Source organism: Engystomops pustulosus, chromosome 7, assembly GCF_040894005.1.
Source record: "Engystomops pustulosus chromosome 7, aEngPut4.maternal, whole genome shotgun sequence".
Taxonomy (NCBI): domain Eukaryota; kingdom Metazoa; phylum Chordata; class Amphibia; order Anura; family Leptodactylidae; genus Engystomops; species Engystomops pustulosus.
Genome location: NC_092417.1, coordinates 77,235,560 through 77,288,836, shown reverse-complemented (window position 1 = coordinate 77,288,836; position 53,277 = coordinate 77,235,560). Strand labels below are relative to the sequence as shown.

Here is a 53,277-nt window from a genome sequence, read left to right as displayed (position 1 = left end):
TTCATAAAATGCATTTTGTTCTCTAGATCCTGGGGCATTACTCTCAAAAACTCTTAAAAAGCTTAAAAAGATACATACAGATTCCTGCACCACTGGTTTGTGCTTGCTTTTTACTTTGTAGGTACATGTTCTGCATTCTGCCCAGTCTCACCACCATTTTGTTATCAGTTCTGTCATGATGAGTCCTCGATCCTCTTATAGTCGGACAGATGGCACTGCAGGAAATGAGGATTAATGGCTGCCAGGATTACTCAGGATACATAGCTTAATCCCATAATCAGGTCACCTGCGTCATCTCGTGTGGACGGATCCTGTCATCGCTAAGGACAGCGGGGGAGCTTGGGCACAGGGGTAAGGATGGACGTCCTGTGCTCCCTTCTTGTTAATGCCATCCACAACTTTCTGAAAAACCAAAGGGTACAAACTCTGTTCATCAATGGATGCAACATGCAGAAAAGAAAAGAACCACTGACACAATCTTGTGTGATAGGAGGGTCAGCCACAATGCTGCAGGTGAGTTTTATCTACATACTTTCTATACAAATAAGACACCTGGTGGAGTGAAGTCTCCACCTTAATTCTGTGACCGGCATCTTAAATGGGATCAAGGTGGGTCGGTCATGAGCAAGTCTTGGCTGAGCCCACTTAGCCATGATCCAAATTGGATAACACCACTCCTAATGTGGCCAAGCCCCCATTTCACACAATAATTTTGGGTTAACATTGTAGTGCGGTGGCTGGTTACCTGCAACCCATCCCTATGTAATTACATAGAGAACCATTAAGAACCTAGAAGAGCTGGCTCTCATTAGTGACCTGCATCATTTGGCTCAGTTCACTAAAGAGAGCCAGACTTCTCATCAATAAAGCACCGATTGTAAGATGATCGCCACCAGCCAACCACAAGTATGGCCACAGTCTGAAGGAAATCAGAAACAGTAAACAGTGCTGTCATTGGTTCATGTATCCTCCACTGTGTGATAAAGTGAGATTAGATTATAATCTCTGAAGGGTAGAGAAGATAGGAGTAATACATTTGTGTATTAGCTACAGACATTATAATCTGAGGTAAAGGATGATAGGAGTGATACATCTTTTACATATAAATCGCTGCTACAATAGGTAGATAATGTGAATGCACAGATGGAGCGTCAAAAAATATATAGAATTATTTTCAGATGAATGGATAATCTGATTGATCCATAGATGACTATGGGGGGAGCTGTATATAGTTAATGGGGGGGACTTTATATAGTTACTGCGGGGGGAGTGTATATAGTTAATGCTGGGGGGAGCTGTATATAGTTAATGCAGGGGGACTGTATATAGTTAATGAGGGGGACTGTATTTAGTTAATGCTGGGGGGGACTGTATATAGTTAATGCTGGGGGCTATATATGGGTAATGCTGGAGGGACCTGTATATAGTTAATCCTGGGGGTTGTATATAGTTGATCATTGGGGCTGTATATAGTTAATGTGGAGGGACTGTATGTAGTTAATGCTGGGGGACTGTATATAGTTAATGATGGGGCTGTACAGTATATAGTTAATGCGGGGGCACTGTATGTATGTAGTATGTAGTGATTACTAGGGAGGCTCTATATACAGTAGGTATTACTGGGGAATTGTATATAGTGATTACTGTGGGGCTGTATATGGTTATTGCTGGGGTGCTCTATATCGTGATTACTGGGGGGCTGTATGTAGTGATTACTGGCGGGCTGTATGTAGTGATTACCGGGGGGCTGTATGTAGTTATTGCTGGGGCTTGTTTATAGTGATTACGGGCAGCTGCATATAGTGATTATTGGCGTCTCTTGCTACGGCAGGGTGCCACCAGGTAGTTGCCGACTAGGCCCACAGTGGCAGCCAAGGTAGCAGGGATAGGAGGAAGTGCAGGACATAGTCCGAGCCTGGGATCACAGCAGGAACACGTAGGAACACTGGTAACACAGGAACACGGAGGAACACTGGTAACGCTGGCACTTACTGAAGACACCGCTGAACTGGAAGTCTGGAAGGCATAGCAGGAACACGGAGGCAGGCTGAAGACACACAGGAGTGTCTGGAAACTCTGGAGACACATAGGAGTGTCTGGAAATGCTGGAGACACACAGGAGAGTCTGCTAACAGTGGAGACACAAAAGAGCGTCTGGGAACGCTGGGGACACAGGAAACACAGGAGCGTCTGGAAACTCTGGGAATGGCTTTCACTTCAACAGAATACGCTTTGGGAAGCGAGGCCCAGAAACCCTGGAAGTTCCTTGAAGAATTCTGAAGATCCAGCGTGAAAGGAAGGGAGAAGCCAGATTATAAGGACTGAGTTGGATTAGCCAACGCTAATCAGGAGGATCCTGGCCTTTTAAGAAAAGAAGAGCCGGCACGCACGTGCCCCAGCAGCGGAAGCGTGGCCTAGTAAGACAGGAATCAGGCTCGTGGAGAGGTAAGTCCGGGTCGGGGGCCCCGCGTCACAGAGAAAGACACGAGTGTGCCCACGATCCGCGACAAGGATCGCAGGTGCATCTGTGACAGTACCCCCCCTTTAGGGCCCCTCTTTTCTTCCGCCTCTTCCTCCATCTCCTCCAATCCTTCATGGTGATGGGACACCTCTGGAGGAAGACAGGGACCGTCAGACATGGAGACACCATATACACACCGAGGGAAGTCTCACCCAGGACCCCAGGGTGAAGGCGTCTCCTAGACTTGGGACTGGCACCGTACAGGCAGAGGCTTTGCTGGAGACATCTGGAAAATCGCTTGGCCATGAATTGGACTCTGTCAACTTGTATTGGCTCCTCTGCGAACTGTGCAGCCAAAGGCAGGAGCGGCTCTTGGAAAACCAGAGACTGGAGAGGCTTCTGGAAAGCCGGAGACTGAAGTGGCTTCGGGAAAGCCAGAGACTGGAGTGGCTCTTGGAAAGCCGGAGGCTGGAGCGGCTTCTGGAAAGCCGTTGACTGGAGTGGCTTCTGGAAAGCCGGAGACTGGAGTGGCTTCTGGAAAGCGGGAGACTGTAGTGGCTTCTGGAAAAGCGGAGACTGGAGTTGCTTCTGGAAAGCCGGAGCCAAGCAAGGTGGACATGGAAGCAGACCTTGAAATTGCTGGTGTTTAAGCAGACGTTGAAGCGCGGAGACTTGGCGAAGTACCTGATCTTACTGTCACTGTACTGGTACAGTTCGTAGGGACAACTGTCACAGTCACAGAGGGTATTAGGGAGTACCGGGAGGAGAGTCTCCTTGGGAAGAGTCTGTGGACCCTCTGGACCACCGCGGGAGGTGATGGTAATAGCCCACACCCGGGACCGGAGTCTAAGTGGCACCTGGTCTTCACCAGAGCCCACCGCAAAGCGGGATGGTCTTGCTGGGGCGGGGTGCCACCAGGTCGTTCCAAGGGTGCGGCTAGGCCCGCGGTGGCAGCCAAGGTAGCAGGGATAGGAGGAAGTGCACTACACAATCCTAGCCTGGGATGACAGCAGGAACATGGAGGAACACTGGTAACACCGCTGCACTGGAAGCCTGGAAGGCACAGCAGGAACACGGAGGCAGGCTGAAGACAAACAGGAGTGTCTGGAAATGCTGGAGAAACGCAGGAGTGTCTGGAAACGCTGGAGACACACAGGAGAGTCTGCTAACAGTGGAGACACAGGAAACACAGGCAGGGTAGGACTGGGGGACCAAGGGCCCACCAGTGAAATTTATTTTGAGGGCCCACCTACTGCTACATGGGAATATTGACCGTAAATACTCGAGAATAAGCCAAGTTTTTCAGCAAAAAGAATGTGCTCTTACTCGAGTCAAGAAAAAAAACAACAAAATGTGTACTCGCTTTCCGATACCCCCCCCCCCCCTCCTGCAGGTCCTCTTCTATCCATTGATGTCGGCTTCAGTTCTGTGTCTCCGTGCGGTGCCGTCACTAGTGTCATGACATCAGCTGCTTGCTGCCATTGGCACACGCTATGATGTCAGTGAACAGCTGACGTCATGACGCAAGCGACTTTATCGGACAAGGGAACTGGAGCCGAAGCATCTCCCTCTTTTTAATGGGGCCCCATCTCATTATCTCCCCATAATTTTGTGGGCCCCCTTATCTCCCCCCTCATAGTGTGGCCCCCTCTCCTCTTTGTAACATAAGTTTAAAAAAACAAACAACACATACCTCACCTTTCCAGGTTCCCCAGCAGCTCCTCATCTTCTCTGCTGCTGTGTACAACAGGCCGGCAGGTGATGACGTCATCATATTCCACCTGCCGACCTGCTGTACACAGCAACAGAGAGGCACAATGATGATGTGGAGAGCTCACAGCTCTCTGCATCATCATTGCTTTCCACTCCATCGGGCACAGTTGAAGTCGCGAACCGGGAAAAGGGGCGGAGTCTGCGCGTTTCGGAGGCGGGGTTGACACTACTAGGGGGCGGAGTCAGAAGGTGTCGGGGCCCACCGGCACTGAACACAGGAGTGTCTGGAAACGCTGGGAATGGCTTTGGAAATCGAGGTCTGGAAACCCTGGAAGTTCCTTGAAGAATGCTGAAGATCCGACGAGGAAGGAAGCCATTGCCAATCAGGAGGACGCTGGCCCTTTAAGGCAAGAAGAGCTGGCACACGCACTCTAGCAGCGGAAGCGGACGGCCTAGTCAGACGGGAAGCAGGCTCGTGGAGAGGTAAGCCACTCCACGACCATCCCGCAAGACCATCCTGTTTTGCGGTGGGCTCTGTTGGGTACCTGGTGAGGTAAGCCCACCATGGCGGTGCGCCACGCCACACAGAGAGGCACGGGTGTGCCTGCAATCCGCGACAAGGGTGCACCCGTGACACTAAACCACTCACAGGTCCTTATGGTCCAATGGTTTAGTTTCCCAATTCGCCCTTTACTTTTTCTCTCTGTGCCTGCTAAAACAAACAAACAAAAATTCTATACTTACATTGGTCTGGAGCTCCACACTCCTGTACAGCAAACTACACCCTGTGGGTATGGCGCTTGTTCAATGAACCCAGGGTGTAATGCTCCAGCTTCAATGAATTACTACGTATGTGTGGGGAGCACAAGAGATGCGTACGATGAAGTGCATCAGAGCTCTAGGTAAGTATAAAGGTTTATTTCTTTTTACAGCACCCATAGGGAGACCTGAAACAGGATGATTCGGGATACTAATCCACCGGTCTATAAGGACTCATGACAGGTATCTTTCAAAAGTTAGTATTCCATGCCATGTAGCGGGAAGCTGGAAAAAAATGCAGAGAAGTTGACAAAAAAATGTTTATGCCTCCCAAAGCACTTGTGCTTGTTTTTAATTTTATAAGTTAACCTACTACCAAACTTCTAATAAATATATCCCTGTATTCACGCCACTCAGAGCAGTGTGAAAGGCAGTAAAGTTAAAAACACAAGGTAGATTTCTTTTTAAAAGGTGAAGTTTATGAAAGTACATGAGTAACCCTGGATAAGGTAAAAGGATGCATATCCTAAATGGATCAATTGGCTAGCAAAGATAGATAGACTTTTTTATGGATGGAAAGACTGATAAACTGATAGATGAATGGATACATGGACCGATAGACAGTTATTTACACTGTTGATAGGAGACCTTTAAAGTATTAGGAAACTTAGTATATCATCTATCTGTCCCCAAATTTACCACTGGTGTCTCAGAAATGCCCATTGAACTTCTTTCTTCACATGCTGGGTGTTACCAGTACAAGTAGTTATGTGAAGAACTGTATATTTTCCAGCGTCTGGGTGTGAGGACTTGCTAGAACTTGTGAGCACACACCTCGACATGGTTATAGAACTGTCCCTCCGTTAATGTGTCGGTGACAAATCTGCATGTCAGGAACATGCAAAATGGGGTGAATTTACTAAGGGCTGTGCGCCACATTTTTGTAGGACTTTGCACAATCTTTTAGGTTCAAACTGCTTGCACAGGTATTTAAGAAGTGCCTTCACCACAATTGTGTTTCGTGGCACGGCTGCACAAGTCATCATGCCACAGATTTCTGCACAGAAGGCTGCACATTTATGCACTGGAGGGGGCGTTCCGGTCAGGGCCGGCTCCGGTTTCAGTGGGCCCCTGGGCGACAGTGCCTCACTGGGCCCCTTAGCAGTGAACTCATGTGGTGGCATTAAAAACACACAACCTTAAGATACCAATATTAATATACACCCCCCAGTCAGGCTCCATTAATTAACATACACCCCTCCCCAGCCAGAATACAGTAATAAATATACCCTCCAGGCTCCAATATACACCCCCCCTCCATTATTAATATACCCCCCCCCCCCAGGCTCCATTAATTAATATACACCCCACCCCCACCCCAGGCTTCATTAGTTATTATACACCCCCCCCCACCCAGGCTCCATTAATTAATATACACCCCCCCCCCCCCCCGGCTCCATTCATTTAAATACACTCCCCCACACGGCTCCATTAATTAATATACACCCCCCACCACCACACCACCCTCCATTAATTAATATACCCCGCGGACAGGCTCCATTAATTAATAAAAAACACATTAAAAGTGACCAGATAAAAATAATAAACGCTAACTTACCTGAAGCGTTGCACACTTCTTCTACATCTTCCAAGTGACAGCAGTGTCTACCGTGCAGCAGCAGGGACGCTGGCGGCGTGACGTCATCACGTCGGCAGTGTCCTGCACAGTATTAGGCCTCTTCCACACTAGCATTGCGTTTCACGTCAGGGTGCAATGCGTGAAAAACTGACGTTTTTGGCTGCGTTTTTGTTCCATTTTTCCTTGGAGTAATTAGCGTTTTTGCGTTTTTCACGCGCGTGTTGTTAGCGTTTTTTTTGCGTTTTCGGCGCATTTTTCACGCGCGATTCAATGGGAGACTCGAGCATTTTTCAAAGGAACCATGGTTTGGGATTAAAATGTGTTATTTAATTGAAAAATAATGTCTTCTGATAATTTGCAAACATCTGCGATCTATTCTTCACTGTTCCGCGCGTATATTATCTCCCGACAATTTAGCAGATGTGAAGAACAGTGAAGAATAGAATAAAATCATTGTACACAGTGAACACAGTGAACACAGGATCATTTAAGATAAAAACACAGTGCAGAACACAGTGCAGAATAGATTACAGATGTTCGGCACATCTGCTTACTTGTCGGGAGATACGCGCGGAACGGCGCGAACAAAATAGCATGTGAAGAACAATATATATGTGTGTGAAGAACACATTGCAGATGTTTAAATACATCTGCAATGTGTTCTTCACACATATATATTGTTCTTCACATGCTATTTTGGGCGCACCGTTCCGTGCGCATCTCCCGACAAGTAAGCAGATGTGCCGAACATCTGTAATCTATTCTGCACTGTGTTCTGCACTGTGTTTTTATCTTAAATGATCCTGTGTTCACTGTGTTCACTGTGTACAATGATTTTATTCTATTCTTCACTGTTCTTCATTGTGTTTTTTTAATTAAATGCTCGATCGCGAGCAGGGGAAATAATGTTATTCTGGTCACCTAGCAACCCTTACGTTTAAAACGCATTGCACTCGCATTGCACTTGCAATGATTGCGAGTGCAATGCGTTCTTGATGCATCTCCATAGACTTGAATGGGGCGTGAAAAACGCGCGTGACCCGCAAAAATAGAGCATGCTGCGATTTTGACGCGCGTGTAAACGAACGCAAGCACGCGCTTTAAAAACAACGCTAATGGAGAAAGACCCATTGAATACAATGGGACAGAGTGCAATGCGAGTTCTGCGCGTCAAATGCACGCGCAGAACTCGCGCGTGAAAAACGCCAGTGTAGAAGGGGCTTTAGACGCTCCGCAGGAGAAATACATCGGCTGCGCCGATGCACTTATGTTGTGTGAGGGTCCAATTGTGGTGCCGCCCCCTGTCAGCCGCGCCGGCACTGCGACTACGACGCTTCTTACATCGCGAAGTATGCCGATGTAATTGAGCTTACTTATGCTGCCAGTTTGTGCCGTGGGCCCCTCTGGGACCCCTGGGGCCCCGGCACTTGCCCGGGTAAGCCGGGTGCTGGCGCCGGCCATGGTTCCGGTCCTCAGTTGGACCATGCGCCAGATTTAACACGCAAAGTCCAATAAAATGTGTTGCACGCCCAATGTTAAAGGTGCACAAAAAATAGTGGTGCACTTTGTTGGGGCAGTGCAGGGGGTGCCAGATTCATGCAGAACTTGCCCCAGAAATCCTGAATCTAGTGCCCTCTGCACACTACCCAGGCAAACTGCACATAGTACAGACTGCACTGTTCTCAATAAATGTGCCCCAATGTTTTATACTTCAGTCACAAACAGACCTGCTGTTATATCCTCTAGCGTTGTAGTGACCATCTTGCTATACTCCATTCGCAGTTCTGGTATTGCATCATGTCATATACTCCAATCATATCCAGTCCATCTGACATCAGTATTCTGCTTACATAATATCTTATACTCTATGCATATGTAAAGCTGCAGTAAATATTCTGATGTTACATAAACTCAAATTATCATATTCATAGAATATAGATTACGCTATTAACATCATTCAGGATAGAACGCTCGCAGGCTTTAGCGAGGGTGCCACCCTCTGCAACCCACTCCATGTCCCTCCATGTCCACTTGGCATGAAAGTGGCATAAAGAAGGAAATAATCACAATTCCTGGCAGTTTGCAAACAACTGATATTATTTCAGGCCTTTTACACCAGAAAACTGGCATACAAGCCCTGATAAATGTGCCCCAAATAAAGAATATATGACCGCACAAATTCGATATTTGCTTCACGTTGCTTCACATAATGGGGCTTATTTACTAAGGGTCCTGCGGCCGTATTTTCGTCGGTTTTCCCGAATTTTTGGGGATCGCTCACGCAATCGTTATGTGTCGCAATCGCGACGGCTTTCACGGGGGGGGGTTGCCATTGGACAATCCAACGGATTCGGACTACGCGCAAGATTTAACATTTTCATTTGTGTCGCAAGCCATGCACTTACTTGCACCAGGAAGATGAACTCCGGCGGACCTAAGCAGAGAAGCGACACATGTAGGAAATCAGGCGCACGATCTTAGTGAATCGCGGCAGAGTTCATCCTCGTCGGACAGTCCGGATCGGGGATCGCGTAGGGATCGGGTAAGTGAATGTGCCACAATTTGTAGAAGCAAACACAGCACAGAGCTGTATTCACTCAATATTAAGATAACTTATCTGACATTTATAGCTGTAGAGTCCAGTTCTTTCATGTTACAGGAGCATCAGCCTGTGATGCTTCTCTACAGTCTTGTGTCAGGAGTATCTAAATATCAAGTGAAGACATCTCTGTGCTGTGTTTTAATCTATATATTATTTGAAGCAATGTGCTGTCAGAGAAAAATGAATATATAAAGCCTGTTTGAAATATTGAATTTGTGTGGGTATATATTTGTTATAGTTGCATTAAGGGACAAAGGAGGAGGCTCCATTACAATTACACAATCAAAATAATTTCACTTTGCCAGATTGACCAAAATCACCACTCAAATCATATTATTTTCAGAGATGATTCATTTTTGAAGCTGAAGGAGGGTAATGTTGCATCAGATGCTTCTCTCTTTGTTTCTATATTATCCATGTATTTGTTTTTATATTAAAGACAATAATCGCATGTAGCAGATCGCAAAGGGGTTTAGGTTCTGTGATCTACAGAAATGGAAATACAAACATTTAAAGAAAAAAAGAGGGAATTCGATTTTATCTACAGCTCACATATACAACCATATCTTTAACTGAATGTTTCTCTGATTCTGTAGATCACAGAACCACAAACCTCATGTGATCTGAAAGATGAGATTCTTATCTTTAATATGGTTCTAAGTATTAAAAATATAGGGGTATCCTCCTTTCTACCATAAAAGTGACTCATCTAAGGCAAATATGACTCTTCTCTGCCCATTTTAATATGACTTTGGAAGCGATTTTTTAGTATAGGTAAAAATATTTTATACCATACCTACAAGTGTTTCTCAACAATTAGATTATCAGCAAAAAGGTTTTCAGTAATTCAAAGTGAAACTCCTATATTATACAGCAGTGCTGGTGAACCTGGGCACAGGTACCAGAGGTGGCAGTCAGAGCCCTCTCAGCGGGCACCAAGGTTGTCACCCTAGCACAGAGTTTCCAGAGAGATGGATTCTTCCTGTAGTCCGGGAAAGCCCAGGACATGCGGTGCTCAGCCTCTTCAATAGGCTATCTTTCTCATCATCATATGAAGGTTGGGCAGCATTGGGCAACACTGGAATGTAGTAGATACTCGGGGTGTGGTGTGAGGATGAGCAGCGACTTCTTTGTGTGTCAGTAAGGTAAGAGAACTCTGCTGAGGTAAGTCTCTGATTTTAAGATGTCACCCTTTCCCTCTTACATGGTTTCCTCTAAAATGATATGGTTGTTTTTGTGTTGGTGAGTTGACGGTCTTTATCCCTTCTTCTTATATTGAAGAACTCACCTGATGTGCATGTATGTATATATTCTGTATATTTGTGGTGTTAGCACTGTTGTTCAGTTTATGATAATGTCACTTAACATATACATGCCAAAAACACATCACACACTACAATATACATTTACAGGCTGGGCTATGACACACATATTGGATTGGGATTACCCTTTATTGACCTATAGGAAATAAACCATGTTAGCCTCCAAATTGTGTTGTCTTTGTTGTACTTCTGAAGAGCGCCCATGGTGTTTGAGTAGAAGATCCTCTGGTACTCTGTTGGAACAGTACGACCCTGTATAAAACAAGAACCTGTTCTGGGGAGTTGGATTTATAGGTTGGATTGCCGGATGGTGGGTCTCATGTACACATACTAGGTAGGTCATGTAGATACAACATGAGATATGGACACAGACTGCTGTTTAAGGAAGTGTTTTGATTAATGGGTCTGCCACATTGGCTGCTTTCCTAAATGACAGTGCATCTCCAGTGGTGTAATAACCATAGGTAGTCCCCAGAACCTTGATCCTTTTCTACCACCCTAGCATAGTGTCGGTAGGCACCACAAAATTTGTTTGCTAGTATTATCAATTGGCCTGGTATATACATGTATTCTCTGTATACTTTTTGTGCAAAACAAGGTTTTGCTTGAATTATAAAGGGAGAAGTCTCTAAAATAATAAGATGTACATTGCTACGATCCAGTCCAGGTTTAATGTTCCTATCCAGGTTCAGGAAGCAAATTAATTTACTTAATCTCTATTCCGGAAAATGTTTACTAGAACTTTCACATGCTATACACCATATATTAACCAACACTGGAACTCTAAGACCACCGACCAAAAAACTTGATAAAAGCCTTAAGACGTAGACTTTTATACAGTTTATGGTACGTATATAAGTAAATGTCTTGCATTTAGTATATGATTTGTATGTAGTATACAGAGTATATGTTTCCTTTTATGTAGTAGTTGTGTATGTGAGTCTTATTCAGGTTGGAGATTTTAAATATTTGATGTGTTAGGTATCAGGTGTTCAGCATGGGGAGGGGGAAGCTGTACTCTCTCTCATCTCTCAGAGGAGATACTTGACAAATACAGTAGTTGGTTACCATTCACCCTTTCTGTATCCTTTTATTACTATGATTAGAAGTACACATTTCATATGGGTACAATATAAATATGTGTTTCACATATACATGACTCCATATTCAAACAAAGAGTTGTGTCACAGCAGGTACAATACAACTTATTTCAAAAAATCTATTTTATATAACAGGTGAATTGGTACTTTATACACATAGGGGCACATGTATCTTAAGTTTTTCCCTTTGTAATACATGTCATGAGTTGCCTGTTTAGTCTCACCTTTGTGACTTTTTGTACTGTGTGACTTTTTAGTCCCAAATAGTAGCTCCCAAAAGTAAGTCACGGTCTAGCATGCTCTGTTTTGGGACTTATTAGGCGCAAGAATGGGACAATTTCACAGTCCAAAAGTCTTACAAGTTGAACAAGCATCTGGGCTACAAAGATAAATATGTAGCACTGCATTAAATCCTTGAGGCAGCTCACTTTGGCATGCTGCTTGATTCTGCACCTAAAAAGTCTCAAACTGCAAAAAGTCTCACAAAAAGTTGCAAAAAAAAGAAAAAGAAAGCAATAGGAGTGATACATGTACCCCATAGTGTTTTGAATCCCCAGTGCTCAACTTCCTACTAATATGTATTTTCTTTTAAGCAGAATTTACTTAATATCTGCTTCAATTGATATAAGCACTTTAGTGTTTGGATATTTAACACAAGCCAAATGAAGACAGTTAACATACAGTATTAGTGACATTTATACAGTATGCAATTGTAATAATTAACTCAGTCTGACCAAGGGTTGATTAAAAATGCAGTTAGTGCTGCCAGGGTTAGATGGGAAAATCTTTCTGGCATGGGCACAACACTGAAAATCTGATACAAGCGCATACTACAGATATAGGCTCACTTCACTATTCAAATGTCAATGAAGAAGCACTATAACTTTGTTACCATTGGTCTTTGGACAGCTCTCATATGAGTTTCTTTTCTTATAAGCTGGTTTCTTTAATCTCATGTCAAAAGTGTTGGCAGGTATTCTGCATGTCTAGAGATATATGTAGGGGCAGGAGTCTGCCACCCCTAGCTGGAGGGTACTATGGGTAAGTCCAATGTACTGATTATCATGTGGTTGAGAAAACAATAAAATCATCTATACGGTGATCCATTACCAACACTGTGAGTGGAGAGAAATCTGCATTACACTACATCATAAGAGGGTCTCTCTCGCCACAGGATTCCCGGGGCTACAATCTGCATTACGTCTCCCAGCGCTGCATCGAGAGTCTTATCCCCTCTATGAGGGACAACCAGAGATCCACAGGTAAGTGTCCCCCCCCCCCCCATGTTCCTGTGTAAAGGGAGGGGCTGACAGCTGATCAATCAGGTTAGATCACATTCCTCTCACTACTTGCCATCTCAGAGATAGACATAACCCTGAAGCTAATATTATCACTGTGAAGCCAGAGAGGCTCAGCAATTTATACAGGCAGGTATATGTCTCATACACAGCAAGGTATGCCACCAGTATCAACACTATGGGGCTTATTTATTAAGGGTCCGTGGACGCACTTTAGTCGGATATTCCGACGTTTTCATGGATTGCGCCGCTGGGACAGGTATTTAACCAGGGATTTTGGCGCATGCGATCGTATTTTGCCGCAGCAGCGGCGGCTTTCATGTGACAGAAATCAGCAGGCGGGCCATCGGACGATTCGGACTGGGCCCGGGATTTAACTTTAAAATTGTGTCGCAAGATATGCACTTATATACACCGGGAAAAAGAAGGTGAACTCTGGCGGACCTGAGTGGGGAAGTGACACATGCAGTTAATCAGGCGCATGATCTTAGTGAATCGCGGCACAGTGCATTCCGAACGGACAATGCACTTTCGGGGATCTTGACAGGACGGGTAAGTAAATGTGCCCCTATGTCTTCTACAGACATATAAGTGCTATATTTTACAACGTTTTGGAGATATTGCCAATAGCATTGATAAGTCTCATACAGAGACAAGTATACTGCTAGTAATAGCTGAATGTTTTGTACACAGCCAGGTATATCGCCAGTATCGAGTATATATCCTGTACAGGCGGTACCTTACTTAAGGACACCCGACTTACAGACAACCCATAGTTACAGACAGACCCCACTGACCTCTGGTGAAGCTTTCTGAATGCTTTACTTTAATCCCAGATTGCAATAATCAGCTGTAAGGTGTCTGTAATGAAGCTTTATTGATAATCCTTGGTCCCATTACAGCAAAAAATGTTTAAACTGCAATAGTTTTTTTGTCTGGATCTACAATTATAAAATATACAGTTTCGACTTACATACAAAGTCAATTTAAGAACAAACCTCCGGACCCTATCTTGTACGTAACCCGGGGACTGCCTGTACAGAGTATTCTTCATCTTGTTTCCTCTCCTGTTGCTCTTTCTCATCCGTCTCTGATATGGCTTGTGCCGAGTTGTACATCTAATCTCTCTATGGGTTGTGGTGTTTGAATTGTAATTCCCCTTTTGCTTCTTCTAATGTGGCTCTTTTTCACTTGTCACTAATTGTTGTAAGTGTACAGATGTGCTCTGATCTTTATAGGTTGGAGTTGTTGAGTTGTGCTCCCCCTGCACCGTTTCTTCACCTGTCTCTGATATAGGTTGGAGTCGTTGAGTTGTACTCCCCCTGCACCGCTTCTTCACCTGTCTCTGATATAAATTGGAGTTGTTAAGTTGTACTCCCCTTACACCGCTTCTTCACCTGTCTCTGATATAGGTTGGAGTTGTTGAGTTGTACTCCCCCTGCACCGCTTCTTCACCTGTCTGTGGTATAGGTTGGAGTTGTTGAGTTGTGCTCCCCCTGCACCACTGCTTCTTCACCTGTCTCTGATATAAATTGGAGGTGTTGAGTTGTACTCCCCTTACGCTGCTTCTTCACCTGTCTCTGATATAGGTTGGAGTTGTGCTCCCCCTGCACTGCTTCTTCACGTGTCTCTGATATAGGTTGAAGTTGTTGAGTTGTACTCCCCCTGCACCGCTTCTTCACCTGTCTCTGATATAAATTGGAGGTGGTGAGTTGTGCTCCCCCTGCACTGCTTCTTCACCTGTCTCTGGTATAGGTTGGAGTTGTTGAGTTGTACTCCCCCTGCACCACTGCTTCTTCACCTGTCTCTGATATAGGTTGGAGTTGTTGAGTTGTGCTCCCCCTGCACTGCTACTTCACCTGTCTCTGAAATGGGTTTTAGTTGTCGAGTTGAGCTCCACCTGCACCATTTCTTCACCTGTCTCTGATATAGGTTGGAGTTGTTGAGTTGTGCTCCCCCTGCACTGCTTCTTCACCTGTCTCTGATATAGGTTGGAGTTGTTGAGTTGGGCTCCCCCTGCACCGCTTCTTCACCTGTCTCTGATATAGGTTGGAGTTGTTGAGTTGGGCTCCCCCTGCACTGCCTTTTCACCTGTCTTTGGTATAAATTGGAGGTGTTGAGCTGTGCTCCCCCTGCACCGCTTTTTCACCTGTCTCTGATATAGGTTGGAGTTGTTGGGTTGTGCTTCCCCTGCACTGCTTCTTCACCTATCTCTGATATAGGTTGGGGTTGTTGAGTTGTGCTCCCCCTGCACCACTTCTTCTCCTGCCTCTAATAAGGTTTGTAGTTTTTAAGTTGTAATGCCTTTTCTCTGTTATTGGCTGTAGCATGGGAGTTTTGCTATTCTCGCTGCTCTTCTTCACCTGTCTTCTATATGGATTAAATTGTGCTTCTACTATGTTTCCTCGCCTGCTCCTCTTTCGTGGCTGACTCTGATATGAGTTGTAGTCTGAGTTGTGCGCCCTCCCCCTCCTCTTCCTCCCCTCTCCTCTCCCTTCTCCCTCCCTCCCTCTGCTGAGATCTCACTTTCCTGTCTGAAGTTTGTTATGGACCCTGGCGCTCTCTGGAAGGTATGGATATGAAATAACAGGCAGGTGGTGGGCATTGGGGTGTAATTCTGTAAGTCCTGTGGGTGACACTGTTTTCTTGGTGGGTTATTCTTTAGCTTAATGGTTAACAGTACAAAAATGTGTTATGTAGGAATGTGACCTTGGTAGTGCACAGGCAGTGGTGGCAGAGAGGAACAATCCAGTATTCTGGCAAGAAATTCCTCTCTGCTGTGGTCATGGGAATGGCATTTGTTTCCTTGTTGATGTGCACATTCCCAGATAGAAGATGTTTGTTATATCTCCTTGTCATATCTTAAGCCTCTCTGAGAAACCTTTAAGTGATAATAGGTTAAATTGGGAGAAGATAGGGTTACACAAAGTTTAGGGTCAGAATACAACAAAAGATTCAGAATACAACGTATGTGTATAATTCTGAGGGCAGTTACATGTTAAACGTTTGGAGGTTAAATGTCCTTGTATTGTCACATTCCTGGTTTCAGAAGTCCCTGCTTGGACAAGTATTTGTATAAATGAGTTTGCCTCTTGCCTGGGATCAAAGGTTTATTCTAACCCTCCGTTATTTTGTGTGTATCAGGCTGCTGGTGGTGTGTGGTGGGGAACAAATATAGCGCTCCTTTCCCTCTGACCATGGTGGGAACGCTAAAACAAAATGAACAAAGTCTTCCCGAAATAGAAGAGAAAAGCCCTCACGAAAGGAACACAACACAGGAGCTAAGAGGAGCACAGAGACCGCTGATGGCAAAGGTCCAAGAAACGAGGACACAACAGGAGGGGAAAACTTATCCTGCAAAGAGACAAGCAGAGCATGAAACCACTAGAGACTACAAAGTACAACTGCAGCTAATGAGACTGCAAGCAGAGGCGAGACAACTACGAGACAAAGATGACAAGAGACACACCATGTGTGAGCACTCAGCAGAAATCAGACAGCTGGAGGGTGACAGCCATAGCCATGGAAAGGAATGGAGTCAGGAAGATCACATTTTACACACAAAGTTACATGACATGCAGGACATGTTAGAACACAAGCAGAAGGAGCATGAAGAGATGTGCAGAAAGCTTCAAGAGGTAAGGTGTGGTCATGTTTACATGTTGTTTGGTCACCTTTTATAGTTTGCATGGTATGGTTACCATATTGGCTTGTGTCCTCTCCCATCTTGGTTGTGAGGCCACCCTTATGGCTCATACTTGTGTTTTACAGATGCAACGTCACGCTGAAGAGATATCTAGTCTTCACGCCTCACTGGTAAGTCACTATCATCTTCACCGACCTCCATAATCTGGAGGTAAAGGTTCTTGACAGATGCCTGTCCTATTAATAACAGTGGAACATAACATTATCATTATTAATCATTTTAAATAATTTTAAATCCTGAATCCGGAAAAAAAGATCTGATCCATACTGATAGCTGACATGGGAGGAACATACCTAATATTTCAACATCCTTGGTGGCCTGGGACAGCAGGAGGAGGCTATAGGTCTTGTCTGGAAAACTTTAGTGAGTCTAGGCCATCCTGCTGTAGAAAGCATAGAAAGACTTTCTTGGTCATTGTGTTAGGTACAACCTTTCCACCATATATAAAGTAGACCCTATTAAACACCCATCATGTGTGTGCTTTGTCTCTACCTGACTAGCAATGAAGGTAGATTCTAAATTTAAAACAAACATTGATGGCATTCTATTTGAAGCGATATCCAAGTTATTGTAGTGACATATTAAACAGAGATTTTACAGTGAATGTCCATTTTGAAGGGAAACCAAAACAGAGGTGAATATAACAAAGTTTCTTAAATTAGCTTTTACTACTGATTGATGATAACTTTGTTGAAACATTTTAATTTAATAATTTCTGGTATTGTATTCTCAGGGAGGGACAGACTTGGAGAAGCACCGTGATCTCCTGGTGTCAGAGAATGAACGTCTAAAGCAAGAGCTACATCAGCTGAGAAGTCAGCGGGACTGTGAGAAAAAACAGGTAGGTTGTACCATAACCTGTGGCCTGTAGGTCACAGCCCAATCACTAGCAATTGGTGCTCATCAGCTCATGGTACTTAAACCAATGAAAATCTAATGATGATAACAGTTTCCTTTTCACTTGTGTTCCAGGAGCTGGGGGCTCTGAAGGAGCGTCTGTTACATATGGAGCAGGAAGAAAGTGAGAGGAAGGTGTTAATTTGTGCTTTGCAACGGGAGGTGCAGCAGAAAGCAGAGAGGCTTGCAGAAGCCGAACTCCGTGTGAGGGACTCAGTACGTGAGAGGGTGGAGGAAGAGGAGAGGTTAAATCGCAGATTACGGGAGTACCAGCTCTCTCAGCAACCACATATAAAGGTTTGGGGTTAAACATCATATGCTCTATGAGCACTGAAACTTGGTGTCTTACCACTAAAGTACACAAATGTTTCTGTCCCCTAATTGGTAGGAAACAAAACCTGATCAGCACCTTCTCAACTCAGACCGCATTCGTTAGTACCTTAATGAACACGTTTTACAGTCAATCATAGTTTATGTGGAAGATCAACATAGAGGGGGTGATATGTGTGATAGATGCTAAAGGTGAAGTTGGGGGTGTATGAAAAGATCCAGGAAAGGGCCAGGTCAGGGATGCCAAGGAATGATAGGGTTTATAGCAGGAGAGAATAGTCCACAGTGTCAAAGTCAGAGGACAGATCAAGAAAGAGGAGATTGGTATTTGTTCTGGGCAGAGAGTAGGTCATTATGTTTGATCAGGGCTGTCTCAGTGGAGTGATGGCATGCAGAACATAAAGTAGAGTGTAGCTTGTCATAGAGTAACTTAAATGAGATGGGGCCATAGTACAGTAGGGATTATGGGTCAAGAGATGGCTTCTTTAGGTTGGGTGTGATATGTATGAAGGATCAAGGAACAGTACCAGTGGTTACTAAAAGGTAAAAGAGGTGGGTTAGAGCTGAGATAAGCACAGTGGTGTGTATGGGGATAAGATACCATGAAAATGAGCCAGTAAGACTAGAAAAATTTACCTGGGTGGTTGCAGGTTTTACCCCTTAAAGCATTATGACATACAATGTAGGATGTATAAAGAAGGCTCTTTGTACATGGTGGGCGCTGGCAACAGTGAACTGAAAATAGAGCCCAAATGTCTGAAACTCCATTTTTCGCGATTTCGCAACAGCAAAAACGTCCCCCAAAATGGTAGCAATATGAACATCATCACATCCCGCAAAAATGACACCTTATAAAGGTCAGTTGGCTGAAGTATGAAAAAGCTGTTACCATCAGAATAGGGCAAAATTAAGATTTTTTTGTACAAACTGTTTTAATTTTAAAATTTATTAAAACATAATAAAACCTATATACATTTAATATTCCTGCGATCATACCTACCCAAGGAATAAAGTAAAGTAGAGTGAAAAATAGAGCTAACAGTGAAAAGTATAAAAACTGTGTTCGCAAGAAAAAAACACAAATGTGTTTTTTTCTATAATGTCATTACATTTGGAGTTTTCTTCCAACTTCCAACTAACCTCCATGGAATATGAAATTCTGTTACTAGGAAGTACAATTTGTTACCCAAAAACTAGCCCTCATACTGCTTTTAAAGATGTGGAGAGAAAAATGGAAATACAAAAAAAGAAAATGGCCTGACAAAGTCCTTGGCTGAGATGGGGGGGGGGGGGGTAAAGTGGTCAATATAGAGGTCAATAAAGTGGACCTGGTGGTTAAAGTGGTAAATTAGTGGCAGGCCCTGTGAGGGAGTGCAAGGTCAGACAGTTGAGACAGTATCAGTATGTTTTCAAGCTAGGCAGAGGTTTAAATTCTACACATAATGAATAAAGGCTGTATGAAATTGATCAATAGGGTAGACAGATTCTATAGGGTAGACAATATTAATATACAGTAATACCTAAATCTTTACTATTATGACGAGTCATAGCAGGGAAGCAATAAACGATACAGATTGGATTCATAATGCACTACATCCTAAGGCCTCATGCACACGACTGTATGGTCTTTTCTGTTTTGTATATACAGCTGTATTCTGGCAGTAAATATGGGACGTATTGCAACCGTATGGCACCTTATCCGTACCATATCTGTATAAAATATGGTGGGCTGGCAAATGATGGATGGCTGACTATTGGCTGGCTGCCTCTGGATACTGCACATACATATGGCAGCATAAGGTGCATGACCTACTCGTATTCAACACGTATGCAACCCATATTTTATACGTACCTATTGACTTCTACAGGCAGTACAGAACAGAAATACGCTCGAAAATAGGACATGCTCTATATTTTTATAAGGTGTGGTAAGGTGGACATTATGGCCATGTACATGAAAGGCCGTATTGTTCATTGGAATGCATGGGGCCGTATGCCGGCCGTATATATGGCCGTTTTAATATGTTTACTACACGTTCATGTGCATGGGGCCTATGGGTATATTCACACACACATACACGAATACGACGGCGTACTGGAGTGGAGGAGGGGTGCATGCTGCTCACCCCTCCTCATAGAAGACAGCGGCGCACGTCCGCACACACGGGGAAAGATAGAGCATACTCTATCTTTTCCCCATGTACAGTGTGGAACGGTGCCACACATGTATGGTACCGTACCCCTACCGGGTCCCCATTGCCGTATATGTGCACTTAGTCTGTAAGTCATATAAAAGCTTTCCTTCCAAAAGTTCTTTCCCCTTTTCCCTGCTTCCTTTGTCATGATGCTTGTTCACTGTGTAGTAGTAGTAGTAGAAAATAAAAGGGTGTTATGGCCTCCAGGTCCAAGTACTAGAACTGTGGAGTGAGGTCTCCAAAAACATTTAAGATTTTTTTTACATTATATGTTGTTTATACCATACAACTGTGCCATCAGGTGCCATAAAGTATCATAAGTTTTCATGTGTTTTCCTGGCTAAGACTCCTTTTGGCTTTCCCTACAAGATATTTATTAAAATCTTTCTTTATTATTGCAGTATGTGGTAAAGACAGTTGAGGTCGAGTCTGAAAAAATGAAGGCAGCTGTAAACCAGGCAGAGGCCAGGAACAACCATCTCCAGGAACAGATGGACAGACAGAACCAGGTTGTACAGGATATGAAGTGGCAATTACAGCGAGAGCAACAAGAGGTTAACAAGCTCCGTGCTCAGGTCAGGACCAACAACTACCACCCGAGTTAAGATCAGCTCTGTCTCATTGGTGATTTTAGTAAATAAATGTGGGGAGCTAAGTGATGTCTTGTAATAAGGTCCAAATACATCCCATCAGTTTATTATTATTGATCTACGTATTGTAAATGTGAGGTGGCTTGCAAAGTGACCTTACCCCTTAAACTTTCCATGTAGGTGGCATTGTATGCTGCAGAGCTTGATCACGCCCAGGAACAGATGGTACAGGAATTCCGTTCCATGCAGGAGGAGAAGGAGCTTGCTGTTTCTGAGGCATTTGAGCGAGCACAGGAAGAGATGAGAGCTGTGCATCAGAGTTTAGATGGTGAGCACCTATTGACCCAAAGCCTATTAGCCATAGACCAAAATTGGACATGTACCACCCAACATCCCTTATCTTCTGATCTCCCCTATTAAAGATCCTTAACCTAACTTCAGTCTCTTACTGCTGATCTATTTACATGGCTCCATTAACTTTCTTCTTATCTTTCCTGCAGCTTCTGTCACTTGCTGCTGATCTTTCCATTACCTCTCCTTACCACTTTACCACCTTGTCTCTTTGATTAATGGTTTTTTAGAAAAAATCTATACAAAGGGCACATGCACTTTATTGATACATTCTAAAATGTGAATAACCTTTCCTATCCCTCATGATTACATATTCATCAAATTTCTCTGATGGTCTTAGGTGTCCGCAAGAATCTTCTAATGTTACAGCCAGCGCTCCGCACTCTGACCAATGACTACAATGTTCTGAAGAGGCAGGTGCGAGACTTCCCAGACCTGCTGTGCGGGGCCATACGAGAAGCTCGAGATGAGGTGCGTGGCGTGGGAACAGGACACTAGATGAAAGGGTTGTGGGAATCCGAGATTGTTTTCTATAACATTGCTGTTTTCACAGTTTTCTCAAGCTGTGAAAAGCGTTCAAGCCACCAACTCTGAACTACTCTCTAAGTACAGACGAGAACTTTACCTGCGGAAAGAATGTCACAATCAACTGGTGCGTCTTCGAGGTATGTGATTACCATAGTTTATCTGGTTATTTTCTTCTAGGATGATGACACAAAGCCTTGTTAATGTAGAAGACTTCAAACTACAGACACAAAGCTATGGACTTTACAATACACATCATAGATCAGATCCTAGTTATACTGTCTCCATGTCATTATGATTATCTAATAAAACATAAAAGTTTCTGTGTTCACTCATCAGGAAACATCCGTGTACTTGCTCGTGTTCGACCAATCACACCCGAGGATGAAACGGGTGCAGGGGCACGGAATGTCGTCTCCTTTGATCAGGATGATGATGGAATCCTGTACATAACAAATAAAGGAAAAATTCAGAGTTTTGAAATGGACAAAACTTTTCCTCCGAGAACAACACAGGAAGAGGTAGGAGTGGGGAGTCCTTTGTTATGGTCAGAAGTGTAGGTTGGAAAGATGATGATCAGCTCTGATTTGCAGGTTTTCGATGAAGTATCTCCCCTCATTACTTCCTGTCTGGATGGGTATAATGTCTGTATTCTGGCCTATGGACAGACAGGATCTGGTAAAACATACAGCATGGAGGTGAGGACTGATAGAGAAGAGGGTAATTTTCAGTTTGTCAACCGGAGAACATGAAGTTAAATCATATATCCATACCTCAGGGCACTGCTTCTAATCCTGGGATAAACCAGAGGGCTCTCCGCCTGCTCTTGTCAGAGGTAAGCGAACGGTCCAGAAGCTGGGAGCATCACCTGAGTGTCAGCATGGTTGAAATCTACAATGAGACACTGAGGTAAGTGCTGCTCCATGTTACAAAAAAAAAATCAGATTATGGGCCAGATGAATCGCTTGTATTTTCTGTTGTTTTTGTGCCTTTTCATATTGTCACACTGTTTTTGCACCAGTTTTGAGACTTAACACCAAGCCTAATAATCATCCATCATTAGCGACTTGTTCATTTAGGCGCAATTTAGGTGCAAAAACACTCCAGCCTGAAGGTGGCATAAACTGAGAAGCAACACTGAGCTCTTGTGCAGAGCAGCTTATCCCTAGCTGCAGAGCTCAGCAGACACAACAGACACTACCTGCAGCCTCTGTTTACAGTTATGACCTTCTATTTACAAACAATCTGCAAAAGCAGCAGCTCAGAGCAGGATAGAAGAGGAGTTTGTAGGATTTTACTGATAGTACAGAGAAGTGTCCCACTGTCCCTGTGTAGCAGGATAGAAGAGAAGTGAGTGGGAGCTGAATACAGTACGGTGTTCCCGTGTAGCACGATAGAAGAGAAGTGAGTGGAGTTGCTGCAGATGTCCCCGTATATCAGGATGACCACACTGGTGTCTGAGGAGGAATATTGGCCAGAATTACAGGAGGGCAGCAGCAGATCAGAATCGCAGGATCCCCTCCAGGAGAAGCCACTGCTGAGGAGATCACTGGGTGCAGCTTGTCACACACCTGGGCTCTGCTGTCTGTGTTATCTTCATGCTGGGGTGAGGGAGAGAAGCAGAGAGGTGGCTTATATGCAAGTGCCGTATCCAACATTGCGCCCATAGTAAAGTGATTAATAAGAGGCAGGAATTCGAGTCATCACAGATAGTTGTAGCTTGTGATAATTCTGGTGCAACAATGTGCCAGAATTAATGTGCAACACCAAACTGTGATACATCTGGCCCTATGTTCATTGTTCTCTACCATTTGGTTTTTGGGGAGAAAACGTAATAACAACTGGATCATAAATGACACAAATGACAATTCAAACATTGCTTTTGGGTTCCTCCTTGTTCTCCCAATTTATACATTTTTCTAGGAGGACAGAAAATATCTTACTTCAACATAACTCGGCACTCTAAATTCTTATTTCTTCACAAAAAGCAAATGGCAATCCACATATAGTGACATTTCAGTCTTTGCGACCTTCATCAGAAACAGATTGCTGGAGGGCAATAGCAAAAGATAGCCAGCCCGCGACCGATTATTATATAGGAGAGATTGTGTAGTCCCCCTGCAACTCAATAGTGCGCTCTATTCAGTTATGGCGAGATGCCCCCATCTGCCCAGACGCTATGTAGTCCAGGGTGGCTATCTTTTTCTATTGCCCTCCAGCAATCAGTTTCTGATGAAGGTTGCAGAAACGTCAATATATGTGGATTGCTATCTGCTTGATGTGGACAAATAAGAATATATCTTCACTACAATTTAGAGCGCCGAGTTATCATGTTATTGTACTAAATTGGAGAGGTACTCTACTCGTGCACCGGCTTCCCTGAAGGAGTGACGTGCATGACTATACTTATACAGAAAATATCTTATTCTTAATCTTTACACTATCCATACATCTTCAAAAAACGATCTTTAAAGATAGCAAAGTCCCTTTTAAGGCAAGCTGTTTTGAACTTGCAAAGCTGCAGTTAGTATTAGGTAGATGCCCTAGATATCTGTGCAATCATACCTCTGTGTATGTTATTAGTTGCAGCAGGACTGTGTAAAATCTATTTATATTCCAGGATTGTAACTGGACTTACAGCATTCTAGTGCAGTGGTGTGCGAGATATTTTCCCTGACAAAGCACAACTCCCTGATGTAGCAGACCTTTCAATGCTCTATGAATACTACAGCAGGGATTTTGTTGTGTTCAGTGAAGAGATCTCGTAGACGAGAGTGCTCAAATTCCAGCTACAATCCTGATATAAATGCATCTTTCAGGAGTCCTTCTCCTACATGATGTGTAAAGTGCTGCAGAAAATGATGGTGCTACATAAAAAAAAATGACGATTTTTCATTATTACGCACACAAACTATGGTTATAAAGATCTCCTGGACTGCTACCTAACACGGTCTGCAACTTTGTATCGTCAAAACTGCTGCCAGGTTACTTTAACCACCCGCTTATGGACAGCTTCCTATAGCCAATCTGCGGCTTTCTTCAACTTAATGTTCTTTTTTGCTGTCATCTTCTCATATCTGCTTTTCACACCATCATCTCACTCCTACCCCTCTTTGTGGCAGTATTCTTCCTGCTCAGTATTACCCGCTCTTAGTCTACCATCTTCTTCTGACCTCCTTCTGTAACTGACAGGGATCTGCTGGGCTCTGACTGCAACATCTCTCTGGATATAAAGATGGCTCCGGGGGGCTCTGGAGAGTTGTATGTGCCAGGTCTGACACAGTGCAATGTGAGGAACATGCATGACATAAATAAGGTGAGGATTCAGTGACCCTGGTGTCAAAAAGCAGCAATTTTAATGTAAATGACGAAATTAAATATGTCCCTTATACGTATCAGATTCTGGAGCTAGGACGTAAACAACGGGCCACAGAGCACACAAATCTTAATGCCCACAGCTCCCGCTCCCATGCCCTACTCATCCTGACAGCCAAGGGGCGCGAAACCAGTACTGGGATCTGCACAACAGGTAGGTAGCATTATGAGCAGGAGTTTGTGCTTTTCTCTATTTGGGGGTTCTTGCTCGTGGTATTTTGCATGGTGTACAGCCATCCTCAGGAAGGTTAGTTTATCCCTAGGGAAGATGTAACTGGGTTCATTTTCTCCCCAGGAAAGCTCTATCTGGTGGACCTAGCTGGGTCAGAGCGGGTGTCACGGTCAGGAGCAGCTGGAGAACGTTTGCGGGAGGCTCAGTGCATCAATCGCTCTCTATCTGCTCTGGGTGATGTCTTCTCAGCCCTGCGATCACAGCAAGCCCATGTCCCATACCGCAACTCCAAGCTCACATACCTGCTGCAGGAAGCTCTGAGCAGAGATGGGAAAGCTCTATTACTTCTACAGGTGAATGCACAGCACTTTGGAGATATTTAGCACAATAGTGCTCACCCACATAATCTAGGAGCAAGAGGGAGAAAAATAAATTCACTGAAGTACACAGTCATGGAGGCAGACTTTCCATCTTCTCCATTATAACTGTGTGACAAAAACCGGTGTCATCTGCAGTAACTGGGATTGGAGATTCGTTTTTCCCACTGTAGAGAGCCTGGCAATGTATTTTTTATCATACAGGTGACTGTATAAGTGACATAAACATCCCCACAGTTAAAATAAAATGTGTCACCAAAACCTGATTCACTCTGTTACTATGCAATCACCCAGTAATATACATGAGTAGCAGGTAAAATAACAAGTGACACATAGCATTCATTAATAGGGCACATTAGTGGAGTTTCCCTTAGTTATTACATTTCCCTTCTGATATCAATTTGGAAAACCCACAAGATATAGGAACCTAATACTCACCATGAAAAATAGTAAATCACAAAACTCAACACGTACTGCAAGGTCGAAAGAAAAAGTATAAATTTTTGGAACTTCTTTTTTCTGTTGCATCTTTTGACATAATTCCTGGCAGTAAATCTGACAATATGCATTAGTGGACCATCAGGTTCACCAATTTTTTTTAAACTTTCTTTTTATTTAAGATTTTTTCCAGAACAACAATGTATGTTACATTGCCAATCAATGCTTAGTATTCTTGCAACACAGTGGCCAAACCTCCAAAAAAGAATGAAATCTTCTATAAGGGTCTTCTTTATCAGGGTCCTACAGTTTCAGTACCTTCAATCGACAGGTCTCGCCAGCAGAGCAGAATGTGAATGAGTCACTCTGTTCGTTACGATTTGGAGACAGAGTCCGATCTGTGGAGTTGGGAGTCCCAAGCCGGAAGATAGAGCAACAGCCAACATCCGCAACTGAGAGCTCTGAGGTAGGAACAGGGCCGGGGGGGGTCAAGATATAGTGCCACAGAGAAGACATTTTAAAAGTTCCCATATCACAATCATATTTACAGTAACTTTTGAATTTACTTTTCACCCCGTCTTCTCTACTTCTAGAGCGACAGCCCCTCTCCACGTGGTGCAAGACCGACCTCTTTACGGAAAAAGGTGCCAGCTTCAGGTATACCCAATTATCATATTAAAGGATGTGTCAGGCTCCTCTACTTCAGACCCGAGATTTCCCCAGAAAAATGTATCTCTAGGGACAATACTAGGGAGACCAATTGCTCCTCAGTCACCCTCTGCCATATTTAGTCAGCACACTTGGACACTAATAACATTTCTTTTCAGTCCGACAGCGGATCGGCCACCTCTGATGACATCACCCTGATCAGATCATCTCCTAGACGGTTCCATCATCCACTTCCCAGCTACCTGTGTACATGTCCTTTTGTATTGTTTTATATATATATTTCTAGAGATCTAAAGCTTATTACAGAGTATTTTATAAGTTTCCATCTTGTTTGGTTTTGCTTGAGTCACATATTACAAGGCAACATAGCAGGTCACATATGAGTCACACACGTGTAAAATATGACAACACTTATTTAATTAAACTAGAAAGCAGACACTTAACAAACAGGTTCAGGGCTGACAGAATCCAGCAAGAATGATGCCGTGACAACTGCATGTCTCACAGAGACACAGTGATGCATCAGGACTTTGCTGCTTGCACCGCCCTGGAATGTCAGTGGGGCTTCTGTCACAGAACACCCCATAAATGCTAGGCCACAGGGGCCACTGTCTCCTGCTTTAGTTAGAGGCCACTGGGTGTTCATTTCAATTGTAGAGTTCCACAGGATCATTCTCTCATCACTCGAGTCCAGACATGAGAAGCTGTAGTTCCCGGAAGGCGCTCCCATATCGTCCACTTTGTGATGCTCTGCTCTTTACCAAACCATAGAGACTCTTAAGTTGCTTGTAGCATAGCTTACACTTCATGAGCCTGCAGAGAGAAGTCAGTCATTGGTGAATGAAACAACGTAAATTACGTCACTAAAAGAAAAAGTACGTACAAGTGGGTGTCCATAGTACAAATTCATAAGTCTTTATTAAATAAGTAAATAACGGGATTAAAAACAATTAAAAAGCACTCAAAGTGCATGAAACAAAAGACAAAACAGTAGAAATCAGTAACAAGGCAAAATAGAAAGTATATCCAAGATTTGAATCAAATAGGTAGTGTAAACATCAAATCCATCTCAAATGGTATAAGTTACGTAATAAGTATAAGCACAATCATAAAGCCAGTGTTACCCACATAATCAAAGTTGGTTGGTCATAAGCACCAGGGACTATGGAAGAATAGGGACTAATAGGAAGAATATTTAGAGTAAAATTACATCACTGTGATTATACACTGGCGACTTACCTTTCCTCACGGGAAATATCTACTCCAACAGAAGGTGGAGCAGAGAGTGTGTCTGTGATCAGCGGCAAGAACCTCTGTAAGAGAAGCTTCAGGGAGACGCAACCTGTTTGCACATAACTGTGGAGAAGGGGATACTTAGTGGTGATACTAGACAGGACATATCATGGCTGATCTGCATGGTACTCACCTCTCATATTTGCTCTGCAGCAGTTTGTCAATTTGAGGTAACACGGTTAGGCAGAGATCCAGCTTCCACAGAGATCTGAGACAGACATCAAGAGGTCAATGACAGATGAGAAGAACATCATTTACTAAACGAGGTTAGAAGACTTACCCTTTCAAGTTGATAATGTTTAGAAGATCCACAACCACAGAGAGATCATTTACAGCGACAGCAGAGTCCATTGAGGTCTACAACAAAAATATTGCTTAGTCAAAGTGGCCCCCAAACTGACTGTAAATTGCTGGTGCACATGCAGGTCTGGCTCCTACCTTGATATCCCCTGTACTCCATACCGCTCTTACAGTATCTAGGTTTCGCATTCTGCTGGTCAGCACCATGCACATTGTTTCATGGCCTTTCCGTATCTGACATACAGCTTCTTCATCCACTATCTCTGTAGGTGAAGAGCCCTTCACGACCTGCATGGATGCAAGTAGAATTTAACCCAAAATTAAAATTATAAATCATCTAACTCCTTTCAGGCTTTTACTTACTGGGAGAAAGTCTGCAACTTTAAGACCAATGGGCTCATTCCGTGCTGCTGATATCACCGGTGGATTATTGGGCAAAGCTGGAGAAGCTGGAGGGTCCAGACACACTGATGGTGTAGAAGCAGCCACTGGGGGTCTTTGGAGCTGTTCAGACTATTAGAAAGAAAACACCGAGTTATAATACAAGCAACACACACGACAGTTAGGGGGTTATGAGGATCTTGTGGATCGGAAACCGTGGCCCCCTTTGCATCCATAAATGTACCTACATTTTTCTTGGGTATGGCAACAGGCGTAACAGCCTCTGGCACTGGTGCAATTTCCTTTATAATGGTGGAGTCTGCAGACAGAAAAGAGATGGTATAGATAGAAACTGACAAGACAACAGGTGATGCCAATCCTCTGTAACTAGAACCTACTTAACAGTACCAAACTTCCCCTAGTACAAATTTATATAATTTCTGAGTATCAGAAAATTTCACAATCACATATCATAACCTGTAGGGTGCAAATGGAAACTGTAGCAATGAGAAGTACCGAAAACAAAGTCAGACATAGCTAAAGGAAAATTATATATCTTAGGCAGTGTTATTTATCTAGGACATGCAGAAAATAGGTATGATCCTACCATCCTCTGGGGGTGCTGGAAAAGGTTCACTGTTTCGTGGGGGAGTCCTTGCTGTAGGCGAAAGACATTATGAAGATCAAAGGAAGCATGATGTGATGGGCTCAGGAGAAGGCCATTCCCTGCTTACACTTACAAATTGCATTCTTGGGCTGGAAGATCTCCTTGTAATCTTCTGGATTCTGGATCTCTGCTCGAGACTCTTTCTCCTCATCATCACTGGTTGGGCTGACCCTGTGACAATGACATAACTTAGGACATAGAACCTTGACATTCAAAGTTGATGTCCCCCATGCTTCATTATTAATATTATTGTTTTCTTAGTGAACAGAAATACAAAATCAAGCCCCACCAACAAACTATTCCCAATCTCAATCCCACAGCAGTTCCCCAGTTTACAAAATAACATGCAGTATAATAGTCTGTAGTACAGAACATGCACATCAACAAGTCGATTCAAGCATCAGTCTAAGGCTACAAGTAAGCATTTAGGACGTGTGCTAGCCGTTTTTAGTACTGCGAGAGCACAAGATAATTCATTGCTAATGGCTCATGAACTCGGCCATGAAGAGGTCTTCAAACTATTCATAGGATTTCATATGAAATGTGTTGTTAAGTTTAAGGAGTAAGTTGTCTTTCAACATATTCATGGTGCTTGGGTTTTTATCTTTCCACTGGAACGCTATTATCATATTACAATGACATAATATGCAAAGGATATAGCCAACCCTTGACTGTCTGTGACTGGAATTTCAGAGACATTACCTAACAAATCAAATCAGTGGAGACTATTTAGTTTAGAGATAGACAAATACCTATCAAGTCCAATACCTCCCCAAAGGAGGGAAATATACATGTCCCACCCCTGAGACTCTGGCTCGTAGAGAACCTATCATTTTTTTTGTAAATCCCATTTCAAGGAGATGTTTAGGGATCATCAGGTAGACTTGGTTTAATAGGTAAAGACCCCATATCTTCTGCCTCAGGTACATCCCCATTTGCTCTTACCTCTTTGGATTTGTACAGGTGGTAGATGGTCGCTCATAGTTACGTCTCAAGGATGATATTGCTGGATTGGGCTGGCTAATTGGCGTTTCTTTTGGTAGAGTTCCCTGTGACCCTGAACCAGTCATTTTCACACGGTGAAGGTCAACCACAAAAGATGAGACATTGGTTTGGGCACTAGAGACTCCAATCTGCAAGACACAAGGAACAGCTCAAGTAGAGAGAGAAAGGGAAAAAAATATCAGCAAATAAGTCCACTTTCATGCTATACTTACTAGCTGGTTGTTGCAGATAGACAGGTCAAAGACTTTGCCCCAGGCTACAGAGACAGTATCAAAGCAGCGCTCTGGTTCCCAGCCATATACACGTAACGTATCGCGGCCCCCACAGAACAGACAGCCGCCATCACTGCTGAAAAGGATAGACCTGCAGAACAAAAAGAGACTACGTGTTGATACCCATTCATACATAGTAACACTGCTGGGTTAGCCTTGCACAACAATCAAGATTTTCACTGACACTTTTACAGACAGACACATATAAGAGGGCACTGGCGGCTGCAAAAATGTCTTACCTGAAGGGACTTACTTCTCCATCCATGCAGCCCACTGACTGGAACTTCTCCAGATCCCAGAAACGCACAGTCCTACAAAGTAAACCAGCCCTTATTACAGAGAGTATGGTAAAAGAGGAATGTTTTAGGGCAACCCTAATGTACCTGTCTCCACTTGCTGATGCCAGCAAATATTCATTGGGGTGAAATTCCACAATCTGCACAGGGCCTGTGTGCTCAGTAAACTCGGCCATTAATTTTCCAGCACTTAGATCCCAGAGCTGGAAAAATAAGAAAGAAGTCAGTTTTACACTCTGGGCGATGATTAAAAGGAAAACTTAAAAATGAACACAAAATAAATCAATAAAGTTATTAGACGTCTGCAGTATAACCATTTACAATGTTTAAGCCATTCCATCTCCTAACCTACCTTGACAGTGTGGTCATCTGAAGAGGATGCAAGCCACTTGCCATCTGGACTGAAGCGCAAGCAGCGCACAGCTTGTGTGTGTCCCTAAACATAAAGCAAGTAAGGGGATGGTTTGGACAAGGATGGAACTCAGTATGAACACTTGGAAGTGGGAGCAATTACCTTATAACGGAACACACAACCCTTCCTGCGCACGTCCCACAACTGCAAAGAACAAATCATAGTCAGAAGTGTACAGTTTAAGCCCCTACCCAGTGTAATAGACATAAGCCCCTACCATCTTATAGGAACAGTTAAGCAATGGGATCAAGACTCACTATTCTTTATGTAGACTGTTTATAGTGCAGATTTCAGGAGTTATCCTTTGGGAATGAGGCCTAGGGAATGGCACTATACACAAATAGGTTGGGCGACTGATATGTAGAAAAAGTACACTAGACTGTATATAGCACGGTTAACAGAAGGCCTTGAAGGGTTCGTTTGGAACCAGTTTTAGTTTTGTATATGCCCCTGGGTGGTATAAATAATGGTGTACTTAGCCTCCCTCCAGTTTAGCATGCCACCTCCATTTGCATACAGAGGATCAGCAGCGAGGTCTTGTTGACACCCGTTACAGCCTGCAACTATATTATGAGTGCACTGTCGCTGCCACATTATAAACAGAGGCTGGAGGTGACGAGAGGCGTCATGGAGTGTGACAGAGTAAGGACAGTATGGCTTATTTGTTAATTTTATAACCCCCTGGGCCAATATACGAAAAGCCCCAATCCTAGTCAACCCCCTTTAAGAACATTGTTACAATGTGTACCAGGCAAAGTAAAACGTATATCACATGACATCAGGCAGCACAATAAAAAGGTACAAAATCAAACTCAATACCTTAATGTTGGTGTCCAGGGATCCCGACGCTACAAACTCTCCATATGGATGGAAATCTAGACTGCTCACATTAGCCTTGTGTCCCATTAATGTCCTTTGTACTGTTGAGAAGCAGAGAAGGGTCATACATATGGTTTCCCCGGAACAGAATGTAAAACACAGCAATTGTGAATTTATTTTACATGTAGGGAATGTTGGGTTTATCTGTAATAACACACACACACCTATACACTTCTATGTATATTATACAGTGCCCTTATATACACATAGTTTACTTATAACCCTTTAATATATATGCATTATATGCAAATGAGTCAGGTATATGATACTTACTTTTAGCTTCTTCCATGTTCCATACCCGTATAGAACCGGACTGTGATCCCGCCACAATTAGTTTCTCAGATGTGCTGAAGCGGACACTCTCAACTGGGGATGTATGTCCTGTCAAACTCTATAACACAGACACATTAACTATGTTACAAGGGGCTGTGGTGAAGGGAAGCACTGGTGCCAGAGCCATTAAGGAGGAAACACTGGTGGCACACAAGACTGAGGGAAATGTAGGTGGCACATAGAGTGGTTGGGTGGTGGTAGATTGAAATGTGCTGTGTGTACAACAGGTAAGTTAGGGCTATGGAATAATTTCTTGTCAATATAGCTGTAAAAAACCAAAACCAGACAATTCTGAACTCAGTTGTCTGGATTAATGCAGATGACACGTTCTCCATCTAGTGTCCATAGTGTTTGTGCATTTCATCAAATATTGTAACAATGTCTCACTATGTTCTTGTAAAGGGGCTTTACCACAACATCACTAACAATGACACATCATGGAGGTGAAGAGGTTGACATCTGCCCTTCACACCATGGCCAATCTGGACACTTGCTCTCACTTAAAGGAGATCTACCACCAAGATCAAGAATTGTAAACAAAGCACACCAACATACTGGTGTGTGCCCCCTCTGGAGGGATCTGCTCTTTTAGCTTCTTATGCCCTCATTTTTACAAAAAAATGGTTTTAAAATTATGCAAAATTAGCCTGAGGGGCTCCAGGCTCAATTAACATCTATGGAACCTCTTAGGCTCATTTACATAACTTAGAAAGCCTATTTTTTGTAAAAACAACAGAAGGGGCACACAACAGCATGCAAGTGTGCTTGGTCTACTATCCGTGATCCTGGTGGTAGATGTCCCTTAATTACTGCTGAAATGATCACCTGACTTTATATTTTAGACAGGTGCTACTTCTTGCCAGATGGTCCATAACTGTATACGGATGTGCAAGTCATGTGATGCGTACATGTGATGAGCGGCCATCTTCTGTCCTGTGTCTTCTCAACAGGGACAAAATCACAGGACCCATTAAAGGGCCAGTAGCATTTTAATTCTTTATAGTGTGTCTAAATAACTAATTGCATACTAGCTTATATTCTATTAACATATTTAAATATGAATTATGTTTATTTCTGAAATAACCCTTTAAATGTTGAAGACCAAACCAAAAACGTGGGTATACGGTATTCTCTATCAGGTCAGAAAAGTGGACCATTGGATAAGACCGCATCTTATATGGGATTTGAATAGAGTACTTACCTGAAGATAAATGAAAAAATATGGGGTAGATGGATCGACATTCCTGGTTTGCCTTTAAAAGCTCTTTAGTAACCCAGGGCAGGACTAGAATAGTAGTTGTATCTGGGCTGTTTGGTGACCATTTTGACGTATCCTATTCTTAATGAGGGTTTAGGGGAAGGGGTTTCCTGAGGGACTGCCTCTTGTGATGGGTGGGTGTAAGGTGGGGGCTTTCTGTGGTTTTTCTGTTGATGTGGTACATGTTTTGTGTCTGTTTTGTTTGTTCAAAAGAAAAAAAAGAGAAAAAGGCAGACGGACGGAAGGACAGGCAGAGACTGTGCAGATGTTAGTGCTAGAGACACGTAACATACACACATTATGGGCTGGTATATTGTAGTTAAAAGAGGGTCTCTAGGTGGAGCATTGGAAGGGGTTAGAGAACACTGGAATAGGGGGGTTTCATTGGTCATGAACAGTGTTTGAAGGGGGTAAGTATACTCTTGTTACAGTTCCTTCTCTGCTCACCATTATACAGTTTGGTTTATTGACGGACCACAGATTGACACGACAGTCTTCTCCTCCTGTGGCCAGCAAACGGCCGGAGCTCTTCCCGAGGGCAAGGGCTGACACATTGCTGGCATGGGCCACTATTTCTTCTGTAAGGAAAGAATGGAGATATCAGGACACACAAGAAACGGGCAGAATAATCCAACCTCGCCCCTAAATACTCACGTAACTTCCATGCTGTTTTTGTCATTCCTGGGGCAGCCATGTTTAAATGCCAAGGGACATTCACATTACAGGGATGAAACCGTTGCTGGGTTTGGGGGGTGTACCCCCCAGTTCTTTACTTCAAATGCAATGTGATCTGTGTAGTTATGATGCTTGAGGAATTCAAAGATCTAGGGGTAAAATCACATCATAGAGTCATCACAGGACAGGGCACCCTCCATACCAATCCTCCCTAGTAACTTCCCTGCTGGGGACAACTTATAATAACCACAATAATTAACTCCCCCCCCCCCCCCCCAATACTACACCCATGCTACAGCCATGTACCTGCACCCACCAAGCCTAAACTTCAGACCCTAAAAGTAACTACCCTAGGGGGTGATCGTCTCGCACATAATTACCAGGACGAGTGAGGGGATCTCCCGCTGCCTGAAAACAGAGAACAGCTACAGCAATAACAATCCATACTTCGTAACATAAATTAATCCTGCTGATAATACACCACCCCTTCATTACTGACCCGACAGTACCTCCGACTACACACACTGATAGACGCATCAGACGGATGGTAAACCAGTCCTATAACACAGCACTGCATCCACCTGGATAATACTACCCACAACCTCGTGCACCCCAGCATTACCACCACCCCACTACTCACCTACCTTGTCCCGGTCTTCAGACACCAGTTTATAATCTTCGCTTTCATTCGCGGTTTCCTGACAACAGGCTTCAAAACAAACGTAAATCCACTCCCCCTAACGGCCTGCGCGTCCCCTCTGACGTAAATACGCAAACGTGAGGCATCAGCGCCATGATGGTTACTGGCAGATTAGTCACTGAGGAGAGAGTCCTTCAGGTTAAACGTCGCTGCTGTATCATGATCTGTATTAGTAGGGCTGAGCTATCATGTTCTGTATACGCTAATATATCAGGAGAGATATAATGTCACCACTATATAATAATAATATAACTAATATGTGGGGAAACCTGATGTCATCACTATATAAGAAAAAACTAATATCTGGAAATCTGTGATGTCATCCTTTTATAATAATATAACTAATAGCTAGAGAGCTGTGACGTCATCACTGAATACGAAAAAACCCAATATGTAGAGAGCTGTGATGTCATTACAATATAATAAAATAACTAACAACAGGAGAGCTGTGATGTTACCACTACATGATATGATTACTATAAGGAGAGCTGTGATGTCACCACTATATAATAATATGATTAATATCAGGAGAGCTGTGATGTTACCACTATATAATAATATATGATTAATATCAGGAGAACTGTGATGTTACCACTATATAATAATATAATTAATATCAGGAGAGCTGTGATGTTACCACTATATAATAATATAATTAATATCAGGAGAACTGTGATGTTACCACTATATAATAATATAATTAATATCAGGAGAACTGTGATGTCACCACTATATAATAATATGATTAATATCAGGAGAACTGTGATGTCACCACTATATAATAATATGATTAATATAAGGAGAGCTGTGATGTTACCACTATATAATAATATAATTAATATCAGGAGAACTGTGATGTCACCACTATATAACCATATAACTAACATCATGGAGAACTGTGATGTTACCACTACATAATGTGATTAATATAAGGAGAGCTGTGATGTCATCACTACATAATATAATTAACCCCTTAAGAATGCAGTACCATTTATTGGATTCTGACTTGCGTCTCTTTATACGGTTATAACTTTTGAACACTGTTACTTATCAAAGCGATTCTGAGATAATTTTTCCCCACATGTTGTACTTCATTTTAGTGGTAAATGTTGGATGATAAGTTTTGCGTTTATTTACAAAAAAAAAAAGAAAATAACATTTCCCATTTGTCTACTTTACATTTTCATCATTTTTGTGTCTTGATAATTTTTTGTGTCTGGATAATTTATTCTGACGTCACGTGGCTTACAAATCGAATATCGATTTTCTGTATTTTCAGAATTGACAATTTTGGGGATAAATACTGTTTTGTAATTGAATCAAAATGGAGGTGAAATTTAGAATGGTCAAATTGTGCTGGTTATACGTTCATTTAGCCCTAAAATATACACATTTCCAAAAGATAAAAAGAGAAAACCCACCATACAATTTGCTCTGCAATTTCTCCTGAGTGCAGAGACCCCCCACATGTGGCCGTTACTTGTTTTATGGGCGCACAGCGAGGCGCAGAAGGGAAGAACGCCCTGCAGCTGCCAGGATTTTAGTTTTCAAATTGGCCCCTTTTGTAGGCTATAAAATTTTCGCTTTTCCGTTATTGGGGCCATGTGACGGCATTGTTTTTGCTGGATGAGATACTTTTTCCAGTGTTGCCATTTTGGGGTTGGTATCACCTATTGTTGAAAATTTAGGAACTCGTTTTTGAGGGCAGAAGTAAAAAAGCATCAATTCTGTACTGGATTTTTGACTTTTTTTTTTTGTGTTCACCGTATGGACTAATAATCCTGTTATCTTTATTCTATGGGTCAATACGATTACAGGGATACCAGACATGAATATATTTTCTTATGTTTTACTACATTTGTCAAATTAAACCGTAATGTGGGGAAAAATCTATCATTTTTGCATTGCCGACTTCCAAGTGGCATAACATTTTTAATTTTTTGGCTACAGAGCTGGTTGTCTTTTTGCGGGACATGTTGTACTTTGAACCAGTATCATTCTGGAGTACAAATGTTTTTTTGATCACTTTTTATTGCATTTTTTGTAAGAATAGGTAAAAATGATAATTTTTGGTGGGTTTTTAACAGTTTTTTTTAACGGCGTTCATTGTACAGGTTCAATAATTATTTGCTTTACGGGTTGTTACGGACACGGTGATACTATATATGTGGGGTTTTTGTTATGATTTAGACTTTTTTTTAGTTATATGTCTCTTTATATGTTATGGAGCTTATGGGCATTTTTATTGATGTATTACTTTATTTTTTATTGAATAACATTTTTTTTTTTTTTACTTTTTTATCTGATTGCTTGTTCATGATAATATTCTGCAATACTCATGTATTGCAGGGTATTAGCAGTGTCAGCCTATGCACATGCATAGGCTGACACTGTGCCTGAAAGATGACGTCACAGACGCCATCTTACTGGCAGTGCCTGCAGGCAGCTCTGGGGCCCGCAGCCCAGGTAAGAGCCTGTACAGCTATCCTGTCCTTACAGGGGTAATGGCTCATACTGTGTTAAAGAGAACCCGTCATGCAAAATAACCCCCTAAACTAAATATATTTTCATAAACTGTTATTAGAGAGCATTGCCTCTATCCCTTCACTGTCCCTCTACATGCCTGTAAACAGTGGCGTAACTAGAGTCCACTGGGCCCCGGGACAAAATTCCTAATGGGGCCCCCCCGCTCCCCCCCAACTATACCTAAATAAAAAAAACCTCAAAACCCTTTCTGCTAACCGATATTTCAGTGATTATTACATATTCTGCCCCCCACAATTAATTATTACAATCTCCCCCCCCCCACAATTAATTATTACATATTCTGCCCCCCCCACAATGAATTATTACATATTCTGCCCCCCCACACAATTAATTATTACAATCTCTCCCCCCACACAATGAATTATTACATATTCTGCCCCCCCCACAATGAATTATTACATATTCTCTCCCCCCACAATTAATTATTACATATTCTGCCCCCCCACAATGAATTATTACATATTCTGCCCCCCCCACAATTAATTATTACAATCTCTCCCCCCACACAATGAATGATTACATATTCTGCCCCCCCACAATGAATTATTACATATTTTGCCCCCACAAATGAATTATTACATATTCTGCCCCCCCCCCACAATTAATTATTACAATCCCCCCCCCACAATTACTTATTACATATTCTACCCCCCACAATGAATTATTAAATATTCTCCCCCCCCCACAATTAATTACATATTCTTTCCCCCCTACAATTATTACATATTCCCCCCCCCGCACAATGAATTATTACATATTCTGCCCCCCCCCAATGAATTATTACATATTCTACCCCCCACAATGAATTATTAAATATTCTGCCCCCCCCCCACAATTAATTATTACATATTCTCTCCCCCCCTACAATTAATTATTACATATTCTACCCCCCAAAATGAATTATTAAATAGTATAACCCCCCACAATGAATTATTACATATTCTCCCCCCCCCACAATGAATTATTACATATCCCCCCCCACAATTAATTATTACATATTCTCCTCCGCCACAATTAATTATTACAATCTCCCCCCCCCCCACATAATGAATTATTACATATTCTGCCCCCCACAATGAATTATTACATATTCTGCCCCCCCACAATGAATTATTACAATCTCTCCCCCCACACAATGAATTATTACATATTCTGCCCCCCCACAATGAATTATTACATATTCTGCCCCCACACAATGAATTATTACATATTCTGCCCCCCCACAATTAATTATTACAATCCCCCCCCACAATTACTTATTACATATTCTACCCCCCACAATGAATTATTAAATATTCTCCCCCCCCCACAATTAATTACATATTCTTTCCCCCCTACAATTATTACATATTCCCCCCCACACACACAATGAATTATTACATATTCTGCCCCCCCCCAATGAATTATTACATATTCTACCCCCCACAATGAATTATTAAATATTCTGCCCCCCCACAATTAATTATTACATATTCTCTCCCCCCCTACAATTAATTATTACATATTCTGCCCCCCCCCACAATGAATTATTACATATTCTACCCCCCAAAATGAATTATTAAATAGTATAACCCCCCACAATGAATTATTACATATTCTCCCCCCCCCACAATTAATTATTACAATCTCTCCCCCCCCCCACATAATGAATTATTATATATTCTGCCCCCCCCCCACAATGAATTATTACATATTCTCTCCCCCCACAATTAATTATTACATATTCTGCCCCCCCACAATGAATTATTACATATTCTGCCCCCCCCACAATTAATTATTACAATCTCTCCCCCCACACAATGAATGATTACATATTCTGCCCCCCCACAATGCATTATTACATATTTTGCCCCCACAAATGAATTATTACATATTCTGCCCCCCCCACAATTAATTATTACAATCCCCCCCCACAATTACTTATTACATATTCTACCCCCCACAATGAATTATTAAATATTCTCCCCCCCCCCCACAATTAATTACATATTCTTTCCCCCCTACAATTATTACATATTCCCCCCCCCCGCACAATGAATTATTACATATTCTGCCCCCCCCAATGAATTATTACATATTCTACCCCCCACAATGAATTATTAAATATTCTGCCCCCCCCACAATTAATTATTACATATTCTCTCCCCCCCTACAATTAATTATTACATATTCTGCCCCCCACAATTAATTATTACATATTCTACCCCCCAAAATGAATTATTACATATTCCCCCCCCCACAATGAATTATTACATATCCCCCCCCCACAATTAATTATTACATATTCTCCTCCGCCACAATTAATTATTACAATCTCCCCCCCCCACATAATGAATTATTACATATTCTGCCCCCCCACAATGAATTATTACATATTCTGCCCCCCCACAATGAATTATTACAATCTCTCCCCCCACACAATGAATTATTACATATTCTGCCCCCCCACAATGAATTATTACATATTCTGCCCCAACACAATGAATTATTACATATTCTGCCCCCCCCACAATTAATTATTACAATCTCTCCCCCCCCCACATAATGAATTATTATATATTCTGCCCCCCCCCACAATGAATTATTACATATTCTCTCCCCCCACAATTAATTATTACATATTCTGCCCCCCCACAATGAATTATTACATATTCTGCCCCCCCCACAATTAATTATTACAATCTCTCCCCCCACACAATGAATGATTACATATTCTGCCCCCCCACAATGAATTATTACATATTTTGCCCCCACAAATGAATTATTACATATTCTGCCCCCCCCCCACAATTAATTATTACAATCCCCCCCCCACAATTACTTATTACATATTCTACCCCCCACAATGAATTATTAAATATTCTCCCCCCCCCCACAATTAATTACATATTCTTTCCCCCCTACAATTATTACATATTCCCCCCCCCCCCCGCACAATGAATTATTACATATTCTGCCCCCCCCCAATGAATTATTACATATTCTACCCCCCACAATGAATTATTAAATATTCTGCCCCCCCCACAATTAATTATTACATATTCTCTCCCCCCCTACAATTAATTATTACATATTCTGCCCCCCCACAATTAATTATTACATATTCTACCCCCCAAAATGAATTATTAAATAGTATAACCCCCCACAATGAATTATTACATATTCTCCCCCCCCCCACAATGAATTATTACATATCCCCCCCCCACAATTAATTATTACATATTCTCCTCCGCCACAATTAATTATTACAATCTCCCCCCCCCACATAATGAATTATTACATATTCTGCCCCCCCACAATGAATTATTACATATTCTGCCCCCCCCACAATGAATTATTACAATCTCTCCCCCCACACAATGAATTATCACATATTCTGCCCCCCCCCCACAATGAATTATTACATATTCTGCCCCCACACAATGAATTATTACATATTCTGCCCCCCCCACAATTAATTATTACAATCCCCCCCCACAATTACTTATTACATATTCTACCCCCCACAATGAATTATTAAATATTCTCCCCCCCCCACAATTAATTACATATTCTTTCCCCCCTACAATTATTACATATTCCCCCCCACACACACAATGAATTATTACATAATTATTACGGGTTCGGCATGTTGCGGATCGGGTTGATGGATTACTGGGAGGGGCTGGTGAGGAACCAGCGGTCATGGTCCACATTGGCACTAATGACAAAGTAACAGGTAGGTGGAAGGTCCTTAAAAATGATTTCAGAGATTTAGGCCATAAGCTCAGGGCAAGGACCTCAAAGGTAATTTTCTCCGAGATACTGCCTGTACCACGTGCCACACCAGAAAGGCAGCGGGAGATCAAGGAGGTAAATAAGTGGCTCAAAAGTTGGTGTAGGAAGGAGGGGTTTGGGTTCATGGAGAACTGGGCTGACTTTTCTGTGGGCTACAGGCTCTACAGTAGGGATGGGCTGCACCTCAATGGGGAGGGGGCTGCTGTTTTAGGGGAAAAAATGGCTAGAAGGTTGGAGGAGTGTTTAAACTAGAGACCTGGGGGGAGGGCAACTACACTTGTGCAGGGCAAATAGACGGTGTACATAGAGAGCTGGGAAGAGTCATAGTCCATGAGGGAGGAAGGGGGGCTGGAATGAGATTGTGGAATAAGGACAAAAGGAATACGGACAGGGAAAACCATATAAAGTGTATGTACACAAATGCCAGAAGCCTCACAAACAAAATGGAGGAACTGGAACTCTTGATGTTGGAACGGAAATATGAGACATGGCTGGACAGTAGCTATGACTGGGCTGTTACTATAGATGGTTATAGTCTTTTTAGAAAGGATCGTATAAATAAAAAAGGGGGAGGGGTTTGTTTATATGTGAATTCTTGCCTCAAGCCCGTCCTGCGAGATGACATCAGTAACGCAAATGTGGAGTCCCTATGGGTGGAGATGAGAGGAGGGAAAAAGAATAATAAAATATTACTAGGGGTTTGTTATAAGGCTCCAAATATAATGGAGGCAGCAGAGGAAATGCTGATAAGTGAAATGGATGCGGCTTCAAAGCATGGTGAAGTACTTATCATGGGGGACTTCAATTACCCAGATATTGACTGGGGGGCAGAAACCTGCAGGTCCTTCAAAGGTAGCAGGTTCTTGTCAACAACAAAAGACAATTACCTGTCGCAACTAGTCCTGGAGCCAACAAGAGGGGGGGCACTGCTGGACCTTATCCTTACCAACAGACCTGATAGGGTATCAAAACTACAGGTTGGGGGGAACCTGGGGAATAGTGATCATAATATCATTGATTTTGTATTACGCTTTACTAAGCACGTTAGTGAAGGGGCAACCAACACTCTAAACTTCAGGAGGGCAAATTTTCATCAACTAAGGGAAGACCTTAAAGGCATAGACTGGGATAATGCTCTCAAAGACAAAAGCCCCCCCCAAAAATGGGACTTTTTCTCATATATTCTGAAAAAGTCCTGTGAGAAACACATACCTTATGGGAAAAAGCATAAAAGGAACAAGAAAAAGCCTATGTGGCTAACTAGTCTTGTAAGGAAAGCAATAAGCGAGAAAGATAAAGCGTTTAAGGTGCTAAAACGTGAAGGTAGCGATGAGGCATTACAGGATTATAGAGAGAAAAATAAATCCTGTAAAAAGCAGATAAAGGCCGCAAAAATAGAGACTGAGAGAAATATTGCCAGGGAGAGCAAAAATAATCCCAAATTATTTTTCAAGTATATAAATGATAAGAAACTAAAAACAGAGAGTGTGGGTCCCCTTAGAAATAACATGGGGGTCATGGTGGAAGGAGATGAGGAAAGGGCCAATCTACTGAATGTCGCCTTCTCAACTGTTTTTACCCAGGAAAATCCCCTGGTGGAAGACACAATGAGGAATAATGTAAATTCTTTTTGGAATGTCAACAGTTTAACCCAGGAAGAGGTACGGCGCCGCCTCGCATCCACTAAGATAGATAAATCACCTGGGCCAGATGGCATACACCCCCGGGTTCTGCATGAATTATGTACGGTGATAGACAGACCGTTATTTTTAATATTTGAAGATTCACTGAGGACTGGTTATGTTCCACAGGAATGGCGCATAGCAAATGTGGTACCAATATACAAAAAAGGATCAAATAGCGATCCTGGAAACTACAGACCCGTAAGTCTAACTGCTGTGGTGGGGAAAATATTTGAGGGGTTTATTAGAGATGCTATCCTGGAGTATCTCACTGTGCACAACCTTATAACCCAGCGTCAGCATGGGTTTATGAGAGATCGGTCCTGTCAGACTAATCTGATTGGTTTCTACGAGGAGGTAAGTTCAAGACTGGATCTGGGGGACCCTGTGGATGTTGTATATCTGGACTTTTCAAAGGCATTTGACACCGTGCCACATAAATGGTTGGTATATAAAATGAGACTGCTGGGAGTAGGAGAAAATCTGTGTATCTGGGTAAGTAATTGGCTTAGTGATAGAAAACAGAGGGTCGTCATTAATGGCACATTCTCAGATTGGGTTGATGTTACCAGTGGAGTGCCACAGGGGTCAGTATTGGGGCCACTTCTTTTTAATATTTTTATTAATGACCTTGTAGTGGGTTTACACAGTCAAGTTTCAATATTTGCAGATGATACTAAGCTGTGTAAAGTAATAAATACTGAGGTCGATAGTTTAGCATTACAGAGGGATTTGTGGAAGCTTGAGGGATGGGCAGAGAAATGGTTGATGAGGTTTAATGTAGATAAATGTAAAGTTATGCACTTGGGCCATGGAAACAAAAAGTATAATTATGTTCTAAACGGTCAATTACTTAGTAAAACTGAAGCTGAAAAGGACTTGGGCGTATTGGTGGATGGTAAACTTAATTTTAGTGACCAGAGCCAGGCGGCTGCTGCTAAAGCAAATAAAATAATGGGATGTATCAAGAGAGGAATAGATTCTCATGATAAAGACATAGTTTTGCCCTTATACAAATCCCTGGTCAGACCACACATGGAATATTGTGTACAGTTTTGGGCACCAGTATATAAAAAGGATATAGTAGAGCTGGAACGGGTGCAGAGGAGAGCAACCAGGATTATTAGGGGAATGGGGGGACTAGAATACAATGACAGATTACAAAATTTGGGATTATTCAGTTTAGAAAAAAGACGACTGAGGGGAGACCTCATTACAATGTACAAATACCTGAACGGACAGTACAAGGATCTCTCCAAAGATCTTTTTATACCTAGGCCTGTGACCAGAACAAGGGGGCATCCTCTACGCCTAGAGGAGAGGCGATTCTACCATCACCATAGACAAAGGTTCTTTACTGTAAGAGCAGTGAGACTATGGAACTCTCTGCCGCAGGAGGTTGTTATGGCGGACTCTATGTACATGTTCAAGAGAGGCCTGGATGACTTTCTGGAGAGAAAAAATATCACAGGTTATGTGGATAAAACATTTATTTAATTCTTGAAGGTTGGACTTGATGGACTTGCGTCTCCTTCCAGCCTTATATACTATGATACTATGATATTCTGCCCCCCCCCCCCCCCAATGAATTATTACATATTCTACCCCCCACAATGAATTATTAAATATTCTGCCCCCCACAATTAATTATTACATATTCTCTCCCCCCCTACAATTAATTATTACATATTCTGCCCCCCCCCCACAATGAATTATTACATATTCTACCCCCCAAAATGAATTATTAAATAGTATAACCCCCCACAATGAATTATTACATATTCTCCCCCCCCCACAATTAATTATTACATATTCTCCCCCCCCCCCACAATTAATTATTACAATCTCTCCCCCCCCCACATAATGAATTATTATATATTCTGCCCCCCCCACAATGAATTATTACATATTCTGCCCCCCCTCCCACAATTAATTATTACAATCTCTCCCCCCACACAATTAATTACATATTCTGCCCCCCCACAATGAATTATTACATATTCTGCCCCCCCACAATTAATTATTAAATATTTCCCCCCCACAATTAATTACCACATATTCTGCCCCCCACAATTAATTATTACATATCCCCCCCCCAAATTAATTACCACATATTCTTGCGCAACCCCCCCCCCCCCCCCCCCAATGAGTTATCAGATCAAATTAATGATTTTATAAAATATGCCCCATTTAAAAAAAAAACCTATACTCACCTCTGGCAGCGGGTCCCGCGTCTTTTATCTTCTTGCCGCGGGCGGGCAGGAAGGGGTGCGCGGCAGCGTGATGACGTCATCACGCAGCCGCGCATCCCAGTTCATGGAGCGATGTGCGCCGGGGTTGTCTTCCGGCCACATCGCTCCAGTAATAGTGCTCGAGCGGCCGCTTACTGCCGCATCGAGCACTATTCAGTGACGGGCAGGAGCTTCCTGTCCGGACGGACGGAGGCCCCTGCCCGACTGCCAGTGGCGTATCGACCGCGGTCGCCATTGAGATGGTCGTCCGGGCCCCCCCGTACGATGGGCCCGGTCTCAATGGCGACCGCTGCGACCGCGGTCGGTACGCCACTGTCTGTAAACTTAAGCAACGAGGTCCTAAAGCTGTATGCAAATGACCTGTGAAATGTGCAATGAGCATATTCAAGCTGTCCAGCTTATTCATGAGTGGGAGGTACAGACACACCGCCAGTGCATGACTGACAGCTGCTCCATGTAATGGCTGCTCCATGTGCTTGCTGGTGGCCACGCCTCCTGCAGCCTGTGTGTGTATAGGAGAGATACAGCAGCTCCAGGATGCAGCCATGTTATAGCAGAACATGTCAGCTACTTGTGTAGCTGATGTCTGTGTCTCTGTGTATTAGGAGGATGCAGCACACACACCAGCAATGCTTTACTACCAGACATGAGCAGGGGGAGGAGAGGGGAGGGGGAACAGGGGTGACATCACTGCCTCTGACCATGTGACCAGCGTCATTTACATAATAAAGAATAGATGATTTTATAATGATTAATGTATGAAATAACTAGATAAAGGCTGGGATGGGATCCATGTGAGCTGCTCTAACAGGTAGAGGTGACAGGACTAGTGACACAGACCTGATTACAGGTGTCCTTTAAATATCTACCACACATCACTGACACATGAGATCGCTGCTAGAATCTCCTACCTGCTGGGCCTTGTGGTTCATTAACCCTGCGTGCCTCACCATCGGACGCTTAGATCATCTCCTGTATAGGCCACAACCCGCTGCTCTGGGTATTAACCATTTGTTCATCGGGATGGAGGCAGCACATTGTATCAGGAGTAAATTCCAGGCTGTATACCAGGCCGCTGGTCTCTCATCCTGAAGAACCTTGATACCTGTGATATGTTATACGTTTTTTTAACCTGTTTTCTCCTGCTGGAGATCCCTGCATATTTTACAGTTTTTTTTACACTGTTACCACATGTTGTACAGAGATTTCCGCATGTCATACCCTGATATCACCTGACCCTGCTATCACTTGCAGTACAGGGAGCGCTACATTTCGGCTCCTGGGATATAGATTGTGAGCAACCGGTTGGTCTGCACTCCTGTCCTGGACATTCTGGTGCTTCTTGTGCACATGTGTCAGAGATTGCTTTGTATTGGTGCATTTTAAATTTGCATTCACCCGTTGCAGTCATAATATCATGCAACATCACAGCAGGTCTCATCTGCCAGATAACTTCTGCACTCTGCAAGACAAGGTAAGCTGAATACTCAGGTCTCATATCTATCCCTGCTGAATGCTCAGGTGTAATATCTACCTGCTGAATACTCAGGTATAATGTCTACCTTGCTGAATGCTCAGGTATAAGTTCTACCTTGCTGAATGCTCAGGTATAATGTCTACCTTGCTGAATGAATAGATCTTCATTGCTGATGTTTATCTGCATTTCAAGTCACTCCTGTGCCCTGACTCCAGGGTTTATATGCAGAGTCTGTGAGCTCTGCTTGACTTAGAATTATCTTACCGGTATTTCATGTGTATAATCTGTGATCTTTACACTGTGAATTTACTAACCATTTTTCTCTGGACTAGACCTTTGGTATGTAATGAGCATGGACTCATCCTTTGGCAAGGAATGAGCATGGACTCATCCTCTGGTAAGGAAGGAGCATGCACTCAGCCTCTGGTAAAGAATGGACATGCACTCAGCCTCTGGTATGGAATGAGCATGCACTCAGCCTCTGGTATGGAATGAGCATGCACTCAGCCTCTGGTATGGAATGAGCATGCACTCAGCCTCTGGTATGGAATGAGCATGCACTCAGCCTCTGGTATGGAATGAGCATGCACTCAGCCTCTGGTATGGAATGAGCATGCACTCAGCCTCTGGTATGGAATGAGCATGCACTCAGCCTCTGGTAAGGAATGAGCATGCACTCAGCCTCTGGTAAGGAATGAGCATGCACTCAGCCTCTGGTAAGTAATGAGCATGCACTCAGCCTCTGGTAAGTAATGAGCATGCACTCAGCCTCTGGTATGGAATGAGCATGCACTCAGCCTCTGGTATGGAATGTGCATACACTCATCCTCTGGTATGGAATGAGCATGCACTCAGCCTCTGGTATGGAATGAGCATGCACTCAGCCTCTGGTATGGAATGAGCATGCACTCAGCCTCTGGTAGTTAATAAGAATGCGCTCAGCCTCTGGTAGGTAATGAGCATGCGCTCAGCCACTGGTATGGAATGAGCATGCACACAGCCTCTGGTATATAATGATCATGATCTGTGTGTCATACACTCACCGGCCACTTTATTAGGTACACCATGCTAGTAACGGGTTGGACCCCCTTTTGCCTTCAGAACTGCCTCAATTCTTCGTGGCATAGATTCAACAAGGTGCTGGAAGCATTCCTCAGAGATTTTGGTCCATATTGACATGATGGCATCACACAGTTGCCGCAGATTTGTCGGCTGCACATCCATGATGCGAATCTCCCGTTCCACCACATCCCAAAGATGCTGTATTGGATTGAGATCTGGTGACTGTGGAGGCCATTTGAGTACAGTGAACTCATTGTCATGTTCAAGAAACCAGTCTGAGATGATTCCAGCTTTATGACATGGTGCATTATCCTGCTGAAAGTAGCCATCAGATGTTGGGTACATTGTGGTCATAAAGGGATGGACATGGTCAGCAACAATACTCAGGTAGGCTGTGGCGTTGCAACGATGCTAAATTTGTACCAAGGGGCCCAAAGAGTGCCAAGAAATATTCCCCACACCATGACACCACCACCACCAGCCTGAACCGTTGATACAAGGCAGGATGGATCCATGCTTTCATGTTGTTGACGCCAAATTCTGACCCTACCATCCGAATGTTGCAGCAGAAATCGAGACTCATCAGACCACGCAACGTTTTTCCAATCTTCTACTGTCCAATTTCGATGAGCTTGTGCAAATTGTAGCCTCAGTTTCCTGTTCTTAGCTGAAAGGAGTGGCACCCGGTGTGGTCTTCTGCTGCTGTAGCCCACCTGCCTCAAAGTTCGACGTACTGTGCGTTCAGAGATGCTCTTCTGCCTACATTGGTTGTAACGGGTGGCGATTTGAGTCACTGTTGCCTTTCTATGAGATTGAACCAGTCTGCCCATTCTCCTCTGACCTCTGGCATCAACAAGGCATTTCCACCCACAGACCTGCCGCTCACTGGATGTTTTTTCTTTTTCGGACCATTCTCTGTAAACCCTAGAGATGGTTGTGCGTGAAAATCCCAGTAGATCAGCAGTTTCTGAAATACTCAGACCAGCCCTTCTGGCACCAACAACCATGCCACGTTCAAAGGCACTCAAATCACCTTTCTTCCCCATACTGATGCCCGGTTTGAACTGCAGGAGATTGTCTTGACCATGTCTACATGCCTAAATGCACTGAGTTGCCGCCATGTGATTGGCTGATTAGAAATTAAGTGTTAACGAGCAGTTGGACAGGTGTACCTAATAAAGTGGCCGGTGAGTGTACACTGTACACAAAGTCTCTATCTGGTGTATACATAGTGAAATAATGTAATAATGATACAGAGCAGACTGATACCAGAATCTCTAAGTTCTGCTTATATGTATGTTCTCTATAGTCTGCTCTAGATGAATGGCATTGGAGAGTGATCCTCTCATATCCCGGCAGCAGAACTCCTCATACAGTAATGTTGGCTGCATATGCCTTGTCTGTACACATCTTTGGTGCCCTTGGTGTTTTCACTAGACGTCCTCTCCTGAGCGGCTGTCACAGACCCCTATGAGAGATGTAAAGAGGAGGAAAACTTTGCAGAGGTTATGTCCTTACCCATTGCCTATTGAGAATGAGTCTAATATCTGTTCTCCTGTGTTTACCCCAGGATACAGATCCAGAGATTGAATCTGATGACCCAGACCAGATATTCCTTCTAGGAGGGAGAATGTAACCACCAGTGGAATCCACTAAAGAAACTGAAGGAAACAACAGGGAAAGGATGATTCTACTTTCAAGTCACTGATGATGATGTCTTTCCCACTCACCCAGTCCTGTCTATATATTTTCAGCATGGATGGACCACACCTGAAAACGGCATTAGAGGTCCAGTGACCAAGGGATGAAATCCTACAGTCTTTTCCGCTACTGGCCATGTAATCTGTCACAATACCTATTTACCAGCGTTAAGGATTCCTCTGAAGTCATGGTTGCTTTGGTCGTGGCAAAAAGAGCTGTATGGACAAAGCCCTGGAATATGGACGCTCCAGCAAAAGGATTATTTGAATTTTCAACATTTTTTTGCCAAGTATTTATTGCACAGTTAGGCAAGATTCTGGCTTCAGGCCCTGTCATTTTCAAGATCTAAAAACTCAAAAATCCAGGAAGAACGGGAACAGTTTGTTGTTCTATCACATCGACTTAGTACACAGGGTCGGATCAGACACAGGCAACACCTTCCATGAGTCGGTAAAAAGCCACTTAACTCAAAACTGGGGGAGTTAGTGCATCTGGCCTGGTGTAATATCAACAATAAGAAGAAGGAGGTACTTCTCTTCAGATTGGCCAAAGTCTTTATCAAACGCCTGGTGTCCTCAACAATACATGGAGTATACACTCAGTAACCTTCCCACCTGACTGATCCTGACCAGCAATCTGCTACTTGTATATCTCTGCCTCAGAGGTATCACTGCGCGGCATCAACTATCCTATCAGATCTTTATATTCCCATCCTGTTTCCACATTGGGAGAACGGATCAGACTCCAGCGCACTGCATTGCCAGATTCTTTATCCTCACACATTAACCAGAGGGATAACTCTTTCTGAGGCTGGGGTCCCATGTAGGAGATGACCAGGATCCAAGGCCGGATCATAGGGGGGGCTCCCGGGGCGCGAGCTTAGCCCTTAAAGGGGTCCCCACCAAATGGGGGCGATTCGGGCGGTCTCACGACCACCCGAATCACCAACAGTGTACTTGGCTTCGGGCTCCCCGGCCGATTCGTGCCGATGGTTCCTGACTTTCGTCTATGACAGAGCGAGGGAACAATAAGTTCCCTGCTCTGCCATAAACGATTGCACATTAGCAAAGATGGCGGCGCCGCCATCTTTGATTACATCCAACACCGAGAAGGAAGATGATGACGGCGCGCATCGGGGGAAAACTGGAAGGTGAGAACAAATTTATTTTATCTATGACTGTATATAGTTAATTATAGGGGGATTGTCTGTATATATTTATTATGGGGAGGAGGGTTTTGTATATAGTTGTTATAGGGGGATTGTATGTAGTTAGTTATTATAGGGGGTCTGTATATAGTTATAGGGGGTGTATATAGTTAAAGGGGGGTATATAGTTATTATAGGGGGCTCTATAGTAAAAGGGGGGGTATATAGTTATTATAGAGGGACTGTATATAGTTATTAGAGGGGGTGTATTGTTATAGGGGTGTATAGTTTTTATAGGGGTACTGTATATAGTTATTATAGGGGGCCTGTATATAGTTATAGGCGGAGCTGTATATAGGGGTTACAGGGGGGATTGGGCTATAGGTGTTGCAGGGGGGAGCTGTCAATAGCGGTTGCTTGGGGAGCTGTATACAGCAGTTGCTGGGGGAGCTGTATATAGTGATTGCTGGGGGACTGTATATAGTGATTGCTGGGGGAGCTGTATACAGTAATTGCTGGGGGAGCTGTATATAGCGGTTGCTGGGGGAGCTCTATATAGTGGTTGCTGGGGGTGCTGGATACAGCGGTTGCTTGGGGAGCTATATATAGCGGTTGCGGGGGAGCTGTATATAGCGGTTGCTGGGGGAGCTGTCTATAGCGGTTGCTTGGGGAGCTTTATATAGTGATTGCTAGGAGCTGTATATAGTGATCGCTGGGGGAGCTGTATACAGCGTTTGCTGGGGGGGCTGTATACAGTGGTTGCTGGGGGAGCTGTATACAGTGATTGCTGGGGGGCTGTATATAGTGATTGCTGGGGGAGCTGTATATAGTGGTTGATTGGGGAGCTGTATACAGTAATTGCTGAGGAGCTGTATACAGTAATTGCTGGGGGAGCTGAATATAGTGGTTGCTGGGGGAACTGAATATAGCGGTTGCTTGGGGAGCTGTATATAGTGATTGCTGGGGGAGCTGTATACAGCGATTGCTGGGGGGCTGTATACAGTGGTTGCTGGGGGAGCTGTATATAGTGATTGCTTGCGGGCTGTATACAGTGATTGCTGGTGTAGCTATATATAGCGGTTGATTGGGGAGCTGTATACAGTGATTGCTGGGGGAGCTGTATACATTAATTGCTGGGGGAGCTGTATATAGCGGTTGCTGGGGGAGCTGTATATTGCGGTTGCTGGGGGAGCTGTATATTGCGGTTGCTGGGGGAGCTGTATACAGTGATTGCTGGGGGAGCTGTATACAGTGATTGCTGGGGGAGCTGTATACAGTGATTGCTGGGGGAGCTGTATACAGCGATTGCTGTGGGAGCTGGATACAGCGGTTGCTGGGGAGCTGTATATAGCGGTTGCTGGGGGAGCTGGATACAACAGTTGCTGGGGGAGCTGGATACAGCGGTTTCTGGGGGAGCTGTATATAGCGATTACTGGGGAGTGGTATGTAGCGATTGCTGCTCCCTGTCTGGACTACATACAAAGGGGTCCCCCACCATATTTTGCGCCCAGGGGCCCCCACCAACCTTGATCCGGCCCTGCCAGGATCATAAGTCTTGGAACACTCAAGAAAAGATATTGTCCTCTATTCATCGGGAGATGTGAGCCAATCAGACCAGTGTCACAATACTTCTATCTTATCTTTTTCTACTTTATTATTCTAACACGTCTATCTCTTCTGCAGCAATCACAATGTGCTGCTGCCTTCATAAGTAATTTACTGTAAGGAGGTTCCTGAAGTCCCAACTTACAAGAGAATGCAAAACCTTGCCCTAAGCAGAGTTGCATTTTCTTTGATATCCTTAGCGAGTATTCTGGATGTCAGAAATATGACTACCACCGTAGCAGTGATGCTAATGGGCCAGCCCAGGGCCTACGGCATGCCGTGTACCCAGGGGGCTTGGCCCTATTGACAATAGCTGCCGCAGCCGCAATGGAGGCGCGGTCGAGTCCCTCTTTATCCCTGCTGCTGGCCATCCCTAAACCTGCCTCACCTGACCAATCTCACCTGTGTCCAGGCAGCGGGCCGTCCTATCTTCTTCCTGCATGAAGATGTGATGTCACATGACAAATCCCGGCCAGCACTGAGTGCGGGTCCAGGGTGGCTACTCACAAGGGATACATCTTCTGGCTCCACTAAAAGCCTAAGCCTAATCCTCAAACCAGTTCATGCTTGATGGCCACAATATTGTCCAAGAGGACTGCAGAATTACAAGCACTGTCCTTCAAGGATTTAAAGAACTTTAAAAAGGGGGCAAATTGTCGACAAGGATCATTGACTCCATGAGATGCTGTTGAGTCTCTCCGGTCATGAAGCTCCAGACTAGCTGAGAGACAACTCTACATCAGCTTCTTTAGCTGAGCTGTGTCACGTCTATCAGTTCTACAGATCAGCCACGTGGTCCTCTCCATCCTCATCTATAAATCTCTACAGGATGAACTTCTCTGCCTCCTATGGTTTCAGCCTTACACTTGGTGGTGCTGCAACAGGTGACTAAGATCCCTCGCCATAAGTACTGCTTGCGAAGTCCCATATGTGTGCTGCAGAACGGACGAAAAGGAAGGAGGAAATTTGCTAACCGAAATTTCCATTTCTTTTAGTCCGTGAGGCATTTTTTCTATTTTGCGACACATAAAATTTTT

The 53,277-nt window shown here is 43.4% G+C and overlaps 2 protein-coding genes across 13 annotated transcripts; one reads left to right on the top strand and one right to left on the bottom strand.

Moving 5' to 3' along the window:
* The first annotated feature begins 312 nt into the window (after positions 1-312).
* KIFC3 (kinesin family member C3) lies at positions 313-26,842 on the top strand. 5 transcript variants are annotated; one of them, XM_072116925.1, is made up of 19 exons: positions 313-513; positions 12,771-12,858; positions 16,039-16,532; positions 16,666-16,710; positions 17,334-17,441; positions 17,573-17,713; positions 20,424-20,597; positions 20,793-20,940; positions 21,304-21,434; positions 21,517-21,628; positions 21,828-22,009; positions 22,082-22,186; positions 22,267-22,397; positions 24,681-24,804; positions 24,888-25,017; positions 25,159-25,388; positions 26,182-26,316; positions 26,444-26,507; positions 26,678-26,842. In XM_072116925.1, the coding sequence occupies exons 1-19, from the start codon at positions 358-360 to the stop codon at positions 26,701-26,703; spliced, it is 2,724 nt and encodes a 907-aa protein (XP_071973026.1). In that variant the 5' UTR covers positions 313-357; the 3' UTR covers positions 26,704-26,842. The 5 variants fall into 5 exon arrangements, 4 of the variants coding, with proteins under 4 accessions (XP_071973026.1, XP_071973025.1, XP_071973027.1 ...); XM_072116924.1 differs by having other exon boundaries at positions 17,573-17,794; XR_011848924.1 differs by lacking the exon at positions 26,678-26,842 and having other exon boundaries at positions 17,573-17,794; positions 26,150-26,316.
* A 72-nt stretch (positions 26,843-26,914) lies between these two features.
* On the bottom strand, positions 26,915-35,082 carry KATNB1 (katanin regulatory subunit B1). Of its 8 annotated transcripts, none has more exons than XM_072116934.1 (21): positions 34,931-35,054; positions 34,597-34,698; positions 34,270-34,439; positions 34,063-34,193; positions 32,298-32,415; positions 31,965-32,065; positions 31,248-31,289; positions 31,086-31,169; positions 30,821-30,936; positions 30,677-30,748; positions 30,378-30,528; positions 30,106-30,293; positions 29,234-29,331; positions 29,101-29,151; positions 28,742-28,812; positions 28,476-28,625; positions 28,251-28,400; positions 28,093-28,169; positions 27,946-28,020; positions 27,759-27,875; positions 26,915-27,332 (listed from the first exon to the last, which is right to left on the bottom strand). In XM_072116934.1, the coding sequence occupies exons 3-21, from the start codon at positions 34,307-34,309 to the stop codon at positions 27,200-27,202; spliced, it is 1,965 nt and encodes a 654-aa protein (XP_071973035.1). In that variant the 5' UTR covers positions 34,310-34,439; positions 34,597-34,698; positions 34,931-35,054; the 3' UTR covers positions 26,915-27,199. The 8 variants fall into 8 exon arrangements, with proteins under 8 accessions (XP_071973035.1, XP_071973032.1, XP_071973036.1 ...); XM_072116931.1 differs by having other exon boundaries at positions 34,607-34,698; XM_072116935.1 differs by having other exon boundaries at positions 34,935-35,054.
* Positions 35,083-53,277: the final 18,195 nt, after the last annotated feature.

Excerpts from the sequence above, each read along its gene's own strand:
- KIFC3 (XM_072116924.1), top strand. The coding sequence starts at position 358 with ATGGACGTCCTGTGCTCCCTTCTTGTTAATGCCATCCACAACTTTCTG. Across the intron at positions 12,859-16,038 it reads GGACAACCAGAGATCCACAG|GCTGCTGGTGGTGTGTGGTG; the intron begins GTAAGTGTCCCC and ends TGTGTGTATCAG. Across the intron at positions 16,533-16,665 it reads TGTGCAGAAAGCTTCAAGAG|ATGCAACGTCACGCTGAAGA; the intron begins GTAAGGTGTGGT and ends TGTGTTTTACAG.
- KATNB1 (XM_072116929.1), bottom strand. The coding sequence starts at position 34,309 with ATGGCTGCCCCAGGAATGACAAAAACAGCATGGAAGTTAC. Across the intron at positions 34,194-34,269 it reads AAAAACAGCATGGAAGTTAC|AAGAAATAGTGGCCCATGCC; the intron begins GTGAGTATTTAG and ends CTTTCCTTACAG. Across the intron at positions 28,170-28,250 it reads GGAGTACAGGGGATATCAAG|ACCTCAATGGACTCTGCTGT; the intron begins GTAGGAGCCAGA and ends TTTTTGTTGTAG.